Source organism: Rhinatrema bivittatum, chromosome 2 (genome assembly GCF_901001135.1).
Source record: "Rhinatrema bivittatum chromosome 2, aRhiBiv1.1, whole genome shotgun sequence".
NCBI lineage: Eukaryota > Metazoa > Chordata > Amphibia > Gymnophiona > Rhinatrematidae > Rhinatrema > Rhinatrema bivittatum.
The window spans coordinates 42359864-42424277 of record NC_042616.1 but is presented as its reverse complement, the minus strand read 5'-3'; the positions used below and the strand labels follow the sequence as shown (position 1 = coordinate 42424277).

General features: G+C 42.4%; 2 protein-coding genes across 2 annotated transcripts; both read left to right on the top strand.

The window, feature by feature from the left end:
• Window positions 1-7185: 7185 nt before the first annotated feature.
• Window positions 7186-29165, top strand: LOC115085893 (zinc finger protein 84-like). The gene is made up of 4 exons (XM_029592427.1): window positions 7186-7434; window positions 10066-10192; window positions 18774-18893; window positions 24389-29165. The coding sequence occupies exons 1-4, from the start codon at window positions 7258-7260 to the stop codon at window positions 27934-27936; spliced, it is 3972 nt and encodes a 1323-aa protein (XP_029448287.1). The 5' UTR covers window positions 7186-7257; the 3' UTR covers window positions 27937-29165.
• A 15452-nt stretch (window positions 29166-44617) lies between these two features.
• Window positions 44618-54182, top strand: LOC115085926 (gastrula zinc finger protein XlCGF26.1-like). The gene is made up of 4 exons (XM_029592470.1): window positions 44618-44883; window positions 46019-46145; window positions 49200-49319; window positions 50126-54182. The coding sequence occupies exons 1-4, from the start codon at window positions 44860-44862 to the stop codon at window positions 51535-51537; spliced, it is 1683 nt and encodes a 560-aa protein (XP_029448330.1). The 5' UTR covers window positions 44618-44859; the 3' UTR covers window positions 51538-54182.
• Window positions 54183-64414: the final 10232 nt, after the last annotated feature.

Below are 64414 nucleotides of genomic sequence, written 5' to 3'. Positions count from 1 at the left end.
TTCGAAAGTGTAAATAACCGATTCACATCTACTCGTTCAAGACCTCTCATGATCTTAAAGACCTCTATCATATCCCCCCTCAGCCTTCTCTCCTCTTAGCTGCAGAAGCCTGTTTGGATCTTCCTTCCCAGTTCTCCTGCCTTTTTCCTTTAACTGAATTCTGTTAAAGAAGTATTCAGTTTTGTAAGGAATTGGGGAAACTTTTGGGGAAAGAGGAGACTTTTCCGAAAGGATGGGCTCCACTTTAACCAGAGTGGAACCAAGCTGCTGGCACTAACTTTCAAAAAGGAGATAGAGCAGCTTTTAAACTAGAATAAAGGGGAAAGCCAACAGTCACTCAGCAGTGCATGGTTCAGAGAAATGTATCCTTGAAGGATATTAATGAAACAGGAGAGTTAGGGCATCCCAACAGAGAGTTTCCAATAAAAGCAAACGTAGTCCATGTGCCTATATGTAAAAAATCACCGAAGCTAATGATTTCCGAATTATCCCTAACAACTGAAAAGCAGGTTGTTAATACAAACAAAAAACACACTTTGAAATGTCTGTATGCCAATGCCAGAAGTCTAAGTAGTAAGATGGGAGAGTTAGAGTGTATAGCAGCAAATGATGAGATTGTCATAATTGGCATCACAGAGACTTGGTGGAAGGAGGATAACCAATGGGACAGTGCTATATCAGGGTACAAATTATATCGCAATGATAGGGAGGATCAACTTGGTGGGGGTGTGGCACTTTATGTCCGGGAGGGTATGGAGTCCAACAGGATAAAGATCATACAAGAGACTAAATGCTCAGTAGAATCTATATGGGTAGAAATCCCATGTGTGTTGGGTAAGAGTATAGTGATAGGAGTATACTACCATCCACCCGGACAAAATGGTCAGACAGATAATGAAATGCTAAGAGAAATCAGGGAAGCTAACCAATTTGGCAGTGCAATAATAATGGGAGATTTCAATTACCCCAATATTGACTGGGTAAATGTAACATCAGGACTTGCTAGAGACATAAAGTTCCTGGATGTAATAAATGACTGCTTCATGGAACAATTGGTTCAGGAACCAACAAGAGAGAGAGCTATTTTAGATTTAATTCTTAGTGGAACGCAGGATTTGGTGAGAGAGGTAACGGTGGTGGGGCCACTTGACATGATCAAATTTAAACTAATAACTGGAAGGGGGACAATAAGTAAATCTGCAGCTCTAACACTAAACTTTCAAAAGGGAAACTTTGATAAAATGAGGAAAATAGAAAAAACCTGAAAGGTGCAGCTGCAAAGGTTAAAAGTGTTCAACAGGATTGGACAGTGTTTAAAAATACAACCCTAGAGGCGGAGTCCGTATGTATTCCACACATTAAGAAAGGTGGAAGGAAGGCAAATGGTTACCGTCATGGATAAAAGGTGAGGTGAAAGAGGCTATTTTAGCCAAAAAAAATCCCTCAAAAATTGGAAGAAGGCTCCATCTGAAGAAAATAGGATAAAACATAAGCATTGTCAAGTTAAGTGTAAAATATTGATAAGACAGGCAAAGGGGTACATTTTAAAAAACAGCGCACGCGAACAAAAGTACGTAGCCGTGTGTATCATAAAATCCGGGGTCGGCGCGCGCAAGGGGGTGCACATTTGTGCACCTTGCACACACTGAGCCATACGCGAGCTGCCCGTTTCCTCCACCCCCCCACCTTCCCCTCCCTTCCCCTACCTAAACACCCCCTACCTTTGTTGTACAAGTTACGCCTGCTTGAAGCAGGCGTAACTTGCGCGCGTTGGGCCGGCCGCCGGCGCGTCAGGGTCCAGTCGCTGGTCTGGAGGCCGCAGCCACGCCCCCTGGAACGTCCCCAATGACGCGCTGGCCACGACACGCCTCCAACATGCCCCCGGAATGCCCCCGATGACGCGCCAGCCACGACACGTCCCCCGACACACACCCCGGAACGCCCCCCCAGGAAAGCCCCAGGACTTGCTCGCGTCCCTGGGCTTGCGCGCGCCGCCGAGCCTACTCAACATAGGCTTGGCGCGCACAGGGGGAGTTTGGGCCAGGTTTTCGGGGGGTACCCGCGTATCTTACCCTCATACCCCTTTGAAAATCTGGCCCAAAGAGAGAATTTGAAATGAAGTTGGCCAAAGAGGCAAAAACTCATAATAAAAATGTTTTAAAATATTCAACTTTCCGCAAAAGATTGAAGACCTGGCTTTTCCAACAAGCCTTCCCGGACAACCCATAACCACCTCCTACTCCTGTAACAATGTTACTGTAAATATTCATTAAGTTATTTATCTTATCCCCATACAATTCTTTTTACTCCCCAATGTTCCTCTTTTTTCTCTCTCCCAGTTATTCTACCCTTGGTTTTTGTAACTGCTTCCCCTTTGCACCAGTTTAGTTCTACTGTTCTATGCACCCCTTGTTTCTATGTAAACCAGCATGATGTGACTTGTTCATGAATGCCGGTATATAAAAAACCTAAATAAATAAATAAATAAAAATATATCTGAAGCAAGAAACCTGTGAGGGTGTTGGTTGGACCATTAGATGTCTGAGGGGTTAAAGGGGCTCTTAGGGAAGATAAGGCCATTGCAGAAAGACTAAATTAATTATTTTCTTCTGTGTTTACTAATGAGGATGTTGGGGAGATACCAGTTCTGGAGATGGTTTTCAGGGGTGATGAGTCAGACGAACTGAACCAAATCACTGTGAACCTGGAAGATGTAGTAGGCCAGACTGACAAACTAAAGAGTAGCAAATCACCTGGACCGGATGGTATGCATCCTAGGATACTGAAGGAACTAAAAAATGAAATTTCTGATCTATTAGTTAAAATTTGTAACCTATCATTAAAATCATCCATTGTACCTGAAGATTGGAGGGTGGCCAATGTAACCCCAATAATTTAAAAAGGCTCCAGGGGCGATCCGGGAAACTATAGACCAGTGAGCCTGACTTCAGTGCTAGGAAAAATAGTGGAAACTATTCTCAAGATCAATATTGTAGAGCATATAGGAAGACATGGTTTAATGGAAGAAAGTCAGCATGGCTTTACCCAAGGCAAGTCTTGCCTCACAAATCTGCTTCACTTTTTTGAAAGGGTTAATAAACATATAGATAAAGGTGAACCGGTAGATGTAGTGTATTTGAATTTTTAGAAGGCATTTGACAAAGTCAAATTTGCAAATGATACAAAATTATTCAGAGTAGTTAAATCACAAGCGGATTGTGACACATTACAGGAGGACCTTACAAGACTAGAAGATTGGGCATCCAAAAGGCAGATGAAATTTAATGTGGACAAGTGCAAAGTGTTGCATATAGGGAAAAATAACCCTTGCTGTAGTTACACGTTGTTAGGTTCTATATTAGGAGCAACCACCCAGGAAAAAGATCTAGGCATCATAGTGGATAATACTTTAAAATCGTTGGCTCAGTGTGCTGCAAACAGAATGTTAGGAATTATTAGGAAGGGAATGGTTAATAAAACGGAAAATGTCATAATGCCTCTGTATCGCTCCATGGCGAGACCGCACCTTGAATTCTGTGTACAATTCTGGTCACCGATCTCAAAAAAGATATAGTTGCGATGGAGAAGCTACAGAGAAGGGCAACCAAAATGATAAAGGGGATGGAACAGCTCCCCTATGAGGAAAGGCTGAAGAGGTTAGGGCTGTTCAGCTTAGAGAAGAGACGGCTGAGGGGGGATATGATAGAGGTCTTTAAGATCATGAGAGGCCTTGAACGAGTAGATGTGAATCAGTTATTTACACTTTTGAATAATAGAAGAACTAGGGGGCATTCCATGAAGTTAGCAAGTAGCACATTTAAGACTAATCGGAGAAAATTATTTTTCACTCAATGCACAATAAAGCTCTGGAATTTGTTGCCAGAGGATGTGGTTAATGCAGTTAGTGTAGCTGGGTTCAAAAAAGGTTTGGATAAGTTCTTGGAGAAGTCCATTAACTGCTATTAATCAAGTATACTTAGGGAATAGCCACTGCTATTAATTGAATCAGTAGCATGGGATCTTCTTAGAGTTTGGGTAATTACCAGGTTCTTGTGGCCTGGTTTGGCCTCTGTTGGAAACAGGATGCTGGGCTTGATGGACCCTTGGTCTGACCCAGCATGGCAATTTCTTATGTTCTTATTTTCTCCAGACGTTCTTATTTCATAATATCTCCTTCACCCCAGGACTCTCCAAGACGGCATTCCTAACCTGGAAAGCCCAGCTATCATATATATTTCTACAGGGATCCATACCTACATTTGCAGCCCTTCAGGAGATCTACAGACTTTCTGTAACTGATTTTCTACCTTATATGCAGCTGAATGCTTGCCTGACAAATAAACCCACCCATGTTCTGGCTTGGGAACGAGACCTTGATAAAAGTTTTTCTAAAGATGAGTGGGCGGTAATTTTTTCGAGACTCTCTCAGGGCTCTGTGTCTGCACGGATTATGGAAACCAATTACAAAGTCCTATATCGATGGCACTTTACACCGGCTCGGCTACACCAATTTTGCCCATCTAGGAGTCCACAATGCTGGCGAAACTGTCTTCAATTGGGCACTTATTTGCATATGTGGTAAGGATGCACCTTTATCGCACCCGTGTGGCAATTTATCTCAGGTATACTCACAGACATTCTTCAGTTTCCTATCCACCTACAGGAGCTTCTCCATATCCCAGATGACAACCTCCCATTGCCAATGCAAACTCTTAGTTTGCACTGCCACCAAATTGGAAATTTCAGCCACGTGGAAGAGGACCAGACCGCCAACTCCATCTGAAATCTTGAATCGTCTTGATAGGACGTGCTCTCTTTATCGCCTGACGGTGCTTAAACAGCATAACCCAGATAAATTTGATCTGATCTGGAACTCCTGCATCACTTGGAGACAACTGACTTGTTCCTCATTTATTCAACATCACTGAATATTCATCTCGAACTATATCTCGATATCACTCCTTTCACCTTGATGTATTTATAGTACGGCACTGTTTCCTATCTGTGTAGCATGAACAGGGGAGGGGCGGAGACCTGAACTTTGAATATATAATGCTGTTTAATTCATGTTTACTGATAACAATGTTTATGAATGTTAATGTTTGACAGCAAGAAAAATTACCAATAAAAAAAAAAATACCAGCAGCTGATGACATCATCACCAAGGGACGCCCCCAAGGTTCCCGCCGTGGCAGGTACATAGGTGGGACCAGTGACACGCACACGCGCCTACGAAGGCCCAACACAGCAGGAAGGAGTGGTGGCGTCCATGCTGGCATGCCGAGTCCCACGGAACACGGCGGCAAAGGCTGACCCGCGCAGCGAGGAGACCCGGGGAGAGCAGTACAAGAGGTGAGCACTCGCGGTCGCAGCCGTCTGCGACCGATTGTCTAACACTTGCTATGAAAATGATGGTACTTATCACTGGCTTTTATGGCATTACCGTGCTCTCTTCCTCATTCTATTTTAAGTAGAAGTTTGCTCTTTATTAATTTCACTTGCTTGCAGAAAGTGGTTTTGAATGTTCTTGCAGAAAATATTTTCTCATTCACATATTTTATTGTAACTGCTGTTATTAGATTAGGCGATTATTTTAAGGGATTAGTTAAAGTTCCCTCTAAGGATTAGATCACTGTGAGCATAAAATTGATAGGCTTTTTGCATCAAAGAATGTAGTGCTCATAGGGTAATTAATGTGTTCTAGGGTACATGACAGCAGCAAATTTTCTGGTGCACCACCAACTCAGCAGTCGCCCTATGCCTCTGCCTGGGACACCCTCTGGGGCTGATGCAATAAACTGCGCCCAGCCTAGCGCACGGGTTTATGTGCGGTTGGGCGCACATTTTGGGCATGCAAGACTAGCACCCAATGCAGTAAGATTAGCGTGTCCAAATTGCACACCCTAACAAAGGCAAACCTGATGGCACTCAATGCTTGCAAATTCCATGTAGATTAAGACATTAGCTATTACCGCCCAATGCAGGAAAGTGCAGGCCACCCAATGCACACTTTTTAATGCAAGGAATTTAACTCCAGCTCTAGAGGTGGTGTAAAAAGTCAATTAGCAGTCAAGGGCTCATGAGAAAAATTACAAAATATGGTCCTCTGTTTTGCGATAAATGTGTCCTCCTCCATAGTATTATCCTGACTATTGAATTTACTACTTGGGATGGCGAAAAATAAATATATATTGATTGGTTAAAAAAAAAAAAAACAACGAGCACATGTTTCTCATTATGACAGTAAAATTTAGAAGCCCATAGAAATGGGCGCCTGATATAATAAACTGCAGCATGTGAAATCGGCACCGCAGCAAATTAACCAAAGTAAGCGTGATCAAAACGGATGTTTGTATTGAGCGCCCATTGCCATTGTGGGTGCCCGATGCAATAACCTCCTTTGAGCATCAGAGACATGCATTCTCCTGTTGCACACCCTTTTTTATGCTGCCTCTCATTTCATATTAAATTGGGGCGCACAGAGATGTGGCTGTGCATGCATCTTATTGCACTGGCCCCTCTGTGTCTCTCTCCAGCCCCTATGCCTTCCTCTGTGTCCCTTCCTCCTTCAATCTTTGTCCTCTTCCGCCTGTTTCATCCACCCTGTGCACCTCCTTCTCTCTCCTCCAGCCCGTCTGCCCCCCCCCCCCCCCCCCCCCCCCCCATTACATGTACCCTCCTATTTTTCTCTCTCATCCTTTCCTTTTTGCCTCTTTTTCGAGTGATTCTTGAAATGTGCAGGAAGAGCAGGTAGAGCAGACAAGAGATACTGCAGAGAGGAGGAGGAGGAGAAGACAGAACTGTGGACCCGCCCCCTCACTCCACAGCTTCCAATCACAAGAGAGGAGGTTGGGGGGGGAGAGTCGCAGAGCAGCTGCTAGGGCCAGTGCGCTCGGGCGAGATCCCAGCTCAACTCTTCACAGCTGCCAATCGCAGCATGGGGAGAGGAGACTGGGCAGGGCTGCTCCCTGTTCTCGTGCTGCCTTACTCCCCTCCCCCCGGCCCGATACAGGAAACTTTACAAGGCAAAGGAACGTGCCTGCTTGCAGCTGCTACACTGACAGGCCTCGCGCCGCCATGCAGACTCCCCCCCCGCCCCCTCCCCTCGCTCTCTACAGTCCTGCCTAATGCTCCGGGTGAGGTCATTACGTCGCGCATGCGCACCCGCAATGATTTCCCGGAGCCCGTAGACATAGTATAATATAAAAATAGAAAAATGAAAAAAAAAAAAAAAAAAAAGAGAACGAGGAACTGAGAATGAGGAAGCAGCTTAATTTCCTGAGGCAGCCCTTGCAGAGAGGAGCCATTAGCAAACAAAGAGCACCACAAGAGGCAAACAGTTCTTCCCCAGCCAGAGAAAGATTCCCCAATTCATTTCTAATCCTGAAAGCAGCAAGAGCAGAGAGGAAAATGCCCGCGGGAGCTTCTGCTCAGGTAGGAGATTGCCCCCCCCCCCCCCCCCCAACTTCCTGCCCTCTCTCTGTACAAACCCTGCTGCAGCTTTCTAACCTGGGAACACTGCAGGGTCAGCTCAGCTCTGACATTAATATGATCCCCAGCAGATCAGACCCTCGGATGTGTAGCCAAGTGGTTAGAGCAGGGAACTAAGGGGCCGATGCAATACTCAGGCCGGTACAGTTTCCCACGCGCTAGCTTTACCCCCAGCGCCTCTTTTTTGACAGGAGCGGCGGCTGTCAGCGGGTTTGACAGCCGACGCTCAATTTTGCCGGCTTTGGTTCTCGAGCCCGCTGACAGCCACGGGCTCGAGAACCGACGCCGGCAAAATTGAGCGTCCGGTTTTCAAGCCGCGGCCAATTTTTACATTTTTTTTCTATTTTAAATTATTTTTTACTTTGGGACCTCCGACTTAATATCGCCACTTTCCCAGTGCCTGCAGAAATTAACACCTACCTTTGGGTCAGCGCTAATTTCTGAAAGTAAAATGTGCGGCTTGGCTGCACATTTTACTTTCTGTATCGGGCGCGGGAATGACTAATAGGGCCATCAACATGCAGTAAGAGGTAATAGTGCATCAAAAACGCGTGTCCAGTCCCGTCCCCCCCCTAAACTAATAGCCTCTGCAACATGCAAATGCATTTTGATGGGCCTATTAGTCATTCCCGTGCGATACTGAAAGTAAAATGTGCAGCCAAGCCGCACATCTTACTTTCAGAAATTAGCGCCTACACAAATGCATGGTGATGGCCCTATTAGTCATTCCCGCGCAATACAGAAAGCAAACTGTGCAGCAAGGCCGCACATTTTACTTTCAGAAATTAGCGCCTTCCCAAAGGTAGGTGTTAATTTCTGCCGGGACTGGGAAAGTGCACAGAAAAGCAGTAAAAACTGCTTTTCTGTACACCCTCCGACTTAATATCAAGGCGATATTAAGTCGGAGGTCCCAAAGTAAAAAATAATTAAAAAAATTTTTTTTAATCGGTCTGCGGCTCGCGGGTTGAAAACCGGATGCTCAATTTTGCCGGCATCCGGTTTCCGAACCTGTGGCTGTCAGCGGGTTTGAGAACTGACGCTGGCAAAATTGAGTGTCGGCTGTCAAACCCGCTGACAACCGCCGCTCCTGTCAAAAAAGAGGCGCTAGGGACGTGCTAGTGTCCCTAGCGCCTCTTTTTACCGCGGGCCCTCATTTAAATACTGAATCGCGTGCACAGGAGAGTGGCTTGGACTAGCAATGAAAAGGTGTGAGCTGGCTAAATAAAATATAAATAAAAAAAAGGCATTTTGAGACCTTCCTGGGTGACATGTAGGTTTGCGAGTCTGTCGGGTGCAGGGTGAGTCTGTATGTGTCTGGGTGTACTTTGGAGATGGTGTTGGGTGTATACGTGGAGGAAGCTGGAAGGTTTGTGTCGGATTTGTACGTGTGCTGTGTGTCCATGGGTTCTTGGGGTTTATAGAAGTATGGGTGTGTGTGTGTGTGTGTGTATGTGTGTGTGTGAGAGAGAGAGCTGTGTGGGTGTGTTTCTCTTGAGGAGATGGGTGGGAAGTGCTGTGTGTGTAAAACATACGTAGGAGTCCAGGTTTAGGTGTGAGGGGAGGAGAGTAGAAGTGGAATTATTGGGTATGTGTGAGATGGCTGTATGTGCAGGTGTAGGGGGTATAGGAGTGCTTGATATTGGTGTGTATTTGGAAAGTGTAGCAGATATGATGTTGAAGGTGCCTTTTATTGGCGCACTTCGCCAGCTGCTTCAGATATTTTTCTCTGTCTCTGCCTGTGCTGATTTAGGCCAAATGCTGAACGCGGGGGTGGGCACTATTGTAATTCAATGCTGGTCATCATTCTACAGCCTGTAACCCATTCCTATAGAAAGTATTGGGGATCTGCAAGGTCTGAAATGTAATCCATTGATATGTTTTCTGTGATGACTTATGCATCCCACTGCCAATAAAAAATATTTTGAAAAAGAAAAAAAAAAGTATTGGGGATTTTTTTTTTTTGGGGGGGAAGCTCAGATCTCTGAAAATCAGCTGATGTTTCTAGTTTTTCAACTCTTATGAGATATTCACATTTTCTTCCTGTATGCCAAAGTCAGTAAGTTTCTGTCCCTATTGTAGAGATTTGTTGTTTTATTTTATTCAAACATTTATAAACAGTGCAGTCCAAGCTTCTTGGTGACGTACAATACAACATATTCAGTTATATTAAAATAATTGCAACAAAACTGCATGAATCTATAACCCATAAGTACCTAGAGAAGGGACAATAGACATTGATCTCATTTATATAATTCGTTCCAGCATTCTGTATGTTCAAAAGCATAAAATCAAATAGAATATCTAAACACAGCAGAAAAGTTGAAAACTACTTTATTTTTGTAATGCAAAATAGGTTTACCTTTTTAATTTATGCAAATTCTTGCAAGTGTGCAGCAAATTAAAACATTTTGTTAAAGAATTAATAAACTCAATGCAGAATTTACACCCGTGCCACTGCTAGAAACTGGGATCCCTGACAGCTCCCTGTGACTTAAAAACACAAGGAAAACTCTGGGAGGTCTCCTGATGGAGGGGATGCAGAAGATGTTAAGTGTGGAAGGGTTTGTGTTTCAGGTTCCAGTAGTCTTTGAGGACATCGCCATCTATTTCTCCAAGGAAGAGTGGCAGACTTTAGAAGAATGGCAGAAGAAGATTTACAGAAATGTGATGAAGGAGAATTATGAGACCCTGATCTCTCTGGGTAAGGGAGAAATTTATATTTTTATTAACAGCCCTGGGATATCAAGAAAAGATCAGTGTGAGGGTTTCCTAATGTGAGCTGGTAAAAAAAATGAGTTAGTGCATGATTGTTGAAGTGATCAAATGACTTCCTGTCAGCTGAATACATGAAGTAGAAGCAACTTAACCAGGGAGTAAAGAGTAAGTATCATCTGACCGTATCAATGGATTACTACAGGATGGAATAATGAAACATTGGTGAGGTCCGTAGGTTATCTTGAGGGTAGAATGGATGTCACACATGGCTGTGTTGTACTTTGGACATTGAAGCGTGGGCCCTTGGTCACTGTAAGAGATGACACCTCCCACAGGGTGGAGCCCTGTGGGGGACTTGCAGCGATAGGCTAGCTCTAAGCAGAGATGGACACAGAGAGAAAGCTTTATTGTACTAAAACATAGATTGTAACCCGAGGATCGGGTGATGATTCCAGCTAGGAGAGGAGAACCCAGATGATGATGTTCCATCTGAAGGTTTGCAGAGAGGAAAGGCAGTTCCTCAGTCTCACCAGACCCGCGGTGCAGGATAGTCGAGCCTCTATGGAGAGAGAGATGAGACAAGCAAGATAGAACAAGAGCAGCAGTATTCACTCTGATGCTGGTAGTTGTAGTAAGGGAGAGCCCCGAGAAGCGGAGGTCTCAGACGAGCAAGGTCCCTGAGGAGCGGGTGCCACAGGCGACCTGGTAATAGGTAGACTACCCCGAAGAATAAATAGGAGCTAGGCAAGGTCCCTAGGAGCGGGTACCTTAGGAGTCCTTGTTGGCAGCAGATACCCCGGAGGGTAAAGAGGAGCGAGGCAAGGCCCCCGAGGAGCGAGTATCTTGGGCGTCCTTGTTGGTAGTAGATAACCCCAAAGGGTACAGAGAATCGAGGCAAGGCCCCCGTGGAGCAGGTACCTAAGTCGTCATGGAGCAAGAGAACACAGAACGGGAGCGTCTGGTAATGAGAGATCAGCATGGAGGATTCCTTGCTAACTTGTAGTTGGAATCGAGAAAGGAGTTTAAATACCAGCGCTAGTGACGTCATGCGGTGGGGACGTCCCCGAGGTTCTCGCCATGTTGCACGTAAAGGACGGGGCTGTGCGCGCGTGCCCTAGATGACTCCTGGAGAAAGATGGCGAACGCAATCGCCTATGCCGGACCAAGAACGCCAGAGGGTTCTGTGTGGAGAAGCGGAAGCAGCCATCTTACCAAAACGGACTGAGTCAGGCAGAAAAAAGGTGAGCAACAGAGGGCGCAGCCGTCTGCGACCGACGGACGCAACAAGCTGTTTCAGTGGGTTATAATAAACTCACACTTTCTCTGCATTCAGGCAGGCCAATCCCCACCAGTGTGTTATGTACCTCTGTCAGCAGATGGAGACTGTGTAAGAAGCCGACGTCATGGATATATAGTTCCGCCCCGACATCAGCCCGAAAGTTTTCTCCATTTCCAGCAGATGGTGGACATGCATTTCCCTACTGGGGATTACCTGCAGTAAAAAAACCCCAAAAGAAAAAATCTAGAAGATGAGATGATTATATAACATAACTTGCCTCCTGAAATGATATCTTTCGGTCCTTCCCTCAGAAGAGAGTGTTCAGTCCAGTAGCCTTGGTTGGCATGGAATTAAAAAAAAAAAATGTAAGCGGTTGCAGGCCCAGAGAGGCTTGGCAGTGAAGGCCTTTGCCATCTCCCCCTGTAGCCAGGACCTGTTCCTGCTCTCAGCCATTGAGGGCTGAGCACAGGTAAACGTTGTAACTTCAGTTAAAAAAAAAAAAAAGGAAGAGGAACACTTTAGTGAGGATTCTTCCTTCTGGGTCTTTCTCCTCAGTGTTAAACGTCTTCCACTCACGTCTCTTTGGAGTTCTGGGAGGTATGGAGGCACTGCAGGCATGGCAGGATGAGCAGCCTTTTGGCTTGATCCCGCTCTCTGGCTTCTCCTCCTCGGCGCATGGTAGGCTGCAGCGGCTAGTTCACACGTTTTGTTTTTGTGTGTGTGTGTGTGTGTGTGTTGTTGGCGTGTGCCTCCGGGCCTCGTGCGTCTACATCCACGTCTTTTTGGGTGCGTGTGTGACTGAGCATTTCTTCTGGACGCACATTCTGTGTGCCTATGTCAGTGCTGCCTGGAGTTCGTGGGGGATTTGCCTCCTACTGATTTAACTGACTATGGTCCATCTCCTCAGTCTGAGGGGAGTGGGACCGAAGGCAACATGACACAAGTGTCCCCTCCTTCGGCTGATCCATTAGCTGAGTCTTCAAGGGAGACTTGCACTCAGGATGTCAGGTTTACAGACCTTTCTACAGAGGCTTCCAATAAGCCTGATATTTTTGATGCCACTCCAACATTGCAAGACGTAACGAGGAATTGGACTAAGACAACAACCAATAAGGGTCCTGACCTTGACAGTTTGGGAAATTAAGTATGGGGGTGATCTGTATGGCATGGCAGATGCTACCATAATCTTGCTGGGCAGACTGGATGGAACTTTTGGTTCTTTTCTGCTGTCATTTTCTATGCATCAATAAGTTAACGCCAATCAAAACCATCCAACAGTCACAAACACTGAAAGTTAATATAGTCCTTTCCTGTAAAATAGTGATGCTGTCCCCCTTCTGATATCTTATGATTAACCCTATAACAACAAAAATTCCTTAGCCTATGTTAATTTAATTTAAAGGTCCCACTATCGCCCTTTAATTTCCTGTTAACTTGTTTTGTGCAGTTATAGTTTCTTTGTTGAACTAAAGTTAATTCTACGTTTTAATATATGAAACAATAGGAAAAAATTTTAAGTTTCCAGCACCATCCACGTTGTCTGTAAACCGATGTGATATGCCAAATCGAATGTCGGTATATAAAAATAAATAAATAAATAAAATGCTGCTATGAGAATAGGATGAAGGCATCTCTCAGAAATTTTACAGAGGGCAGAGACTGGCTCTGGCTTGCTGCAGAAGACAGTCATGGAAACTGTCTCGCTACACTTTCAGATTAGATAACAGTACTTTGCTGCTGTTAGTCTCCTAGGCTTGGAAATGAGCTTAACTTTGAAGGTATCTGTCATCCCTTCCTTTTTGAGCATCTCTGAGTCTTGTTGAAGTCATTCTTGATGGCTTTTGGTAATTTTAAAGGAAAGGGTGTCTCTGTGCCCAACACTTTCCTTTTTTGAAGAGTAGGGTTTCACTCTGTCAGAATCAGGCTTTTCTCACTTAGGAGAAGGAAGAAAGTCAAGTGATAAGCTGGGATAGGGATGACTACTTCAATTCCATTGTAGGTTACCTTGAGATGTTTTTAGGTGACAGTTTCTTCTCAGTTAGGTCCTTGGTCTATTAATGTATCTAGTTAAAGCACCGTGGATTCTAAGACATCAGTTTCAGAAGTAATAAAGGAAAAGTGCACCGTGGCCCACTCCAGCAAGAGTTTGCAGGTCTCGGGGGTTCAGTGAATCCACTTGATGATGGTACAGAAATCCTTGTAGGTAGAATCAAAATCTGTCTTTGCAGAAGATAATGGCAGGATACAGCCCTTGCCTTCATTTCAACTGAGCCTTAAGTACCTCAGTGTGGATGTGCAGGCCCGGAGAGGATATGCCTTCGATGCGGGAGCCTGAGAGCTATTGTGGCATACTCCCACCCAGACTAGATGGAGCTTTGGTACATCCCACTTGTCTGGACTGCTCAGCATGGACAATAATGAAGGTGAAATTTAAACCTGCCTGTTAATTTTCTTTCCTTTAGTCCTGCCTGACCAGTCCAAAGCCCACCCAGGGAAGCCGGAGCAATCAAGGGCTCCCTGCGTGGGTTCTGAACTGGTCAGGCAGGATTAAAGGGAAGAAAATTAACAGGTCAGTTTAAATTTCACCTTCATTATTGCCGCAGCAATCAAGGTTCAGAAATCTAACAGGGAGTATGTTGTTGCCCACTCTGAATGTAGCTGACCTAATAGTGAATTTGGTATAGGGATTCTTATTCCTGGATTAATAACCTGTAGTGAAGATTTTGGGCTGTATCAGACTTTGGTTGTGACGATGATTTGGAAGCCAAACCAAAAATTGCCTTCAGTTATCTTATCTTTAACATAGGATACTGAAGAGTGGAAGGCAACACCAGATCTTTATAAGGGGAGGTAAAGTCAGATTTGAAGTTTTTTTTTTACTCTCTCTCCCCATCTGTTGACAGGAGGACGTAACCTACTTGTCTGGATTGGTCTGGAAGGACTAAAGGAAAGTAAATTAATAGATAAGTTTAAATTTCACCAACATAGGTTAGGAGCCTTGTTAGTTTTCTTCTTAGTCTGCATCTCATGGTTGGATGGATTACAGCTGTTTATCTCCCTGTTAAGCTTTCTGGTGGATAGGGTTGTAGGTAAGAGTTATTGTAGTGGGTAGGAAAAGAGATGATTATTTTGTCATAGAATACACAACACTCTTATAAGTATAGAAGTTTTACTTATAAGTCTGAGAATAAGCAATAAAAGCATACAAGATTAATGTTTGCATGAAAGAATATATACAAAGGTATTTCCCCTCACAATTTCCAATGTGAGTCTGATATATCTTTGGAAAGATGGAAACAGAACGTTGGATAACCAGGAACAGTTCATCAGGCCCTTCATTAACCACTACAATGTTCAAAAGCCTTTCCTCTGATTTCAGTTAGCTTGAAGTAGGTTTTTTTGTTGTTGTTGATTCTGCTGACCTTTGTCCTAGTTTCAGTTTTTTCCTCTGGGCTACTCCCATGTGTTCTTGAGGCCCCAACTGTCTGTCCTTATCACATCAACACACACTTAGGTGTGGCCAAGTGGTTTTTCCTGATCCTTGCACAGTTAGACTCCTGTGTAACTGCTCTTTATCTGATCTCATGACTTGCATCTTGATGCAAGGCAAGCTAAGAAATTGGCATATTTATTCTCAGATTTTATAGGCCTTAATTACACTAGTAATATTAGTGATTCTCTGCCCCACTAATTCCTATCGCAGTACAAAATTCTTCATGTAAGCTAAAAAGCTCCCTATAATTTCCCAGAGTTATGAGCTTGTTCCACAGAATAATAGCAGGCTGAGGTAAGCACCCTATATAGCAGGGGTCGGGAACCCATGGCTCGCGAGCCAGATATGGCTCTTTTGAGGGCTGCATCTGGCTCGCAGACAAGTGTCGCCATACTTCGCGGTTCCCCGCTGACCCAGCTGCTCCCCGGTCCTCCGCCGCCCGGGCTTAAAATGCTGTCAGCCCGGGCGGAACACGGCAGGACAGCTGGAGTCAGCGGCACCGGCGTGCTCTCTTCTCCCCCCCCCCCGCGGCCCGGAAGTGGAGAGCATCGGGTGCCTGCGCGGGAAGAAGAGACCACACTAGCGTGGTCTCTTCTTCCGCGCAGGCACCCGATGCTCACCACTTCCTCTTCCGGGCCGCGGGGGGGGGGGGGAGGAGAAGAGAGCACGCCGACTGGAGTCATCCGGGTGCCTGCGCGGGAGTCATCGGGTGTCAGCCGGGTGCCAGCGCTGGAGTCATCGCGCAGGCACCCGATGCTCTCCACTTCCTCTTCCGGGCCGCGGGAAGAAGAGAGCACGCCGGTGCTCTCTTCTTCCCGCGGCCCGGAAGAGGAAGTGGAGAGCATCGGGTGCCTGCGCGGGAAGAAGACTGCAGCGCGGCTCGGAGGAAAATGAAAATCTTCAACCGCGGCCGATGGGACTCCGCCTTCGCCTCCGCGAGGGCTGAAAATGAAGGAGGTTAGCGTTGGGAGGTGGCTGCTGCTGCCGCGAGTTCCCGGGGGGGGAGAGTGAATGAGCGAGCAAGCATGTGTGTTTGAGATCCTGTGTGTGTGAGTGAGAGATTGCATGTATGTGAATGATTGAGAGCCTGTATATGTGAAAGAGAGTATGTCTGTGATTGAGATCCTGCCTGTGAGAGAGAGAGCATGAATGTAAGTTTACCATTGGGAACCTGTATGTGTAAGTTTGTAATTGAAAACCTGTTTGTTTGAAAGAGTATGTGTGTATGATTGAGATCCTTTGTGTGTGAGAGAGATCATGTGTATGTATGATTAAGAGCCTGTGTGTATAAGTAAGAGAGAGATCATGTGTGTCTGTGTCTGATTGACAGCTGGTTTAGGTGATGGAGCATGTGAGTATGTGATTGAGAGCCTGTGTTTAAATGAGAGAGAGAGACCATGTGTGTCTGTGTGTGATTGAGAGCTGATTTAGGTGAGGGAGCATGTGAGTATGTGATTGAGAGCCTGTGTGTAAATGAGAGAAAGAGAGGACATGTTTGTAAGCATGTGAATGAGAGTCTGTGTGTGAGAGAAAAAGACAGCATGTATTTATGTGATTGAAAGCCTGTGTGTGTGTAAGCGTGAAAAGATAGACAGCATGTGTGTAAATGTGTAATTAAGAGCCTATATAAGTGAGAGAGAAAAAACATTTGTATATGTGAGTGACTGAGAGCATGTGTGTATAGGTGTGTCATTGAGAGCCAGTGTGAGAGAGAGCGCTGGTATGTGACTGAGAGAGGAGAAAGTTCCAAGCAAACCACCCCACCTCCTGCTAATTCAGAACAATCTCAGGACACCTGGATATCAAACGTTCCCAGGTATGCAGAGCAAAAAAATTTTTGTATCCTTATTATTTTTCATTACTGGATCTTTGTGTCTGCTATTTTGAAATATGTGGTTGGTATCTGGAAATGTTTTATATGAGTTTTTAATTATTGGATATTCCACTCATCAGCTGTTTCGAAATATGTTCTTTTTGTTAGTACAGTTTTACTGCTGATGATTTTATATTTCTTGATTTGTTTTATAAGGATGTGTGATGTTTCTTTTTTCCTTTGTTACACTGCATACAGAGACTCTGGCTTGTTGCAGTTTCCAATTCAGTTTTTGTCTGCATGCTTCTTGTTATGCGTTTTGGTCTCTTTATTCTATGTTAGGTGAGGGACAGCACGTGATTCAGGTGAGGTTTTCTGCTGGCGTGTAGTTTCTGTGTAGGACTCTATAGCAGCCTGACTTGGTCTGTTTTCCTAATAGGAGATGTATTGGTGTCTTAAGGCCTGGTGTAATATTTTCAGAGACTTATTGTACTTTAAAAGTGTGATCTTACATAAAATGCACACATTTACTTGTATTTAGTTTTAAACATATTGTATGGCTCTCATGGAATTACATTTTAAAATATGTGGCGTTTATGGCTCTCTCAGCCAAAAAGGTTCCTGACCCCTGCTATATAGAGTTACATCAGCAAATTACTCTCTGCCTCCACCTGCTGGTAGAGGGGCATAACCCTCTTGTAATGGCTGGTCTTTCAGGTCTCAAGGAAAAGAAATTATCAGATGAGAGTCAAATTCACCATTTGGGATGTGTCAACTACACATAGACACCACATTTTCTAGTAATTATATGAAATCAACAGAAATATACTTACAAGGTGTGGGGGGGGGGGGCGGGGGATAGGAATCCCTGCCTGGAAACTTCCTTGGATTCCAAGTACTGGGACTGGAGGGAGCAGCTGTTAAAGAAGGGGAGGAGTTGGGTTATCTCTCCCCAGGTATAGAAATTGAAAAAGAAAGGAAATCCTGAAATGAAAGGTAATAATACAAAGCTCAACAATAATATTAAATATGTATTTATAGAAAAATTGGTGGATGCTTCCCATTAACAGATAAGCACTGAGGACCATTAATTGTAAAGAAGTGCGGGAAAAGCTGGAGATCAATTGGGAATCTAGAGTATTGCATAAAAATTCAAATATGTAAGATTAGATGGGCCTTGCAAGCCACATCTGCCATCTTCTTCTGTGAATTTATATTTATCTGAGCTGCAGACTGCCAGCTGCCATCATGAAGTGACTGAAACCAAATGACGGGTGGGAATTGAGATCCTATTCATGACTAGATAGTTGGCGGAGACAAAAATCTAAGGGGCTTTGTGCACGTAACACAGTTGATAGATAGCAACCAACATAAGGAAATCAGGGGGGTAGGATCTGGGTGGCAACCAACATTAGGAAATCAGGGGGGGTAGGATCTGACTTTTATCTTTCTGGGGCCAGGTAAGATGGATTTTGATTTTCATTTACAAATCTGTGACTCTGTAGGTGATTCTCCTAGTTAGGAAACATTCAGGCCAATACAGTAAAGTCCGCGGGAGAGCAGGCAAATGCCCGCTTAAACTCCTGGCTTCTGCTACAGATCGACAGGAGACAGTACTGGCAACAGTCACTTCTGTCTCCAGATGTGTCGCCTTCATCATTTCCTGGATTACTGACACCATAGTGAAATGAAATGAAATAAAGTAGATAGTGAGATGTATTCATTTTAAGTTGAGGCTCCTAATATATTGCACTCTTCATGGTGACAGCCAGGCTATAAAGATGAGTAAAGAAGGTTTATGTAATTCTTCTGAGACACACAGGGATTCTGAACTGTAGCTCTGCCTCTGTTACTAGCAGTTTGTATATCTTTGTTCATTGACGTTGGTGAATGTATGCAGAGTGGAGGCTCTTCAATTTCCAAAAAATTGGGCAACTTTCATTCAGAGTGATGGGAAACCTAATGCAGTGTTCTCACCCCAGGCACAGGCTCTCCGCTCGTCACTCCTGATATTATCTCCCACCTTGAACGAGGGGAAGAGCCGTACATCAGGGATGAGCCGGGATCAGAGGAAAGAGAAACTGGGAGAAGCAGCTGCTCAGGTGAGTGCAGTAATGAGAGGGACCGGGGTAAAACTGCTGAGATGAAAAGTAGAAGGAAATGCAGAGACCTTTTTTCAAGCTCCTCTGATGATCTTTTTAATCAATCACAGATTTTCTCTTACAGCCACTATTTATACAGGATGTCTTTTTCCAAATCCTGTCACCCAAATCCCTATGACCTGATTTCTGTACAATGAACTGTTATTTATTGGGTTAGATCTACCTAGACTAACTGTTGCATGATTTACATTGTTTGGTCTCCTTGGTATAGAGTTCTGTATGTTACTGGTTTGCTCAGATAGAGATGTATTTTAAGAGTTGCTCATGCATACCTCGTATTTTGAAAGCATATATGCGTGTGCGCGAGCAACAGAATACGTGTAATAAAGGGGCTTTTTGGGGCAGGATCAATATTTACATGCATAATGTAGTGACCCGCCAGGTTGAATTCAGCTGGTTGCACTTCCACAGGCTAGTTCCCTCTGCAGGATCCTACGACCAATGGAGCCAGAATAGGGCTAGAAGCACAGCTGAGTCAAGATTAGCACTGCTTCTCCCTCGCAGTTCCGTCACTTCTGGACAGCCACTCCCTGCTGTCTAGGTTTGCCCCAGCACCAGTATTTCCATGCAGCGTAGTTCGGTTCGGGCTGTCTTGTCCCCCAGCACCAATATTTAGATGCACAACAGTTCGGTGTAGGCTGTCTGGCCCCAGCACCAATATTTAAATGAACAGCAGTTCAGTCTTGTCTTCAGCACAAGTAATTACTATATGGCAGTTCAAAACTGGCTGCCCTGTCCCCAGCCCAGTTACTTCTCCATAGCTGAGGAAGATTCCTACAAAGAGGTTTCCCTCTTTGAAGGAAACCTAAAAGCTGAATGACTCACATTTCAATATCAAGGACTTTAGCTTTTCCTACTCCACCCTCTGCAATCCAGTTAGGGACTTACTCTGCCAACAGATACCAGCCACTTCTCCTCCTCTCCCGATGCTGTCCTCTTGCATTTGGTTTCTCCACCAGCTTTTTTAGCTCCCACTTAATCAGGTCACCACCTGGTACTTGGCCTTGCGCAACTTCCTTATGTCAGAAATAATATCCAAGCATCTGAGCTGCAAGGAAGTTGGGGCAAGGAAGAAGCACTATGGGTCAACCTAAAAACAGATGATGGAGCATCCATTTATATTGGAGTGGTTTACAGGCCTCCAAACCAAAAGGAAGAGCTGGACAGAGATCTGGTTGAAGACATCCATAAGATAGGTAAGAAAGGGGAAGTGATGATCGTTGGTGACTTTAATATGCCAGATGTAGACTGGAAAATCCCATCTGCAGAATCTAAAAACAGTAGAGCAATAGTGGATGCCATGCAAGTATCTTTGTTCAAACAAATGGTATTGGAACCCACGAGAGAAGGAACTATTCTCGACTTAGTGCTCACTAATGGAGATAACGTCTCTGATGTCCAGGTGGGCGCCCACCTCAGCACCAGTGATCATCAAACAGTATGGTTTAATATCACTAAAAGAATATGGAAAAGAAGCACAAAGACCAGAGTTTTACAGTTCAAAAACACAGACTTTGAGGAAATGGGGAAGTACCTAGAGGAAGAACTAAATGGATGGGAAAACGAGAGAGATGTGGATCAGCAGTGGACCAATCTAAAAGGAGCAATCGCCAAGGCAACTGCTCTATATGTTAGAAATGTAAAGAAAAGCAAAAGAAAAATGAAACCTATCTGGTTCTCAAAGGAGGTGGCTGACAAAATTAAAGCTAAAAGAACTGCATACAAGAAATACAAAAGATCCCAAAGGGAGGAGCACAAAGAAGAATATCTGATTCAACTGAGGGAGACTAAGAAATTAATCAAGTTGGCAAAAAGTCAAGCGGAAGAGAGGATTGCCAAGGAGATAAAATATGGTGACAAAACATTTTTCAGATACATCAGCGAAAAGAGAAAAGTCCAAAGTGGTATAGTGAAATTGAAAGGTGGAAATGATCAATGTGTGGAGAGAGACGAAGAAATGGCAGAAATATTAAACGAATACTTCAGCTCTGTGTTCACTAAAGAAGACCCTGGAGAAGGACCATCTCTACACAACAAGAAACTGGAGGGAAGCAGAACAGAGGAAAATCCATTTACAGTAGATAATGTATGGGAAGAGCTAAAGAATCTGAAAGTGGACAAAGCCATGGGGCCTGATGGGATTCATCCAAGGATACTGAGGGAGCTCAGAGATGTGCTGGCGGGACCGCTGTGCGACCTGTTCAATAGATCCCTAGAAACGGGAGTGGTGCCGAGTGATTGGAGAAGAGCGGTGGTGGTCCCGCTTCACAAGAGTGGGAACAGAGAGGAGGCTGGTAACTACAGACCGGTTAGCCTCACTTCGGTGGTGGGAAAAGTAATGGAGTCACTGTTGAAAGAGAGAATAGTGAACTATCTACAGTCGGGAGAATTGATGGACCAGAGGCAGCATGGATTCACCAGAGGAAGATCCTGTCAGACAAACCTGATTGACTTTTTTGACTGGGTAACCAAGGAATTGGATCGAGGAAGAGCGCTCGATATCATATACTTGGATTTCAGCAAAGCTTTTGATACGGTTCCGCACAGGAGACTGGTGAATAAAACGAGAAGCTTGGGAGTGAGTGCCGAGGTGGTGACCTGGATTGCAAATTGGTTGACGGACAGAAAACAATGTGTGATGGTAAATGGAACCTTCTCTGAAGAGAGAGTGGTTTTAAGTGGTGTACCGCAAGGATCGGTGTTGGGACCGGTCCTGTTCAATATCTTTGTGAGCGACATTGCGGACGGGATAGAAGGTAAGGTTTGTCTTTTTGCGGATGACACAAAGATCTGCAACAGAGTGGACACGCCGGAAGGAGTGGAGAGAATGAGACGAGATCTAAGGAAACTGGAAGATTGGTCGAAGATATGGCAGCTGAGATTCAATGCCAAGAAGTGCAAAGTCATGCATATGGGGAGTGGAAATCCGAATGAACTGTATTCGATGGGCGGGGAAAGGCTGATGTGCACGGAGCAGGAGAGGGACCTTGGGGTGATGGTGTCTAATGATCTGAAATCGGCGAAACAATGCGACAAGGCGATAGCTAAAGCCAGAAGAATGCTGGGCTGCATAGAGAGAGGAATATCGAGTAAGAAAAGGGAAGTGATTATTCCCTTGTACAGGTCCTTGGTGAGGCCTCACCTGGAGTACTGTGTTCAGTTCTGGAGACCGTATCTTCAAAAAGACAAAGACAAGATGGAGGCGGTACAGAGAAGGGCGACCAGGAAGGTGGAGGATCTTCATCGGATGACGTACGAGGAGAGATTGAAGAATCTAAATATGTACACCCTGGAGGAAAGGAGGAGCAGAGGTGACATGATACAGACTTTCAGATACTTGAAAGGTGTTAATGATCAAAAGACAACGACAAACCTTTTCCGTAGGAAAAAAATCACCAGAACCAGGGGTCACGATTTGAAGCTCCAGGGAGGAAGATTCAGAACCAATGTCAGGAAGTATTTCTTCACGGAGAGGGTGGTGGATGCCTGGAATGCCCTTCCTGAGGATGTGGTGAAGACCAGAACTGTGAAGGACTTCAAAGGGGCGTGGGATAAACACTGTGGATCCATAAAGTCAAGAGGCCGCCAATGAAGAGTGGGTGACTCGCCAGAATGAGGGCTACTGCCTGGAGTCAATACCCTTATTAAATAAACATACACATGCTTACTGTGACTCCAACATCGCTCTAAGCTTCAACAGCAAGAGGAAATGTGGAAAAAAGGATTCACACTCACAAAGAGGGGAGTAGCTGGCTTGTTACGGCGGTTACTACCCCAAATCAAATAAGTCTGATACTTCACTTTCAATGCATATACAGCATAGTTCTCTGATTCAACGGCAGGGGAGAAGAAAAACCGATACTTCACACATCCAGCAGAGCTCTCTGCTTCAACGGCAGGGGAGAAAATGAGGGTTCGCACTCACAAAACGGGGAGTAGCTGGCTTGTTACGGTGGTTACTACCCCAAACCAAATGTGCCTGATACTTCACTTTCGATGCACATCCAGCATGGCTCTCTGCTTCAACAGCATGGGAGAAGACTGATACTTCACGCGTATCCAGCATAGCTCCCTGCTTCAACGGCAGGGGAGAAGAAAAACAACCAATAAGGGCTGTATAACATAGGCTGGGTAAAACAAATAAGCATGGGTGTAGCTTGCTTATTGCGGCGGCTACTACCCCGAACTAATCAAGCTAGATATTTCACTTGGATGCAGCTCCATCACTGCTCTCTACATTAAAACTGGGGGTGGAAGGGAAATAGAACCAAGAGCTAAGAGAAACAGATAAGTATGAGAGAAAAAATGTGTGAAGCTTGCTGGGCAGACTGGATGGGCCATTTGGTCTTCTTCTGCCGTCATTTCTATGTTTCTATGTTTCTATGTTTCCCTCAGCCCTGTGGCCCTCTGGGAGGTGTAGTCATCCCCTCCCCCATCCCATGTTCTGTCTATACTGGCTTTCTCTTTTGGTTCACTCCTCTTTAAAGCGAGTAATAGAATGTACCTCCCATTACAATAAATTGCTATTTTAAAACCAGCCAAAGTGACACATGTAAGTCTTTTTTACTTGTGTATATTTACTCCTGCTCAATAAGTGATGGTAAACATCTTAAAAGTGAAAAAATGGCAGGTAGAGGGTCTGGGTGCAAATGGGAGACTTCAGGCTGAAGAGCCAGGAAGTGTGTTCCTGAGCTGCAGAAACACCAGGCAAACTGGTGGAATAATTGGTAAAACTGGTAATTTCTTTCTCACGCGCATATTACAAAATTTGAGGAATTACGCATGTAAAAGCCGACAGTTAAGAAAAATCCACGAGTTAAATCTTCTCATGTAAATGATTAAAATTAGGAGCACAACTAGGCGCGTAGAGCAGATTTGCGCCAGTTATCTGGATAAATTCCTTGCTGCCACTGTGCTGGATAAGTTGGAAAAAAATGGTTCTTATCTGGCTAAGTAAGATAGATGGATAAGTGTTAAAACACTGCCTATCCAGCTTTGTTCTACATTACATGCCGCATATCTGTTAGGTTGTTGGGTAGATTTATGCATATTTTATATCGTACGCATGCAATTGCATGCATGATATAAAATACATGTGCATGTGCGCATGCATACAAATAATTTTCTTATGTGGGTGCATGTACGCTTGCTTTAAAGTTACCCTCTAAGGAAAGAGGAAGTACTTAGCAGCCTCTCCTGACTATTGTCTCAGCTCCTGCCCATGGTTTAGAGGTTCTGTGCTGGAGCCCCTTAGTATCATTCTCCCCCCCCCTCCCCCCACAGAGGGAATTTCTCTTCATCATTACCTAAAAATTCTTTCTTCCCTACAGAGTCTGAATTCTAGTTCCATCAGATCTCCTAACTTCTCTGGAATCTCTTACTCTGTCTTTCCAGAAAACATAATAATGCTCTATATTTTCTTTTCTTCTGTCTAGAAAAAGTTGATCCCGGAAACAGTAATACAGAGCCATACCACTGGATAGTCAGTGAGAATCCAGAGAGGAACAGGATGGTATCAGAAAGAGATGGAGAGAATGATTCTGATTGGGGAAGAAATTGCAAGAATCAAAGCAACTCAGAAAAGAAGAAAATAAATTCAACAGGATCCTCAGCTGAGAGCTCTGCTGTGTGTGAGGAAAGGGCCAGTAATATTACACACCCAGGTGAAGAGCAGAGAAACCAGACAAAAAATGTTATGAAGAAAATAGATTGTGGTCCTGTATGGATTGAAAGAAAATCATTTTTTCAGACAGTAGATCTTACAAAACCCCAAAAAATACACACGAAGCAGAGACCAGTTTCAAATTCTGTCTGTGATAAGAATTGCACTCAGAAGAAAAACCTTAAAAGACAGTTGAAAAATCATACTAGTAGAAGAATATTTTTTGGTACTGAATGGGATGAAAGCTTCAGGAGGAGGAAAGAATTACAATCTCACCAGAAAATCTACACACAAAAAAGACTGTTTTCATGTTCTAAATGTGAGAAAAGCTTCAGAAACAAAGGAATGCTAATATCTCTCCATAATATAAATATTGGCAAGAAACAATTAATATGTATTAAATGCAGAAATGACTTCATTACACATGCACTACTCTTGCCTGAGGCACCATTTACATGTCTTAAATGTGGTAAAAGCTTCAAATCTAAGATACACCTTACAAACCATGAGAGAAATCACACAGGACAGAAACCATTTTTATGTTCTGAGTGTGGCAAAAGCTTTAGTAAGAATTCAATCCTGACAATACACAAGAAAATCCACACTAGTGAAAAACCATTCACAGTTATTGAGTGCAGTAAAACTTTCAATTGGAATTCAAATCTCACAGACCAGAAATCTCACACTGGAGTGAAAGCATTTGCATGCATTGAGAATAGAAAAAGCTTTAGTAAAAATTCCGATCTCACAGAACAGCAAAGAATCCTCACTTGTGAGAAACTGTTTAAAATTACTGAGTGTGTCAAAAGTTTAAACAAGAAGTCAGAGCTCTCAGAGCACCAGAAAATTAATGCAGGATTGAAACCATTTACATGTGCTGTGTGTAGCAAAAGCTTTAGTCAGAAGACAAACCTCTTAAGCCATCAGAGAAGTCACACTAATGAGAAACCATTTTCATGTACTGAGTGTGATAAATGTTTTAGTCAGAAGACATACCTCACAATCCACCAGAGAAGCCACACTGGTCTGAAACCATTTACATGTACTGAGTGTGCTAAAAGCTTTAGTCAGAATTCAACTCTGAGAATACATAAGAGAATTCACACTAGTGAGAAACCCTTTACATGTAGTGAGTGTGATAAAAGCTTTAGTCAGAAGTCAAATCTAATAAGGCACCAGAGAATACATACTTGTGAGAAACCATTTACATGTACTGATTGTGATAAAAGCTTCAGCCGGACAACATATCTCATAATCCACCAGAGACTCCATACTGGACTGAAACCATTTACATGTACTGAGTGTGGTAAGAGTTTCAGAAACAATTCAACTCTCATGGTACACCAGAGAATTCATACTAGTGAAAAACAATTTACTTGTACTGAGTGTGATAAAAGTTTTAATCAGAAAATCCACCTCATAAATCACCAGAAAATCCACACAGAACTGAAACCATTTACATATAGTGAGTGTGATAAAAGCTATAATCAGAAATCACGTCTTACGGTACATCAGAATATCCACACTAATGAGAAACCGTTTACAGTTACAGAAAGTTTCAGTTGGAATTCAGAACTCACAGTTGACCAGATTTCTCATACAGGAGTGAAAGCATTTACATGCATTGAAAGTGGAAAATTCTTTAGTAACAATTCAGATCTCACAGTACATCAAAGTAACTGCTCAAATGAGAAACAATTTAAATGTACTGAGTGCAGTAAAAGTTTCAACGAGAAGTCAGAATTCTCAGAACACCAGAGATCTCACAAAGGAGTGAAAGCATTTACATGCATTGAGAGTGAAAAATGCTTCAGAAACAATTCAGATCTCACAGGACATCAGAGAAACCATCCAAATCAGAAACAATTTAAATGTACTGAGTGCAGTAAAAGTTTCAACGAGAAGACAGAATTCTCAGAACACCAGAGATCTCACAATTCAGATCTCACTGGACACCAAAAAATCCACCCACATGAAAAACCATTTAAATGTACTGAGGGCGGCAAAAGATTCAATGACAAGTCGGAATTCTCAGAACACCAGAGATCTCACACAGGAGTGCAAGCATTTACAAGCATTGAAAGTGGAAAATGCTTCAGTAACAAGTCAGATCTCACAGGAGACCAAAGAATCCACCCACATGAAAGATCATTTAAATGTACTGAGTGCGACAAAAGTTTCAACGAGAAGTCAGAATTCTCAGAACACCAGAGATCTCACACAGGAGTGAAAGCATTTACATGCATTGAGAGTGAAAAATGCTTCAGAAACAATTCAGATCTCACAGGACATCAGAGAAACCATCCAAATCAGAAACAATTTAAATGTACTGAGTGCAGTAAAAGTTTCAACGAGAAGACAGAATTCTTAGAACACCAGAGATCTCACAAAATTGTGAAAGCATTTACATGCATTGAGAGTGGAAAATGTTTCAGTAACAATTCAGATCTCACAGGAGACCAAAGAATCCACCCACGTGAAAGATCATTTAAATGTACTGAGTGCGACAAAAGTTTCAACGAGAAGTCAGAATTCTCAGAACACCAGAGATCTCACACAGGAGTGAAAGCATTTACAAGCATTGAAAGTGGAAAATGCTTCAATAACAATTCAGATCTCACAGGAGACCAAAGAATCCACGCACTTGAGAGATCATTTAAATGTACTGAGTGCGGCAAACGTTTCAACGAGAAGTCAGAATTCTCAGAACACCAGAGATCTCACACAGGAGTGAAAGCATTTACAAGCAGTGAAAGTGGAAAATGCTTCAGTAACAATTCAGATCTCACAGGACATCGAAAAATCCACCCAAGTGAGAGACCATTTAAATGTACTGAATGCGGCAAAAGTTTCAACAAGAAGTCGGAGTTCTCAGGACACCAGAGAATTCACACAGGTGTGAAACCATTTACATGTAGTGAGTGTGGTAAAAGATTTAGTCATAAAACAAATCTCAGAAGGCACCAGAGAACTCACACTAATGAGAAACCATTTACATGTACTGAGTGTGATAAATGCTTTAGTCAGAAGATTTGCCTAATAAACCACCAGAGAATCCATACTGGTCTGAAACCATTTACATGTATGGTGTGTGGTAACAGCTTTAGTCAAAAGTCAAATCTAATAAGGCACCAGAAAGTACACACTAGTGAGAAACCATTTACATGTACTGAGTGTGATAAAAGCTTTAGTCGGCCAACATATCTCATAGATCATCAGAGAATCCACACAGGACTGAAACCATTTACATGTACTGAATGTGGGAAATGCTTCAGTTGGAAGACAAGCCTTACAAGCCACCAGAGAATCCACATATCGTGACAGAACAGAAATAGAGGAGCATATGGAACCATAGATAAGTTGAGCCTAAATAAAGCCATTCTGTCTAGCTGTAAGAAAAATCTCACTTTCATTATAGCATAGATTGACTTGGGACCCAGACTTCTCATTTTATTCATGAGCCTCCTATGCGTGGCCATATCAAAAGCTTTGCTGAAATCAATGTAGTGCATATTGCCTGCTCTTCCTTGATCTAATTGTCTAGTTATTCAGTCCAAAAAATAAATCAAATATGTTTGACAGGACCTTCTGCTGGTAAATCTATATTGTCTTGGATCCTACAACCCACTAGATTGTAGATAGTTCACTAACCTTTCCTTTAGCAGAATCTCCATTAATTTTCCAAATGCCATGATAAAGCTAACTGACCTGTAGTTGCAAGCCTCCTTCCTGCTACCACTTTTGTGAAGTGGGACCACAAGCTCCTTTCTCCAGCCTTGTGGCACCACGCCAGTCTCCCAGGATCAATTGAACAGGTCCTTTAGTGGACCCACAAGCATATCTCTGAGCTCCTTCTGTATTTTATGATAAATCTCCTCTGTTGACCACTTTCAGTTTTGCTAGTTCCCCCCACTCTCTTCTGTAAATACATTTGTTATATCCTCCTCCCACCAGTACTTTTACCAACCAGCAACAGCCCTTCTCTAAGGTTTTCTTTAATTAACTGTATACTGAACTGAAGTATTGTTTAATATTTCTGCTATTTTGTAATCCTTCTTCACACCCTGCTCCTTAACTCCTTTCAGTCTTACATTCAGATTTGTCCTTGAGGGGACGATGTGCTAAACAGGAGTGACCGTCTTAGGGCCCTGTATTTTAGAGGGCCCCACTCTACCATGGTAGCCCTATCCCCAACATTATATTTTCAGTGTCCCAGGGCCTCTTTGCAAAGCTACTACTTAGCCAGATAGTCTTAAAATGCCACTGGGAAGGGGTATATGCAAGAAAACTCCAGAATACCTTAAAGGCCTGGCTCCAAAGATTTGGCCCAGTCCACCTTAAGCATCAGACAACAGGGAATCCTGGTCCAGGAGGAGGCCCCTGGGAAGGTGTATATCTAGCCAATTCCAGGAGGAAACAGGAGGAACCTTAGGTAAGGTCCAGATAGACACTTTAAGTTGTTATACTGCTTCTTTGTTTATAAGCTGCAAAGATATGCAGAGTTTTTTTTTTCTGTTGTGAATTAATAAAAGTTCATGAATATCCAACCAGCATCTAGCCTGCCTCTATTCTTTGGTTGTTCTTCCTGCACGCGGTGCTGCATATAGTGTCAGTTTGGGGATTGCTGAGCTAAGCTTGCACAGCCAGAAACCCATGCCAAACAGAAAATATTTTTTTTTCTTCTTTTCCTGTTTTCTGGGGCCCAGAGACTGCTTCTGCGTGGGAGAAGGATTTAAACAAGCTAAGGAGACTAGCTCCACCTGCAGAGAGGGAATTAACAGTAAGTCAGTGCTAAACAGGCAGGATTTGATTTAAAAAAAATAAAAATAAGGAAAGAAAGAGGAAGGCTTCTTGTGTAGGTGCTTGAGAGCAGTGCAGAGCATTTCAAAGATTCACTAGGCAGTCAGGACCAATAAGCCAACAAGGTGATTCAAGCCCTGGCAGAAGGCTAGCGGCAGCTCTAGAAGGTCACTCAAATTTAATATGAACAGTTCACCCAGCTGCAAGCTGCCACATCCCGGGTGAATCTACTAACTCCTGTCCTGTTTAAGATAAAGGCAAGGAAATACCTGGAGACCTTCCTGAGGCTGGTTGGCCAGTAGCTAATTGGAACACAGACCTGGCAAAATTGCTTACAGGCAAAAGCCAAGCAGCCTATCTGAAGGGAAGGGCCACCTATCTGGAAGTCAATATTGCCATTCTAGAAAGGGCAGGATATACTTCAGAAACCTTCTGACAGCAGTTCTGGTGGGGCATGATACAGCCCAGGGAAAGTCGCCGAAACCTATTCAATCGATTGAAAGTTGCTGGATGGAAATGGCTGCAGCCCGAGGCAAAGTTGGACCTCAAGATATCCAACCAGGTGATTCTTATACAGTTGCTAGACAGGCTTGACCAGCCAATGTGGAATTGGATCTGTTGGCACCGTGAGCTCACTTTGGAAAGTAATAGAGGTGGCAAATGCCTACCACCAGGCCCAATTAATGCCTGATGTAGTGTGAAGGATAGAAAGGCAGCCCACACAGGATCTATAGCTCAGTAATGAAAGTAGAGGGCCCCAGCAATGGCCCTCTGAAGTGGACAGTTTGGAATGTGGGTCCAGCACAGAGCCCACACACTCTCCCCACTTGCTTCAACTGTGGAAGGAGAGGTCACTTAGCCAGAGACACTCAGTATGATCAAAGCGATGAATGTCAACATGGTGGCAGAGCAGACACTAGAGACTAAAGTCTATGTGGACAAAGGAAAGTCTCCAAAGCAAGAGCAATCTTCAAGTCAAAAGAAAAAAGGGGTTTTGGAGGGACTGGCACAACTCAGTTATATGGGTGTAGATACTTTCTCCTTCTGTGCCCTTTGTGCGGGGAGAGGATATGAGGAAGAATGCTGCCCATATGGAAAAGAAGAAAAGGAAGAGCCCATGGGAGGAACAAGTAAAGTTAAATGGAAACCACCCCCACAGGCATGCTCCTACTGTACCACATGGACAAAGAGTGCCTTTGGCTTGAAGACATAGAGTGGGAGCATAAAGTAGCAGAACAGCGCAAGAAAAAGCAGGTTGTGGAAGGCAGCCCCCAGCATGAGAACAGAAAATGGGAACGTGAATGGGCGAACACTCTTGCAAAACTTCAAAGGTGTAACCTAGTGGAGATCCCACATTGGAAAATTAGGGAATTTGTGACCCAAATAGAGCTGGATGAAGTTCCCACCCAAGCCCTAATAGACTCAGGGTGTAGTAAGTCACTGGTTAGTAAGAACTTGATTAAGAGTGAGGATATCAGTGAGAAGAAGGCAATGCTGATCTGTGCACATGGTGACAGAAAGCAGTACCCCACCCATCAGATCCTGCTGACATTGCCAGTAGGACAGACTATTATGGAAGCAGGATTACTTCCCAATCTTCTTTATCTGGTGATTTTAAGGTGTGATTGCCCCCAGTTTAAAACTCTGTGAGGTCAGTTTATGGACAGTAGAACAAGATTAGAACAGCCTGCACACCATGAATTGTGAAGCAGTTTCCCAAATGACTTGGGGAAAGGGAACCTTAAATGGGTTTAGCAGCCCCAGCACAGGCCAGAGAGGGAAGAGAGAAATAGAGGTCTTAGGAGTATACCCTTGGTAAGGACAAGAGCTCAAACTAAGAAGCTTGAGCTGAGGGACTGGATCCAGAGATCTGGCCTGGTTCACCTTAAGCCCAAGAGAACAGGGAATCGGGGGTCAGAAGGAGGACCCTGGGAAGATGAATATCTAGCCCCACCTTAGGAAAGGCCTAGATCAAGAGACTAAGTTGTTATGTTGCTTCCTTGTTCATCACCTGTGGAGATATGCAGAGTTGCTTTTCTGTTGTGAATTAATTCTCTGGCATTCTAACTGCACATGGTCCACAGACACTTAAGTAGTTAAGTCAGATAGCCGGATAAGTAGTTTTTTATTTTATTTATTTATTTACAGGTTTTTTATATATCGCGGAATGTTACAAACATCACCTCAGTTTACAATGAACAATAATTTAGCATCAGGCTTTACAATCAATTCAATAAAAAACAAGCATCTATCAATAAACAAGGCAATGAAACAATATAAGTAGCGATTTAATACTTATCCAGATAAGTAGTGATTTTGCTGCTGCTTAGCTGAAGAAACATAGAAATGACAGCAGAAAAAGACCAATCGGCCCATCCAGTCTGCCCAGCAAGCTCCCACCCTTATTTTCCCATACTTATCTGTTTCATCAACCACCAAGTTCAGGGCCCTTGTTGGTAACTGTTTGATTCAAATTTCCTGCCACCCCCTGCCATTGATGCAGAGAGTAATGTTGGAGTTGCATCAAAGATGAGCATAAGGCTTAATGGTTAAGGCTATTAACTGCCGCATCAAGCAAGTTACCCCAATGCTTGTTTACCCAGACTGCACAGATCATTGCCTTGTTGGATGATGTCTGAATGTAAATCCTCTTTTCCACATTTCTCCCTGCCATAGAAGCAGAGAGCAACGCTGTATATGCATTCAAAGTGAATTATCAGGCTTAATTGGTTTAGGGTAGTAACCGCCGCAATAAACAAGCTACCCCCACACTTATTTGTTTATCCAGACTGTAGTTCAGTCCTTTTTGGTTATCTGAATGCAAATCCTCTTTTCCTCATTTCCCCTTGCCGTTGAAGCAGAGAGCAATGTTGAAGTTGCATTAACCGTGTGAAGGCTTATTGAGTAAGGGTAGTAATCACCAGGTAGTAGCCTCCATTCCAGCAAGCCACTCCCAAGGCTCTTCTCTTCAATTCCATCCTCTAGCCTTTATGGTTCCACAGTGTTTATCCCATGCTCTTTTGAAATCCTTCACAGTTTTAGTCTTCACCATTTCCTCCGGAAGGGCATTCCAGGCATCCACCACCCGCTCCGTGAGGAAATACTTCCTGACATTGGTTCTGAGTCTTCCTCCCTGGAGTTTCAAATTGTGACCCCTAGTTCTGCTGATTTTTTTCCAAGGGAAAAGGTTTGTCATTGATGTTGGATCATTAAAACCTTTCAAGTATCTGAAAGTCTGTATCATATCTCCTCTGCTCCTCCTCTCCTCCAGGGTATACATATTTAGATTCTTCAATCTCTCCTCATAAGTCATTTTATGAAGACCATCCACCTTTTTGGTCGCCCTTCTCTGGACCGCCTCCATCCTGTCTCTGTCCCTTTGGAGATACGGTCTTCAGAACTGAACACAGTACTCCAGATGAGGCCTCACCAATGCCCTGTACAAGGGGATCATCACTTCCTTTCTCTTATTAGATATTCCTCTCTCTATGCTAAAAGCCAGCATTCTTCTGGCTTTAGCTATCGCCTTGTCACATTGTTTCGCCGACTTCAGATCGTTAGACACTATCACCCCAAGGTCTCTCTCCTGCTCCGTGCACATCAGCCCTTCACCCCCCCCCCCCCCCCCCTATCAAATACAGTTCTTTCGGATTTCCACACCACATATGCATGACTCTGCACTTCTTGGCATTGAATCTCAGCTGCCATATCTTTGACCACTCTTCCAGCTTCCTTAAATCCAGTCTCATTCTCTCCCCTCCTTCCGGTGTGTCCACTCTGTTGCAGATCTTAGTATCATCCGCAAAAAGACAAACCTTACCTTCTATCCCGTCCGCAATGTCGCTCACAAAGATATTGAACAGGACCAGTCCCAACACCGATTCTTGCGGCACTCCGCTTAACACCGCTCTCTCTTCAGCGTAAGTTCCATTTACCATCACACATTATCTTCTGTTCGTCAACCAGTTTGCAATCCAGGCCACCACCTCGGCACTCACTCTTAAGCTTCTCATTTTATTCACAAGCCTCCTGTGCGGGCCATGGAAAAATGGTCTTGCTTGAAGCCGGTCCCTGGTGCACAAAAGGTTGGGGACCACTGCTCTAGAAGCAGAGCAGCTCCTCCTCCTAACAAGCAAATGCTGATGGCGTCATGATGTTACAAGTAAAGGAGTTATATACGCTGTGTTTTGTCCATGCAATTTGATTTATATAGGGAAAACTGTGAGAGAACTCAATAAAAGAATAATTGAGCACAGAAGCAATATTAATCGATTAGTACCTGCCAAACCTTTAGTAGAACATTCCATTCTGAAAAATCATAAATTCGACGATTATAGATTTTGCGTTGTTCAACAACCTTTACCTAATCAAAGAGGAGGTGATTTTGATATGCTACTGTTACAACTTGAACAAAGATACATTTTTTATTTTAAAACTTTGACACCTGATGGTCTGAATAATGAAACAGATTTGTCTGTTTTTTTATAAATATTTAAATGCTGTATTTGAATTGATTTTTTAGCTTTTATGGTCAGCTATATTACAAAGATATCCAACATTATTGATATTCCCCTGAATTGGTATTTTTAATATCCTTTTATATTTTTATATTTTTGAATCACAGTGGAATTAAAAGATACATTTTCATAAAATTTATATTTTATTATTTTTATCCACTATGTTGTTTAAATGTTACAGAGTAGTTGGTCAGATAACTCCTTTTCATTGATACCCAATAATAATTTTTATCTCTTCATGTGTTTGGTATTTAACAACATTTGTCTTTTAATCAATTTTTACAATTTGTAACCCCATTTTGATTTTATGCATTGATATATATAACTGAGCAGCAAATGTAATCATGATTTAAGTCAGAATACCGTTAGATATTTTTTATGAATGAGTAACCATGCCCCGCGTTAACACTAGTTGCCCTAACCCCACCTCTATGCTAATTAACACATTTCTGGCGCCAAATTCACCTTTAAATGGCGACCATTTCAGCGTTTCCACCCTTTACTATTCATTGAGAGGAGACGGACTGTGCCGGTGTATATACAATAGGTAAGTTGTTTTTGTCTATATGTAGAGTCGTCTAACACTTCACTATCAGGAAGCTTTTGCAAGCGCGAACCATTGTGCACATCACTAAGACTTTATTTAATCTTTTATATTGATTCACCTCGGTCTATACCTGTCACAAATATAAGGATAATTTTCATTCTGCTTTCGGAACACAACAAGACTGTTGACTAGATATATCTATATTATGTTTCTGAATTGAGCACTCCTTCAGAATTTGTCATTTTTAATTTTAATTTTTAATTTTTTAGTTTTTAGTTTTTATTCATAGTTATGGTTCGAAGCACAGTAGAACTGATCGCATAATTTATTCTCCTTTGGTGCACAATAATATCCTGTAATTTAAAAATACTCTTTTCTTTATATTTTCAGTGTTCCGATATACGCTATGCACTAGCTATTGTATTTGCTAAGAATACTCACCATTTTTGCGTCTAATTCATTTAATCACACCGCTTTGATGTTTAATATAATTTTTTAGTGCTAAATCTGCCTTTAAACGGCGATGGTTTCGCCTTTTCATTAAGAGAAGAGGAGTTGTGTCGGCGCGCAGACATTAAGTCATGTCCGCTGAATATTCACACACTTATGCATTATCCGCTTCGTAATTAATACTTAAAGATCGTTCATTTGTATTTCCAATTACATCATGATTCGTAGTGCACTTCACACAATCCTTTACATGATAATTAATATTTTATTTACACTTGTTTTGATCACTTTGGGATCACTTTGTTGATAGTATTGAGCTAAATCGCTGATTTGGCAGAATGTATAAGCTTTTTTACCTCTCAGTTCCAGTATAATAATTTTTTGTTCCAAATCACACAATACATAATTGTTTAGTTGTGTTACACTCAGAGAAATAAATTATTCATCCAGAACATATGAACATATTTTTAAAAAAAATTTTTGTTTGGAATTATACAATGCATGTGTTTAATCTAGACACACTTAAAAAAAAATTAAATTATTTTCATTTTAAACATATGAACACAATTTGAATAAGAAGCAAAAGGATTGACTGATTGACACATGTTGTGCTAATATGAAACAATGATGATATGAATTGCCATGTAGGAACTTAATGATATAGTTTTCAAAAGAAGGGGATACTTATTTTATTAATGAATGCGGAGGTATGTCCTCCTATTGAACAATATATAGCTGACCTTTATTTATCTATTCTTTCAAATAGATGTATTTGACTTTATCCGGACCATCATCTGAACACTGTTCTTTGAGTAATAAGGTACTATCTTTTGATGTAGCAATGTGCTCTAGTTATGCTGATTTTATTATTAGCTTTTATGTCTTTACTCCATTGTCACTGTAAGTTATTATTATTTTGTTTCTTGAAGAGTCGATTTTTATTTTGTATGTGTTTGTGATTTTTTTAAATTATTTATGTTCTTAATATTCATGTTTTTAAAAGTATTTATGATTTATTAAACACTTTTATATGTTTGTTTGTAGCCCCTGAGGCAGCCACCATTGGTGGCGAAACTGGGCCAGAGTCGGGCAATTGTACATGATACTTTACGTCTCCTTGATTAAAACTGAAAAAGACTCTTTTGTGGCATCCACTATTTCTTAGTTTTTTTAGGACATGAAGTTTGAAGTAGCACACAACTGCTATACTTGCGTGTTTTTACATCTAGCTTTAAAAATACATATGCGGAGATTTTACTGCGCAATTTACATGCATTTACCCTCATAAATCAGCTTTTATGCATGTAAATTAAGAGATTTTCTTACATGGGTGTCGGAATGAAATTACCAGTTTTACCAATTAGTCTACCACTTCTCCCAGTCCATCTACAGGTCATCAAGATCTTTCTCACTCGTCACCCTCAATTCACTCCATTTCACCCAACCTCCCCCCACCCCCCCCCACACACATACCACCCAGTCAGAATTTCACTTTTAAAACATTTACTATCACTTAATCCAGATACAGAACGGGTAAATATACATGAGTAAACTGCAAATTTACATGCGTAAATTGCTTATGAAATAGCAATTTATTTGCGTGAATGTTGGCCCCACACCGGCATGCCCCAGCTCACCCCTTTATTGCACTCACAAATTTACTCAGTAAGCAGAACATGAAGAATCTAAAGAATGTTTTCACCAGCAATGTTTAAGTTGGTTCAAGGTTCTTTTAGCACCATTAAGATCGGAATTGAACCAAGGCACCAACCAAGAATGATACTGGTGCCCTGGCTTCAAAGGGGCTGACACCTCTGTAGTACTTTGTACAGTTGCATGCCATACCTCTTCCACAGAATGAATATCAGACCTTCTAAAGTCAACCAAATGAGGAGAACCATATCCTTAAATTGATCAGACACAACGTGGCCACACTTCATCATGGCAGGTGGAATATCTGAGGAGGAGGTATTCTTAGGTGCAAACAATTAAACAATGATCAGACCAAGAAACAGACTGCACCAAGAACTTGGGGGCCGATGCAATACAGTGCGCTCAGCCAAGCGCACTGTATAACCCGCATTCGGAAGCAGGTTGAATAGGAGCTAATGAATCCCCTAATGCAATAAGAGGATTAGCGCCTATTCAATGTGGGTCCCGATGCGGAGTGAGTCTAATAGCGCTAATCACATGCAAATGCACGTGATTGAGGTTATTAGCATACACTCTAGATGCAAAAAACCCCCCCAAAACGCACATTTAGTGCGCATAGCGTTAATAGCTGAGCACATTTAAAACAAGTACAGAAAAGCAGAAAAAAATGCTTTTTTGTACTTGTTTTAAATGCTTAAAGAAATTTAATTAAAAAGATACGTTTAAAAAAAAACAAAACACTTGAAAGTCAGGTGCAGGAAACGGACTCTTAACTGACAAGCTTCCGTTTCCTGAACCCCCCGGTGTCGGTTTTCCTAACAGGTAGACCACCAAGTTAAGAAAACCGACGCCATTAAACTCAGCGTCATTTTTTTTCCTAACACCGTTAAACTCGTTGGTCATTTTTTTTCCTAACCAGCAGACGGCCAAGTTAGGAAACCGATCGGGGTCGCGTTAGCAAGGAGGCGCTCAGGGCACGCAAGCGACCCCAGCGCCTCCTTGCTAACGCGATCCCCCTAATTTAAATATTGCATAGTGCCCCCCCCCCCTTTGGGGCACCTGTGGCGTTTTCTACACACATTTATTGCATCGGCCCCTTGATGTTTTACTGAGACAACAGCAAGGAACTGTGGAAACGTTTGGGGAAAGGGGAGACTTTTCCGAAAGGATGGGCTCCACCTTAACCAGAGTGGAACCAGGCTGCTGGCACTAACTTTCAAAAAGGAGATAGAGAAGCTTTTAAACTAGAACAAGGGGGAAAGCCGAAAGTCACTCAGCAGTGCATGGCTCAGAGAAATGTATCCTTGAAGGATACTAATGAAACAGGAGAGTTAGGCCATCCCAACAGAGAGGTTCCATCAAAAGCAAACATAGTTCATATGCCTATATGTAAAAAATCATCAAAGCTAATGATTTCCAAATTATCCCTAGCAACTGAAAAGCAGGTTGTTAATACAAACAAAAACCACACTTTGAAATGTCTGTTTGCCAATGCCAGAAGTCTAAGAAGTAAGATGGGAGAGTTAGAGTGTATAGCAGCAAATGATGAGATTGACATAATTGGCACCACAGAGACTTGGTGAAAGGAGGTTAACCAATGGGACAGTGCTATATCAGGGTACAAATTATATCGCAATGATAGGGAGGATCAACTTGGTGGGGGTGTGGCACTTTATGTCCGGGAGGGTATAGAGTCCAACAAGATAAAGATCATACAAGATACTAAATGCTCAGTAGAATCTATATGGGTAGAAATCCCATGTGTGTTGGGTAAGAGTATAGTGATAGGAGTATACTACCGTCCACCTGGACAAAATGATCAGACAGATGATGAAATGCTTAGAGAAATCAGGGAAGCTAACCAATTTGACAGTGCAGTAATAATGGAAGATTTCAATTACCCCAATATTGACTGGGTAAATGTAACATCAGGACTTGCTAGAGACATAAAGTTCCTGGATGTAATAAATGACTGCTTCATGGAGCAATTAGTTAAGGAACCAACAAGAGAGGGAGCTATTTTAGATTTAATTCTTAGTGAAATGCAGGTTATGGTGAGAGAGGTAACGGTGGTGGGGCCACTTGGCAACAGTGATCATAATTAAATTTAAACTAATAACTGGAAGGGGGACAATAAGTAAATCTGCAGCTCTAACACTAAACTTTCAAAAGGGAAACTTTGATAAAATGAGGTAAATAGTTAGAAAAAAAACTGAAAGGTGCAGCTGCAAAGGTTAAAAGTGTTCAACAGGCATGGACATTGTTTAAAAATACAGTCCTGAGGTGTAGTCCAGATGTATTCCACGCATTAAGAAAGGTGGAAGGAAGGCAAAATGAATCCCAGCATGGTTAAAAGGTGAGGTGAAAGAGGCTATTTTAGCCAAAAAATCATCCTTCAAAATGAAGGATGATTCAAAATTTGAAGGATCCATCAGAAGAAAACAGGGAAAAGCATAAGCATTGTCAAGTTAAGTGTAAAACATTTGTAAGCCAGGCTAAGAGAGAATTTGAAATGAAGTTGGCCGTAGAGGCAAAAACTCATAATAAAAACTTTTAAAAATATATTCAAAGCAAGAAACCTGTGAAGGAGTCAGTTGGACTATTAGATGACCAAGGGGTTAAAGGGGCTCTTATGGAAGATTAGGCCATTGAGAAAGACTAAATTAATTCTTTGCTTCTGTTTACTAATGAGGATGTTGGGGAGAAACTAGTTCTGGAGATGGTTTTCAAGGGTGATGAATCAGATGAACTGAACCAAATCACTGAGAACCTGGAAGATGTAGTAGGCAAGACTGACAAACTAAAGAGTAGCAAATCACCTGGACCGGATGGTATGCATCCCAGGATTCTGAAGGAACTAAAAAATTAAATTTCAGATCTATTAGTTAAAATCCATTGTACCTGAAGACTAGAGAGTGGCCAATGTAACCCCAATATTTAAAAAGGACTCCAGGGGCGATCCAGGAAACTATAGACTAGTGAGACTAACTTCAGTGCAGCGAAAAATAGTGGAAACTATTCTAAAGAGCATATAGAAAGACACGGTTTAATGGAAAACAATCAGCATGGGTTTACCCAAGGGAAGTCTTGCCTAATAAATCTGCTTCATTTTTTGAAGGGGTTAATAAACATGTAGATAAAGGTGAACTGGTAGATGTAGGGTATTTGGATTTTCAGAAGGTGTTTGACAAAGTCTCTTATGAGAGGCTTCTAAGAAAACTACAAAGTCATGGAATAAGAGGCGATGACCTTTTGTGAATAACAAACTGGTTAAAAGACAGGAAACAGAGTAGGATTAAATGGTCAATTTTCTCAGTCGAAAATGTTTACAGTGGAGTGCCTCAGGGATATGTACTTGGACCGGTGCTTTTCAATACATTTATAAATGATCTGGAAAGGAATACGAGTGAGGTAATCAAATTTGCAGATACAACATTTTTCAGAGTAGTTAAATTACAAGCAGATTGTGATAAATTGCAGGAGGACCTTGCAAGAGTGGAAGATTGGGCATCCAACTGGCAGATGAAATTTAATGTGGAAAAGTGCAAGGTGTTGCATCTAGGGAAAAATAACCCTTGCTATAGTTACACGATGTTACATTCCATATTATGAGTTACCACCCAGGAAAAAGATCTAGGCATCATAGTGGATAACACATTGAAATCGTTAGCTCGGTGTGCTGCGACAGTCAAAAAAGCAAACAGAATGCTAGGAATTATTAGGAAGGGAATGGTGAATAAAATGGAAAATGTCATAATGCCTCTGTATCGCTCCATGGTAAAACCACACCTTGAATACTGTGTACAGTTCTGGTCACTGCATCTCAAAAAAGATATAGTTGCACTGGAGAAGGCACAGAGAATGGCAACCAAAATGATAAAGGGGATGGAACAGCTCCCCTTTGAAGAAAGACTAAAGAGGTTAGGGCTGTTCAGCTTGGAGAAGAGATGGCTGAGGGGGGGATATGATAGAGGTCTTTAAAATCATGAGATGTCTAGAACGGGAAGATGTGAATCGTTTATTTACTCTTTTGGATATTAGAAGGACTAGGGGGCTCTCCATGAAGTTAGCAAGTAGCACATTTAAAACTAATTAAAATTCTTTTTCACTCACCACACAATTAATCTTTGGAATTTGTTGCCAGAGGATGTGGTTAGTGCAGTTAGTGTAGCTGGGTTTAAAAAAGGTTTGGATAAGTTCTTGGAGGAGAAGTCCATTATCTGTTATTAATCAAGTTGACTTAGAAAATAGCCACTACTATTACTGGCATCAGTAGCATGGGATATACTTAATTTTGGGGTATTTGTCAGGTACTTGTAGCCTGGTTTGGACATTGCTGGAAACAGGATGCTGGGTTTGATGGACCCTTGATCTGACTCAGTATGGAAATTTCTTATGTTCTGTCAGATGAATTTTAATTCAGTGCTTCTGGTAGCCATTTCTCATAGAACCAAACAAGTTGTTCACCTTGTATCGCTTCAAGGATGCTCCCAAAGTGTAAGTTATTGCGTCGGCTTCTATTCTCCAGGTTATCAAATTTATCTTCAAGACGTTTGTTCTTTTCCCAAAGTGTAGCAGATTCTGTGTGCAAGGCATTGATAAGATCCTCATTTTCCAAAAGCTTGCTGTTTATTCCTGTGATCGCTGATGTGTACGCTTCAACCTTGTCTTTACGCTCATCAACAGACAATTGTATTTTTTATAACTGCTCTGTCAGTGGCGGAGACAGCATGCGTAGTTTCTCTCAAAGAAGCGTCAGTCAGGCCTTCCACAGTTGTGCCAACATCCTGCACCATTTTGTCATCCATGCTGCTCTTATCCGCTCCCAATCTCCTTAATCATTCTGACATTGGATCCAAGTTTGTTATTGAGATTGTCCATGAATTCTCTCACACACTGCAGTAAATATTGCAAAAAAGCCACTGTTTACCTTGTAGAACAGGGGAAAAAACATTGGTTCCAAGAGAGCGAGGCCCAGGAGTGTCTGCTCTGTGTGATGTCATTGCCATGCCTGATAATAAGCACATTAAAAGTCCATTTGTCCATAATGTTGAAGTTACAAATCACTGTAGGTACATGTGTATTTCTCTGTAAGTAGAGCTCCCATTGTGATTTTAATTGCGCAAAACTCTCCCAGCGGATAACCAGGAATCCCATTGGAGGGGTCCCCAACTTCACATTAAAACAGTCCTATATGACTCCAAGCCCATCCTGGTCCCATAGGTGTGGAGATCCAATTGTGGTCTCCTGGTCTTATTCCTTCATTTTTAATTGTTGTTACAGTGGATTTCTCATGGGGAAAAATCAAAGGGGATCAGGCTATGTCAGCACTGCATCCCCGTGGGGAGGGTGGATCAGAAAAACCCTCCCCACTCTACTCAGGTCAAAAAGTACTTCTAAAGTTTAAAGCTGGATACATCTTCAACCATCATTGTCTCTCGCAGCAGGATCAGTCACTGGTGCTTGTCTCACCTAGAGTTTAGAGTGGGCTCACAGGTCTTTGGGTGAGAGCCCTTTCGCCCCAAAAGGGTATCTCTCTGTAAATTAGCATGCGAAGGACCCTCTGGCAGGGAGTGCATGATGAGGTATCACTTCCAACTGAAGAGGCCGGGAGGCCTCACCAGAGTGTAAAACTTAAACATCCTCACTCTTACAAGACTTCCTGAATCTGATCCCAAGGTGTTCTAAAATGGCTGGGACAAATAGGGTTGAGGCATCCAATCCAGATCCTCCAGGTTGATATTAAAGTTCTCTACAGGGACCTAGTGACATCTAGTGGCCAACTAGATGTGTGGAGGATTGCAGCTGAAGGAGAGGATCCCTGCCAATGGCATAAAGGGAAGGAAACAAGAGAATACAAAGTGACAAGGTACTGAAGATAACAAGAACTTTGTTGCTGCTAACTCAGGTAGAATACAAGGGAGAGTAAAAAGTGTCCATCTGGTACTTTGTAAGGAGTTAAATGATTTAATAAGCTTTGGGAAAAATGTGAAACGGGGTCTTTGGTTTAATTACATTTCGGGGACTATATTCTAACCACCTTCAGTGGGGAGATCTGAGTATTTGGAGTAACTGGGAAAAGAAGGATTTCAAGTGTAAATAAAAGGACTTCCAGAAGAGTTAAGAGACTTTGCTAAAGAAGTGGAGCAGCAAGCTTTATAAATCTTTCTGCTGTCTTATTATTTATTGACTTTAATTGAAATCTGAACTGAAGCTAATAAACATTATTCAGTCATCTAATCAACTCTCAGTAAAGAAGTTTGAAACCACTCTGCTTCTCAGAGTGTTTATTGGACGCAGAGGCAATGTGAATTATCAGTGCTGTGTACAGAGGACAGAGCAAGGGCTTGTATTGCAGAAAGTGGGTATTGGAGCTATTGTTTCTTCCCACCACTGCAATCCTGGGAATCAGAGTGTTAAGCTATCTGTGGGGTGAGGGAGAGACAGAGACATTAAAAGAGTTGTGTGCAGAAAGGGTCCATCCTTTTCTTATGTGCCCCTGGGTGCCGTGCCAGCTCAAGGATCTGTCCCACCCAGGAGTTACATAGCCTAAGTTTGTACTTGAGACTATGGAAGATGAAATGATTTAACCAAAGGAGTGGCAGCAGGATTTGAACCGTTACTGCCTGCTGCTCTAACCAAGAGGCTATTCCTGTGTCACAGAAAATGGAGTTCACTGTGTGATTACTTAATATTGTATATATGTAAGCACTTTTGATTTCAGTTCTATTTTCTCTGGGAATTTCAATGTTAGAACAAAAATGAAATCAGTGAAAAAATTATTTTTTGCTTATTTTTCTCCTGTGTGTTATAACAAAGTCATTTTTTTCACTTTTTTTTCGTTCTAACATTGAAATTTGCAGGCAAAATAAAATAAAAACTGAAAACAAAGGTCCTTATATATATGTGTGTGGCTTGTTTTTAATCACCTAGAACAGAAGCCCGGATTTTCCACCGGCTGCACACGTAAATTCCAGCCCTTATGCCCGTGGTCGGGTCTTGCGTGCATCGAGCCAATTTTCCACAAGGCCCGGCCACTCGTGTAAAGGCCGGTATGCGCTCAAGTGCCGGGCTTCCTGCAAGGGGTGGGCTCAGGAGCTGAAGTAAATTGCAAAAAAAGACGAAAAAAGAAAAAAAGTAGGGTTTAGGGGGAGGAGAGGGTAAGGGAGATTAGGTGTGGGGGGGGGGGGGAGGGAACTGGGGAGCATCACCACGCAAAAATCCCCCCCTTGCATGTGCCACCCCCACATATGTGAGCGGCCCATGGATTTTCCACCATGCGTGTGCTGGCGTGAGCATGGTAGAAAATGGACACGGCATGCTTATGTGCAAAAATCTACCCGAGGGGGATAAGAGATTACAAAATGAAATTAAATACATTTCTTTCACTTTTAACCAAGCACATTCATGTACACAAGGGAAGCACCAAGCGAAACTGTGGGAGGAGATTAAAACCAATGAAACAGAAATGAAAGCCTTTTCAGAAGGGTCTTTTACCTATCCCCTTCTCCCTCAGCTATTAGGTTAGACTACACCAGAAAAGTCTTCATGTTCTTACCAAGCTCCCCTTCTTTGGAATAGCCTTCCTTTACACAATCAAGCAGAACTATTTTTTTTTTATTTTGGAAAGCAGTTAAAACATGATTTTTCAACCAGGATTATGATTATTGACAATTTATGTGGCAGAATCAGCTTTCCCTAATGCCGGACTCTGTATTTGGCTGTGTTTCATTGTGTTTTGATTGTATTTATTTATATCCTGAATGGGTTTTTTTTTTAAATGTTTATTTTAGTGTAAACTGCCTGGACAATTTATTTTGACAGGCGATATTTAAATTAAATTAATAATAGTGGGGAGGAACGACGAGAACAGGCCAAAATAAAAAAAACTGCAGAATTTAAATTTAAAAAAAAATCGCTAAATTCCCATTGCCACATTTAAAAATAAATCAGCTCTAATTCTTCTTCTTTGCAGTTTTCCTACATTAGAAGGAATAGTCCCTGCAGCCTCTCGCTGGCACTGCCGGGTCTCGGGTTACAGCTCGCTCCCGCCTTTTGCCTCCTGACGTCATCCGCGTGCGCCGGGCAGGAGGCGGAGTTGCTCTGCTTCTAACCTAGGAAAGAGCCCGGCAAGGAAGGGAAAAAGAGAATTTCTCTCCTGCAGCCTTTCAGCTGGAGCTCCCTTTCTCCCCCTTCACTGCAAGAGGCAAATATTCAGTTCTTCCCCAGCCAGCGCAAGAGTCCTCAATTCATTTCTAATCCTGAAAGCAGAGGAAAATGCCTGCAGGAGCTTCTGCTCAGGTAGGAGACTGCCCCCAACTTCCTGCCCTCTCTCTATACAAATAGTGCTGCAGCTTTCTAACCTGGGACACTGCAGGATCGGTTCTGATTTTAACAGGACCCTTACCAAATCAAGGACTCGGAAAAGGAGTGGAGGAATAGCCTAGTGCTTAGAGCAGCCAGCTAAGAAGCAGGAAAGCCATAGTTCAAATCCCATGGCCAGTCCCTGTGATCTTGTATAAACTATTTCATTCTCCTTTGCCTCTAATTCAACCAAAGGGGATAGTTTCAAAAGGATTTACAGGCTTAAAACTGGATTTTACATGTGTAAATGCAGTTTACCAGCCTTTTGAAAATTGTAACAATATATACCCTTGAATTGTCACTAGGTTTTCCCTGCATTAAGTGCACTTAACATGGGTAAATGTCTTTTGAAAATTACTACGATAGTATGTTACATTTACATGTGTAACTCCTTTGAAAATTCCCTCCTTAGGTTGTAACCTGTTGGCAGACAAGGAAATGCCTACAATACTTGGTTGTAACTCTCCTTGGGCTAGCAATAAAAAGGTGTGAGCTAAATAGACAAATACAAAAAATTATATTTTGGGATCCTCAACTGACATGTACGTAGGTTTGTGTGTGTGTTTGTTGGAGGAGGGACGGGAAATGTGTATGCGTCTGTGGAGGGTGTTTGGTGTGTGTATATGTAACATACACAGTTATATTAAAAAAAATTACAACTTAGCCACAAAACATAACTCATAAATGCCCACAGATGGATGGACCAAGAAACATTGATCACATTTATATAATTCTTTCCTGTATTCCATATATATAACAAAAGCATAAAAATGAATTAACTATCTAGACACAGAAAAGTTTAAAACTACTATATTTTTATAATGTAAAATAAATTTACATCCTTAATTTATGCAAATTAATGTATGCATGCAGCAGCCTTCAAACATTTTGCCTCAGAATTAATAAATTCCATGTAGAATTTACCTTGTGCTAGAAAATGAGATCTCTGATATCTCCCTGTGATTTACAAATGCAGGGAAAACTCTCCTTGTCCTGCTGAGCCCCAGCATTGGGAGGACTCCTGATGAAGGTGATGCAAAAGGTGCTGAGTGTGGAAGGGTTTGTGTTTCAGGTCCCAGTAATCTTTGAGGACATCGCCATCTATTTTTCCAAGGAGGAATGGCAGGATTTAGAAGAATGGCAGAAGGAGCTTTATAAGAATGTGATGATGGAGAATTATGGGACCCTGATCTCTCTGGGTAAGGGAGAATTTTATATTTTTATTAGCAGCCCTGGGATATTATGGAAAATAAAATTCTGAGTGTGAGAGCTTCCTTTTCTGTGTTGGTAAAAAGTGAGAAAGTGAGCAAGTGCTGAAGTGATCAATTGGCTTCCTGTCAGCTGAATATATACAACAGAAGCAAGATGACCAGGGAGTAAAAAGTAAGTAACATCTGACTGTATTAGTGGGTCTTAGCAGGACAGAGTGGATGTCACATGTGGTTGTGTCAGTGGGGATATAGTGGGTTATAATAAATGTACACTTAATCCCGCCAAAACAAAAGGTCTATCGTTCTTCCATGAATCCTACCCCTTGATGAAATGACTGGCTGGGAGGGTTTAATTCCTTCACCATGATGATGGACGTGTTGGGTGCCAGGGGTTTGTGTACATTTGTGGCATGCATGAGGGAGCTGCTTATTTGTGTACTCCTTCATGTGTGATTCTGCACCTGGGACATGTTCCCTTGCTCTTCATTATTATTCCAGCTATGGACAGCCAAAGTAGATAGAGACTAGAAAGTTTAAGCCTGAGGGCAGGAGCTTCCTAGGACTCCCAGTACTGGGACTGGAAGAGCAGCTATTAAAGAAGGGGAGGAGTTGGGTTCTCTCTCCCTAGGTATAAATATTGAAAAAGAAAGGAAATCCTGAAATAAGAGGTAATAATAAGCTCAGGAGTAACATTAAATAATATTTATATAGAGAGAACCTGGTGGATGCCTCCCAGTAACAGATAAGCATTAAGGACCATTAGTTATTAAAAAAAAAAAAAAATGCAAGGAAAGCTGGAGATCAATTGAGGGTCTATGGCATTGCATAAAATGTCAAATATGTAAGACTAGATGTGCTTTGCAAGCCATATCTGCCATCATCTGTGAAATGAAAATTGGTTCTTACCTGCTAATTTTCGTTCCTGTAATACCACAGATCAGTCCAGAAAAGTGGGTTGTGTATCCCTAAGAGTGTGGAGTTGGAGAACAATTACAACTTTGGGCACTGCTACATAACGAGAGTGCCACCTGCAGTCACAAGGTATTGACCTGTACCCAAGCCCATGCTAATGGAACTAAATAACGAAGGGTAGCACCCAACCAAATTTCCAGACTACCACTTTGTCACTGGCAAAAAAGCAGACCGAACAACTGCTAAAAACTGCTCCATGAATCATGTCTGCAAAAAAAGGAGCTTCAACAATAAAAAACTTAAGCAGGTTATGGCCAAGACAGTCTTTCGGTATCTAAAGAAAGGGGTGGGCCTCTGGACTGATCTGTGGTATTACAGGAATAAAAATTAGCAGGTAAGAACCAATTTTCATTTCCTGAACATACCCAGATCACCCTACACTGGGCAGGAACCCGAAAGACCCACAAGAAGCACACTCTCCCCAAAGGACGGTTCATCAGAAGCCTTAACGTACACTCGGAAATGTTTCATAAAAGTGTGAATAGACGACCACACCGCCGCCCTACAGATCTCCTGAGGCGACAGTAACTGACATTCTGCCCAGGAGGTAGCCTGAGCCCTGGTGGAATGAGCTCTGAGACCCAAAGGCACCTGTTGCCCTCGGGCTATGTATGCTGCGCAAATGGCTTCCTTAATCCACCGAGATATGGTCGCCCTAGATGCTTTAACATAAGAACATGCCATACTGGGTCAGACCAAGGGTCCATCAAGCCCAGTATCCTGTTTCCTACAGTGGCCAATCCAGGCCATAAGAACCTGGCAAGTACCCAAAAACTAAGTCTATTCCATGCTACCGTTGCTAGCAATAGCAGTGGTTATTATCTAAGTCAACGTAATTAATTGCAGGTAATGGACTTCTCGTCTAAGAACTTATCCAATTCTTTTTTAAGCACAGCTACACTAACTGCACTAACCACATCCTCTGACAACAAATTCCAGAGTTTAATTGTGCGTTGAGTAAAAAAGAACTTTCTCCAATTAGTTTTAAATGTGCCCCATGCTAACTTCATGGAGTGCCCCCTAGTCTTTCTATTATCCGAAAGAGTAAATAACTAATTCACATCTACCCGTTCTAGACCTCTCATGATTTTAAACACCTCTATCATATCCCCCCTCAGTCGTCTCTTCTCCAAGCTGAAAAGTCCTATCCCCGTTCTTTGGGCCACCAAAGAGAACGAACAAATGATCAGAACATCTGAAGTCATTGGTAACCTCCAGATAACGCAATAAGGTGCGCCGCATATCCAAAAGATGAAGGACTCTGTTCTGAGAAGACTCCCGGGACCAGTTAAGGAACCCCTGAAACTCCACAGTTTGATTGACGTGAAAGGCTGAAACCACCTTAGGGACAAAGGACGGAACCGTACATAACGATACCCGATCGTCGTAAATCCGAAGAAAAGGATCCCCACAAGACAGCGCCTGCAACTCTGAGGTCCGTCTGTCCGAGCAAATGGCCACCAAAAACAGCTTCATGGACCCCTTCAGTCCATGAAGAGCCTCTCCCCTGGCTTCTGCCACAGATCGACAAGACAAAGGACTGGCAACAGTCTGTTCTGTCTCCAGATGTGTTGCCTTCATGGTTTCCTAAATTCCTGATCATATGTGGTACACTACACCCAGCAGAAAAGGCAGGAGATAGAGAGTGACTTTTTGGTAGAGGTGTGCTGTATCTTTCAAAATGTTTTGTTTATCACGTGCTAAATACTTTTAGTATGCATTAAATACATTACGTGTATGTTACATTATTTGTGCTAAAATTATATGGTTCATACTAAAATGCTATGAAATTAAACATTACTTCCCTATTTTTATGAGATAATGAGATTTATGCATTTTAAGATGAGATGCATTATATATTGCACTCTTCATGGTGGCAGCTAGGCTATAAAGATGACTAAGGAAAGTTTATGTGACTTTCCTGAGATGCACTGTGCCTCTGTTACCAAATGTTTGAATATTTTTGTTGTTGATGATGAGTGTATGCAGGATGGAAACTTTTCAGTTTCCTAAAATTAGAAAACTCACATTCACAGTGATTGGAAAGCTAATGCAGTATTTCTCCCCCAGGATCAGGCTCTACATCCATCAGCCCTGATATTATATCCCACATTGAACGAGGGGAGGAACCGTACATCAGGGATGAGCCGAGCTCAGAGGAAAGAGAAAATGGGAGAAGCAGCTGCTCAGGTGAGTGCAGGAATAAGATGGTCTGGGTAAAACTGCTGAGATGAAGAGTGGAAGGAGCAGCTGGGAAGTGCAGCGACCCCTTCACAAGCTCCTCTGGAGATCTCTTTAATCACTCTTGGGGTTTCTATTAAAGGCTTCAGTCACACAGGATTCAATGCCAAGAAGTGCGGAGTCATGCATCTGGAGAGCAGTAATCCAAAATAGCTGTATATGATGGAGGGATGAAGGGCTGTTGTGCACAGAGCACGAGAGAGACCTTGGAGTGATAGTGTCTAGCGATATGAAGCCGGTGATGCAATGTGACAAGGCGATAGCTAAAGCCAGAAGAATGCTGGGCTGCATAGAGAGGAATAACCAGTAAGAAACAGGAAGTGATAATCCCCTTGCACAGATTCTTGGTGAGGCCTCACCTGGAGTATTGTGTTCAGTTCTGTCGACCGTATCTTAAGACAGAAACAAGATGAAGGCGGTCCAGAAAAGGGCAACAAAAACGGTGTGTGTGTGTGTGTGTGTGGGGGGGGGGGGGGGGCTGTGTCTCTATCAAATGACTTATGAGGAGAGGATAAAGGACCTAAATATGTACTCCCTGGAGAGAGGAGGTGCAGGGGAGATATGATACAGACCTTCAGTGATCCATCTAGTCTACCCACTTGGTCCTTTTCTCATGTCATTTCTATGTTTCTATATAAAAAAACATTATTCCCTGTTTAAGTCTGAGGTAACTAGAGTTCAGACTCTCAAGAATCTCTTATTCTGTTTTTCCAGAAAACATAATAATGCTCAATGTGGGTATTTTTTCTGTCTAGAAAACGATTATCCCATAAACAGTGATACAGACAGACATCACTGGAAAGTCAGTAAGAATCCAGAGAAGAACAAGGTAATGTCAGGAAGAGATGGAGAGAATGATTCTTCCTGTTCTGACTGGGGAAGAAATTGCAGGAGTCAAAGCAACTCAGAAAAGAAGCAAAGAAATTCAACAGGAGACTCAGCTGAGAATTCTAATGAATATGAGGAAAGAGCCAGTAATATCACACACAGAGGGGAAAAGCAGAGAAACCAGACAAGAAATGTCAAGAAGGAAAGAGATTATTGTCCTGTTCGGAATGGGAAAAAACATTTTATCAGACAGCAGATCTCACACAATACCAAAAAATGCACACAGGATGGAGACCAGTTTCAAACTCTGACTGTTAAAAATGTAATTCAGAGGAAAATCCATACTAATGAACGACTATTTTTAAGTATGGAATCAAATGAAAGCTTCAGCAAGAGAGAAGAATTAGACTTGCACCAGAAAATGTACACACAAAAAAGATCCTTTTCATGTTCTAAATGTGAGAAAAGCTTCATGAACAAAGGAAAACGATTATCTCTCCAGAAAATCAATACAGATCAGAAACAATTAACATGCATTACATGTGGAAATGACTTCATTACAAATAAACTACTCTTGCCTGAGGAATTGTTCACATGTCTTGAGTGTGGTAAAAGTTTCAAATGTAAGAGACACCTCACAAACCATGAGAGAAATCACACAGGAGAGAAACAATTTATATGTGCTGAGTGTGGTAAAAGCTTCAGTCAGAATTCATCTCTCACAATGCACCAGAAAAAACACAATAGTGAGAGACGGTTTACATGTACTGAGTGCAGTGGAAATTTCAATCAAAAGTCAGAACTCTCAGTCCACCGGAGAATTCAGACAGAACTAAAATCATTTACATGTAATGAGAATGGAAAATGCCTCAGTAACAATTTAGATCTCACAAGGCATGAAAAACTTCAAACTAGTGAGAAATTGTTCACATGTACTGAGTGCAGTAAAAGTTTCAACCGGAAGTCAAATCTTGCAGTCCATCAGAGAATTCACACAGGAGTGAAACCATTTTCATGCATTGAGTGTGGTAAAAGATTCAGTTGGAAGACAAGCCTCCGAAACCACCAGAGAATCCACACTGGAGTGAAACCATTTATATGTACAGAATGTGGAAAAAGCTTTAGTCAGAAGACGCTCCTTATAAACCACCAGCGAATCCACACTGGTCTGAAACCATTTACATGTACTATATGTGGTAATACTTTTAGTCAGAAGACAAACCTTACAAGCCACCAGAGAATCCACACAGGACTGAAGCCATTTACATGTACTGAGTGTGATAAAAGCTTTAGTCGGAAGACATACCTCATAAACCATCAGAGAATCCACAAGTTGTGAAAGAAAAGGAGGCAACAAAAGAGGAGCACATGGAACCAAAGTTCAATTGATTCTAAATAAATCCATTGAGGTCCATGTTCATCTAGTTAGCTGGATAAACTTATTCTCCTAACTTAGTCTAAATATTCAGTGGGGCAGCTGCACCACTGAATATATCCAGCTAATTTTAGGACAGGTGTATGGGCTGACCAAAGTTAGCCAGATAACTTTACCAGCTAACTAAATATCAGAATTAGCTAGATAAGTTATCTAGCTAACTCAGCTCCTCCAAGTTATGCATCCAGAATGCCCCTAATTTATCCAGCCAAAATGTAGTCAGATAAAAAGTTATCGAACTATAATTTTGCCAGATAAGTGTCCAAATCTTCATTTCACTGGATAACTTCTGAGTTATCCAGCTAAATGCTTCTGAATATGGCCTTCATTGTGATCAGCTGTAAGAAAAATCTAAAACTTGGTATAGCATGTATTTAATATAATCCAGATTCTTCGATTTATTTCTTTGAAATGTCAAGGGTAAATCCTGGATTAAGTATATCAGGATTATTATGAATATAATTGACTATAATCCATCTGAATTAAAAAGATGGACAATATGTCCTTGAGGCACTCCACTTATCTTCCTTCTCTCTTCAGAATAGTTTCCATTTACCACTGCTTGCTGTCACCTGTCGGCCAATTGTAATACATTCCACCACCTTGGGACCAATCCCAGGCTTCTCATTTTATTCATGAGCCTCCTATGCGGAACCATGTCAAAAGCCTTGCTAAAATTAATAAACCACATTGACCGGTCTTCCTTGATCTAATTCTTTAGTCACCCAGTCAAAACAATAGTGTTTTGCTTTGACAGAACCTTCATCTAGAACTTCCAAGTTTGTCTTGGGTCCTGCAACCCACTAGATTGTATATAGTTCACTATCCTTTCATTTAGGAGAGTCCCCCATTAATTTCTCCAGCACCATGGTAAAGGTAACCATCCCGTAGTTTCCAGCCTCCTCCCCGGCTATCACTTTTGTGAAGCAGGACCACAACCACCTTTCTCCAGTCTTGTGGCACCACTCCAGTCTCCAAGAACCTATTGAACAAGTCCTTCAGCAGATCTGCCAGCATCTGTCTGAGCTCCTTTAGTATCTTGGGATGTATCTCATCTGACCTTGTGGCCTTGTCCACTTTGTTTGCCAGTTTCACCCAAACACTCTTCTGTAAATTGGGTGCCATCTACCCTACCTCCATTGGTACTCTTGCCAACTGACAATGGGCCTTCTCCAAGATCTTTAGTGAACACTGAACTGAGGCTCAGTACTTAGCACAGGGTTTATATAGAAAACCATACGATGGTGGAGCATGAAGATCACTTGGTTCTTGAGGACTTATAGGTGTGCATGCCTAGCATATTTAGCATTTCTGATATTTTGTCATTCTCCTTCCTCCTTGCTCCATTACTCTGTCATGGGAGTCTGGGTCCACTGGATGTCTTCTCCAGCCTGGATGTGAGGCAAGGATCATGCACTCAGGAGTTATAGTAAGACTGTAACAGCATAAAGAAATGGAGTGGATCAAAGTTATCTGAGGCTTAGTACTTAGCACAGGGTTTATATAGAAAACCATGCAATGGTGGAACATGAAGATCACTTGGTTCTTGAGGACTTACAGGTGTACATGCCTAGCACAGTGAGGTATCCAGAAGTGTGAAGCATCTGTTTGACTACAAAATCAAAGGTCGGCTCTATATTCAAAAAAGAACAGACTTCAGTGGGGCCCTTAGGCGCTGGAACTTTCCACACTGGGCAGGTACAGAAAGGTCATTAGCCCACAGACTACATGAGGGGCTCATCTATGATGTCGTGGGCACTTGCACACCTCTGTCTTAGTATTTTGGACCATACAGGACTTTCCAAAATCCAGTACCTGCAGCCTGGCCATGTCTGAGGATATCTGTATCGTTTCCTCAATGCTATAGCTAATTTTAAAGATACATGGGTCAACCACAAACTTCAGCTAATTCTTATCTGTATTTTCTGAGCTGCTAGAAGTTGTGTCCCAGACTAAGGCAAATGGCACAGACCTGAGGAAAAGTTAGTCATTTCTGTCCTAATTTATTTTAACCCTTAGCATAGCTCAACCTTTGGCGCAATGTAGCCTTGCTAGTACAAAAGAATAACTCTGTCCAAAAAGGGTCAGCTGGACCCTTGGTTCTTTTCAACATCTCCTTTCGATCTTACAGTTAGGGCTGTCCTTTGCAGGGGGGAGGGGATGGGTGATGAACAGGAGTGACTGCCTTGGGCCCCACAATTTAAAGAGCCTCGCTCTGCCATGGTAAGCACTATAATTTCAGTGTAACATGGTCCCCGCTGCTGTCGATAGGAAGGTGCACAGCCAAGGCCAAATGTCAGGCCTACTGACAGTGTCGCTACTGGCCTTCTTTTGTTATCTCTGATATCTGAAAATAGTTTTGTCTCCATACTTTACCTCTCTGGTAATCCTTTCTTCCATTTAAGCTTTCATCAACCTGATTTTCTTTCCTCATCTCCTTTAGCTTCACCAGATAATTTTCATAAGAACATAAGAACATAAGAAAATGCCATACTGGGTCAGACCAAGGGTCCATCAAGCCCAGCATCCTGTTTCCAACAGTGGCCAATCCAGGCCATAAGAACCTGGCAAGTACCCAAAAACTAAGTCTATTCCATGTAACCATTGCTAATGGCAGTGGCTATTCTCTAAGTGAACCTAATAGCAGGTAATGGACTTCTCCTCCAAGAACTTATCCAATCCTTTTTTAAACACAGCTATACTACCTGCACGAACCACATTCTCTGGCAACAAATTCCAGAGTTTAATTGTGCGTTGAGTAAAAAAGAACTTTCTCCGATTAGTTTTAAATGTGCCCCATGCTAACTTCATGGAGTGTCCCCTAGTCCTTCTACTATCTGAAAGAGTAAATAACCGATTCACATCTACCCGTTCTAGACCTCTCATGATTTTAAACACCTCTATCATATCCCCCCTCAGTCGTCTCTTCTCCAAGCTGAAAAGTCCTAATCTCTTTAGTCTTTCCTCATAGGGGAGTTGTTCCATTCCCCTTATCATTTTGGTAGCCCTTCTCTGTACCTTCTCCATCGCAATTATATCTTTTTTGAGATGCGGCGACCAGAATTGTACACAGTATTCAAGGTGCGGTCTCACCATGGAGCGATACAGAGGCATTATGACATTTTCCGTTTTATTCATCATTCCTTTTCTAATAATTCCCAACATTCTGTTTGCTTTTTTGACTGCCGCAGCACACTGAACCGACGATTTCAATGTGTTATCCACTATGACACCTAGATCTCTTTCTTGGGTTGTAGCACCTAATATGGAACCCAACATCGTGTAATTATAGCATGGGTTATTTTTCCCTATATGCATCACCTTGCACTTTTCCACATTAAATTTCATCTGCCATTTGGATGCCCAATTTTCCAGTCTCACAAGGTCTTCCTGCAATTTATCACAATCTGCTTGTGATTTAACTACTCTGCACAATTTTGTGTCATCTGCAAATTTGATTATCTCACTCGTCGTATTTCTTTCCAGATCATTTATAAATATATTGAACAGTAAGGGTCCCAATACAGATCCCTGAGGCACTCCACTGTCCACTCCCTTCCACTGAGAAAATTGCCCATTTAATCCTACTCTCTGTTTCCTGTCTTTTAGCCAGTTTGCAATCCACGAAAGGACATCGCCACCTATCCCATGACTTTTTACTTTTCCTAGAAGCCTCTCATGAGGAACTTTGTCAAACGCCTTCTGAAAATCCAAGTATACTATATCTACCGGTTCACCTTTATCCACATGTTTATTAACTCCTTCAAAAAGTGAAGCAGATTTGTGAGGCAAGACTTGCCCTGGGTAAAGCCATGCTGACTTTGTTCCATTAAACCATGTCTTTCTATATGTTCTGTGATTTTGATGTTTAGAACACTTTCCACTATTTTTCCTGGCACTGAAGTCAGGCTAACCGGTCTGTAGTTTCCCGGATCGCCCCTGGAGCCCTTTTTAAATATTGGGGTTACATTTGCTATCCTCCAGTCTTCAGGTACAATGGATGAATTTAATGATAAGTTACAAATTTTTACTAATAGGTCTGAAATTTCATTTTTTAGTTCCTTCAGAACTCTGGGGTGTATACCATCCGGTCCAGGTGATTTACTACTCTTCAGTTTGTCAATCAGGCCTACCACATCTTCTAGGTTCACCGTGATTTGATTCAGTCCATCTGAATCATTACCCATGAAAACCTTCTCCATTACGGGTACCTCCCCAACATCCTCTTCAGTAAACACCGAAGCAAAGAAATCATTTAATCTTTCCGCGATGGCCTTATCTTCTCTAAGTGCCCCTTTAACCCCTCGATCATCTAAAGGTCCAACTGACTCCCTCACAGGCTTTCTGCTTCGGATATATTTAAAAAAGTTTTTACTGTGAGTTTTTGCCTCTACAGCCAACTTCTTTTCAAATTCTCTCTTAGCCTGTCTTATCAATGTCTTACATTTAACTTGCCAATGTTTATGCTTTATCCTATTTTCTTCTGTTGGATCCTTCTTCCAATTTTTGAATGAAGATCTTTTGGCTAAAATAGCTCTTTCACCTCCCCTTTTAACCATGCCGGTAATCGTTTTGCCTTCTTTCCACCTTTCTTAATGTGTGGAATACATCTGGACTGTGCTTCTAGAATGGTATTTTTTAACAATGACCACGCCTCTTGGACATTTTTTACTTTTGTAGCTGCTCCTTTCAGTTTTTTTCTAACAATTTTTCTCATTTTATCAAAGTTTCCCTTTTGAAAGTTTAGCACGAGAGCTTTGGATTTGCACACTGTTCCTTTTCCAGTCATTAAATCAAATCTGATCATATTATGATCACTATTGCCAAGCGGCCCCACCACCGTTACCTCTCTCACCAAGTCCTGTGCTCCACTGAGAATTAGATCTAAAATTGCTCCCTCTCTCGTCGGTTCCTGAACCATTTGCTCCATAAAGCTATCATTTATTCCATCCAGGAACGTTATCTCTCTAGCGTGACCCGATGATACATTTACCCAGTCTATATTGGGGTAATTGAAGTCTCCCATTATTACTGCACTACCAATTTGGTTGGCTTCCCTAATTTCTCTTAGCATTTCACTGTCCATCTCACCATCTTGACCAGGTGGACGGTAGTATAACCCCTATCACTGTAGTCTTCCCTGATACACAAGGGATTTCTACCCATAAAGATTCAATTTTGTATTTAGTCTCATGCAGGATGTTTATCCTGTTGGACTCTATGCCATCCCGGACATAAAGCGCCACACCTCCTCCCGACTGCTCCTCTCTGTCATTGCGATATAATTTGTACCCCGGTATAGCACTGTCCCATTGGTTATCCTCTTTCCACCATGTCTCTGAGATGCCAATTAAGTCTATGTCATCATTTACTGCTATACATTCTAATTCTCCCATCTTACTTCTTAGACTTCTGGCATTAGCATACAAACATTTCAAAGTTTGTTTTTGATTGTATTTTTATTCTGCTTTTTAATTGATAGGGATAAGTTAGAATTTTTTAGCTCAGGTGAGTTTTTAGTTACAGGCATTTGGACTACTTTTCTAATTATTGGAACCTCACTGTCGGGATGCCCTAATTCTAGTGCATCATTAGTATCCTTTAAAGATACATCTCTCCGAACCATGCGCTGCTGAGCGACTGTCGGCTTTCCCCTTTGTTCTAGTTTAAAAGCTGCTCTATCTCCTTTTTAAGGGTTAGCGCCAGCAGTCTGGTTCCATCCTGGTTAAGGTGGAGCCCATCCCTTCGGAAGAGACTCCCCCTTCCCCAAAAGGTTCCCCAGTTCCTAACAAAACTGAATCCCTCTTCCTTGCACCATCGTCTCATCCACGCATTGAGACTCCGGAGCTCTGCCTGCCTCTGGTGACCTGCGCGTGGAACAGGGAGCATTTCAGAGAATGCTACCCTGGAGGTTCTGGATTTAATCTTTCTACCTAAGAGCCTAAATTTGGCTTCCAGAACCTCCCTCCCACATTTTCCTATGTCGTTGGTGCCCACGTGTACCACGACAGCCGGCTCCTCCCCAGCACTGTCTAAAATCCTATCTGCTTTTGCGCTCCTTTGTACTTTTTGAATGCCTTTTTTTTGCCTTTATTTTATTGGCCACATCTTTGGAGAACCATATTGGTTTCCTTTGCCTCTTATTTTTCACTTACATTTCTCACATCATGGTTTGTGTAGCCTTTAGTGCGGCTCCTTTTAATTTGGCTTCCCTGGTATTCCACTTCTTCCATCTCCTCCCATCCTTCGAGCTCCTCCTCAAATTACGTTGCCATTTCAGCAAAGTCCATTTCTTTGAAATGCAGGTATTTGATCTTCATGGGACTTTGCTCCCTCCTGGCTGCTGTATCGAACCAATACCATCTGATGTTCACTAGCTCTTGGCTGGGCACTCACCCGGGCATTATCCTCAATCTCTCTGCTTCTTGCAGATTCTTCAGCAGGGATAATCCAATCTACATCTGATGGATTGAAATTTCCAATAAGCGACACCTCTCCCTTCCTACCTTTCCGTTGGCTTGGGCCAGATCCAGGTCCAGTTCTTCTGTTGGAGTTGGAGGCCTATAGACCACACCAGTGTAAAGGGAAGTGCCATCACCTCCGTTTTAAGACAGCCCACAGTGCTGCTTCCTTGCCCCCTGCCTTTCACTTGCTTGGAAATTGTTTTTGACATAAAGAGCTACTCATTCTCATTTCCAATACATTACATTTCCTCTCTTATTTCCATTATTTAGTAAAAAACACAAAACAAAAAAAACCCCTATATAATTACTGATTCTCCAGTATAGTTCCCAACAGCATATTTTAATTCCATTGTTACTTCTCAAAATATTGGGCTCTACCTCCTCTAATTTCTTTTTTAATATTTTTTCACCCAGCACAAAGCGCTCCTGCTCTCTGAGAACGAGTCCGATCCCTGGAGACCCGGAGATGCTGAGGCAGGGTGGTATACAGAGAAGACCTTTGGGGGACATAGAGTTCTCTCAACTCCAGTCAAGCAGCCCTTGTGTGGCTTTGGAGAATCAAGGTCACCTTGGTGTGGCAGGAAGTGATCCTGTATGTAGGACCTGCCCTCCAGGATGATGCCTTATTCTCTCACACTGAAGATTTGCCTCCAGGGCCATGTGGGAATGGAAGGAAGGAAAGGTTAGGTGATCTATTCATTAGAAATGTAGATAGCTGGGAGACTGGTGGGCATGAGGATTGTTTGGCCACTTGCCTGCCTGGTACAAAGGTAGTGGACCTCTTACATCACCTCAATAAGATATTAGAGACTTCTGGGGAGGAGCCGACTGCCATGGGTAAATGTGGGTACATGAGAAGGTGCAGGAGGGGAGGTTCTGGAGGCTACATTTAGGCTCTTAGGTAGGAAACTGAAAGCCCTTCTCTGAAATGCTCACCATGCCTTGTGCAGGTCCCCAGAGGCAGGCAGAGCTCCGGAGTCTCAATGCGTGGATGAGACGATGGTGCAAGGAAGAGGGATTCAGTTTTATAAGCAACTGGGGAACCTTTTGGGGAAGGGGGAGTCTCTTCCAAAGGGATGGGCTCCACCTTAACCAGGGTGGAACCAGACTGCTGGCGCTAACCTTTAAAAAGGAGATAGAGCAGCTTTTAAACTAGAACAAAGGGGAAAGCCGACAGTCGCTCAGCAGCGCATGGTTCGGAGGGAGGTATCTTTGAAGGATTTTAACAAAACAGGGAAGTTAGGGCATCCCAATAGCGAGGTTGCAATAAATGCTAAAGTGGCCCAGGTGTCTTTTAAGCAAAGAGAAGAATGATTCCAAATCACCCCTGTCAACTGATAGTCAGGTTGTTAATATAAACAAAATCCATACTTTGAAATGTCTGTATACAAATTCTAGAAGTCTAAAAAATAAGATGAGAGAGTTAGAGGGCATAGCACTGGATGAAGAGGTAGATATGAACTGGCATCTGTGAGACTTAGTGGAAGAGGAATAACCAATGAGACAATGTGATAGGGTACAAATTATATCTCAACGATAGACTGGATCAAATTGGTGGAGGGATGACGCTATATGTTAGAGAGAGCATAGGGTTAAAACAGGATAAAAGTTGTACAGGAAACAAAAGGCACGGTAGAATCTTAATCTGGATAGAAATTCCACGTGAGGAGATGAATAGAATAACAGTGGGCATGTTCTGCCAGAATGAACAGACAGATGATGAAATGCCAACAGAAATTAGGGAAGCTAACAGAATTAGCAACACAGTAATGATGAGTGATTTCAATCAGCCCAATACTGACTGGGGAAATGTCACATCAGGACAAAGCAGGTAAAATTTCTAGATGAAATAAGTGACTGCTTCTTGGAGCAGCTGGTACAAGAACCAACTAGAGAGGGAGCTATTTTAGATGTAATCCTTAGGGGTAGATTTTAAAAGAAGCGCGATCAGCCTACTTTTGCTTGCGCATCAGACTCAAGCAAAAGTACGCTGGATTTTAGTAGATACGCGCGGAGCCGCGCGTATCCACTAAAATCCTGGATCGGCACGCGCAAGGCTATCGATTTTGTATAGCCTGCGCGCGCCGAGCCGCGCTGCCTCCCCCCGTTCCCTCCAAGGCCGCTCCGAAATCGGAGCGGCCTTGGAGGGAACTTTCCTTTGCCCTCCCCTCACCTTCCCCTCCCTTCCCCTACCTAACCCACCCGCCCGGCCCTGTCTACACCCCCCCCCTTACCTTTGTCGGGGGATTTACGCCTCCCGGAGGGAGACGTAAATCCCCGCGCGCCAGCGGGCCTGCTGCGCGCCGGGCCGCGACCTGGGGGCGGGTACGGAGGGCACGGCCACGCCCCGGGACGTAGCCACGCCCCGTACCCGCCCCCAAAACGCTGCCGACACGCCCCCGGAACGCCGCGACGACCGGGCCCGCCCCCCGACACGCCCCCCTCCGAGAACCCCGGGACTTACGCGAGTCCCGGGGCTCTGCGCGCGCCGGGAGGCCTATGTAAAATAGGCTTCCCGGCGCGCAGGGCCCTGCTCGCGTAAATCCGCCCGGTTTTGGGCGGATTTACGCGAGCAGGGCTCTGAAAATCCGCCCCACAGTGTAACACGTGATTTTGGTGCAAGATGTAATGGTGTGTAAGCCACTTGGCAGTAGTGACCATGACCTGATCAAATTTGACTTGAGAACTGGAGGGAGGACACTAAGGAAACCTACGGTGATAGTCTGTCTTTTGAAAGTTATGATAAAACGGGAAAAAACTGAAAGGAGCAGCTGCAAAGGTCAAGAGTTTACATCAGGCATGGACCAAACCAGATGTATTCCATGCATTAAAAAAGATGGCAGGAAGGCCAGATGACTGCCAGCATTGTTAAAAGATGAAGGAGAGAAGCTAGTCTAGCCAAAAAACATATTTCAAAAAATGAAAAAAAAAAAGTAACAAAACAGGAAACAGCGCGAGCACTGTGAAGTTCCATGCAAAGCATTGAGAAGGAGGGCAAAGACAGGATTTGAAAATAAGCTTGCTGTGGAAGCAAAAACTCACAATAAAAACTTTATCAGGTACATCCAAAACAAAATGCCTGCAAAGGGATTCAGTTGAACAATTAGATGGTCGAGGAGTTAAAGGGAAGTTAAAGCAGCTTTATTGAGGAAGTTGAAATTCAGATACCCATGCCAAAAGTAATATTTAAAAGTGATGATTCAGAAGAACTGAAACAAATCTCAGCGAACCTGGAAGATATACTAGGGCAAATTGACAAACTAAAGGGTGGCAAATCACCTGGACCAGGTTATATACATCCCAGAGTGCTGAAAGAACTGAGAAATGAAATTGCAGTCCCTATTGTTAGTAATCTGTCAACCATCATTAAAATCAGCTATGGTACCTGAAGATTGGAGGGTGACCAATGTGTAACACAGGTTTAATTAAAAAAAAAAAAAAAAAGGGTTCCAGGGGTAATCTGGGAAACTACAGACCAGTAAGCCTGATGTCAGTGCTGGGGAAAAATGGTTGAAACTATTCTAAAGAATCAAATTACTGAACATATAGATAGACATAGGGCCTAATTTGTAGAGGAAAGGCCAGGAACACAGTTCCAGCAACTTCTTTTCAGGCTTAAGAGACAGAGCTCCCTAATATGTATTTATTTACAAGTTTTTGTATACTGTCATTCGGTGGGTTCCATCATAACGGTTTACAACAATATCTAACCCCCTCCCTTCTTGTTCCCTCCCCCCCCCCTCTCCTGTATGCAAAGAACAGACACAAAAATAGTTTGAATTGGCACAGATTTGAAATTTATGAGCAGTAGCGCCAGTTGCCAAGACTTCAACCCTGGCCTTGATGACTGGCACGACTGCTCACAACTTCCAAACTTGTGCTAATTCAGCACCTTCTTTTTTTGTCCATTATCGAGGGTTTAATTTCTGGCAGAATAACCCAGAATTGTGTTCTGCCCTCTTTTTTTTTTTTCTGGGACCCGAGCAAGTGGAGCAAAGCCAGCGGTGTATATCAGTTCTGGCTCCCATGAGGAAACGGAACAGCATGGATTATTTATGGCTTCCCAGCCCTTGGAAGCAGAGAAGAACAGAGAGTGCTGGAGCTGCTTACCCTAACACAAGGGAAGCCGCATGGCTTTGATATTTATATGCAATTTCCAAAAACAATTTAGGAGGCAATGAGCAGGGAAGAAGTCAGTAGTCTCGGAACAAAGTTTGGTGTTCTAGTTCTCTCCCTTATACACCTATTTTCCCCCTTTTCTTTTTTTTTTTTTGTGAGAGAAACCAAAAAACTCAAAGAAAAAACCTCCAATACACCTTCCTGACACCAAATAGCAATTTAGCAAAGCCTTTTAGCTTAATCTTAATTCTGCTCTTTCCTTCTCCAGGGTGTGTTTCTTCTCTGGAACATTCCTTTCGTTACACAACTGAAAAGAGAGAGAGAAAAAAAAAAAACCCTTTCACAACCTTGGATTGAGTATCTCTTTGCTATCACCAGTATCATGTATGCATCCATATAGTATTGCTCGGCTTCCCTGGGCAGTCAGGAATTGAGGAAAGCTAATTGTACCTTTTCTCTTCATTCTGCCAGACCAGTCATACAAGTGGGATGTGTCCAAGCTGTGTACTTATCCTGGGTTGAAGATACCTAGAGCTGCCTCCGGGATTCTTGAGGCAAACCTCATTTCCCTTCTGTAATGGAGATGCAACCTAAAATGCTTTGTGAAGATGTTCACTGATACCCAAGTGGCTGCCCTGCATACGTCAATTGCTCTGTTTTCTGTGCTCTCAGGCCTTCCGGAACAGGCTTCTTTCCTATTATGGAAGCTGTTGCTATGGTCTTCTTCATAGAATGGAAAGAGCATGGAGGCATTCATCCTCCGCTGCTTATCGCGATGCCTTTAAAAAAAACAAAAACAGCTAAGTGTATATCATTCCTTAATAATGCAAAGAAAAAGTACATTTCTTCACATATTCAGTCTTTTTTGAGTAACACATAGGAATTATTCTGTACTGTACAGACTCACTCCCCCTCAGGTTTCATGGCTGACATGAAGCCTAGTTTACCATTATGCGATAGGTTTGCAACTTAAGATTAAAACAACTTGTGATCAATTTGGACAGGCTACAAATATTAACCTCCTAACTTGTTCTAAGATATCAAAATGGAATGACTTTTCCAATGTATCGATGACTGAGACTGTTGAAATTATTGGCGTAAAATTAGAGATGGTTATCACAAACTGCATGTATTAAAACATCTTAAGCCCTTGTTAGAATTTTATGACTTCCGAACTATCCTTCAATCTTTAGTCTTTTTGTACACTCAATTACTGCAATGCTCTTCTGCTTGGTTTACCAGCCAATTGTCTAAGATCGTTACAATTGCTACAAAATGCGTCTGCTAAAGTTTTGTGCGGAGGAAAAAGATATGGTCATATCACACCTACTCTGATAGACTTATACTGGCTTCCTATTAGACATAGAATTGACTATAAAATTTTATGTTTAGTACCAAATTGTTAAATTGTGACAAACTGACTGGTTAAACGCCTCTCTCCACTTGCATACTCCAATAAGAAATCTCAAGTCAACAAATAAAAGATTACTTATAGTTCCTTCCATAAGAGCTGCGCATTTATCAGAAGTAAGGGAAAGAGCAATTACCGTTGCAGGCAGGCCCTAAATTGTGGAACTCATTACCAGGTGAGCTAAGGCTTCAAAAAGATGTTGGAATACTCAAGAAGAACCTGAAAACCTGGCTATTTAAAAAAGCCTATGATGGTTGAGTACTATGTAGCAATCAGATGTGTTTTCTTTATTGACTCATTTTATGGTCAGAATAATCTCTCATCAAAAACCAATATTTAATTTTTTATGTCTTTTAATGTTTGCTATTTTATTTTTATTATAATTTTGTTAATTTTTTGTTATCTTATTGTATTGTATTATTCTCTTGTATTTATATTTTATTTTGATATTAATTTTATCTGTTATTGTACACTTAAGATTTTCTAAAGATTGACGGTATATAAAAGCAATAAATAAATAAATTAATCCTTCATTCTGTCCTCTAAATGATTGCTCTGTACCACGACTTAAAGTAGTAAGAAATTACATTGAGCCCACTATTTCAAATCTTCTAAATCTGTCATTACAATCAGGATTTCTTCCATCTTCCTTGAAACAGGCCTTTTCTTAGCATTTAGATAGGTAGATCCAGAACAAGTGGGTTATGCACCTCTACCAGCAGATGGAGACAGCAAAGTTGACATCACAGTATATATAACCCTGCACTGACAACAGCCCGCCAGTATT

Excerpts from the sequence above, each read along its gene's own strand:
- LOC115085893 (XM_029592427.1), top strand. The coding sequence starts at position 7,258 with ATGAGGAAGCAGCTTAATTTCCTGAGGCAGCCCTTGCAGAGAGGAGCC. Across the intron at positions 7,435-10,065 it reads CCGCGGGAGCTTCTGCTCAG|GTTCCAGTAGTCTTTGAGGA; the intron begins GTAGGAGATTGC and ends TTTGTGTTTCAG. Across the intron at positions 18,894-24,388 it reads TGGGAGAAGCAGCTGCTCAG|AAAAAGTTGATCCCGGAAAC; the intron begins GTGAGTGCAGTA and ends TCTTCTGTCTAG.
- LOC115085926 (XM_029592470.1), top strand. The coding sequence starts at position 44,860 with ATGCCTGCAGGAGCTTCTGCTCAG. Across the intron at positions 44,884-46,018 it reads CTGCAGGAGCTTCTGCTCAG|GTCCCAGTAATCTTTGAGGA; the intron begins GTAGGAGACTGC and ends TTTGTGTTTCAG. Across the intron at positions 49,320-50,125 it reads TGGGAGAAGCAGCTGCTCAG|AAAACGATTATCCCATAAAC; the intron begins GTGAGTGCAGGA and ends TTTTCTGTCTAG.